Genomic DNA, 72,089 nt, shown 5'->3' with positions numbered 1-72,089 from the left:
CTTGAAATTACTGCGTTATGCTTGCGCAAGTTTTGTCAAAAATGTAGATATTATACTATGTAAATAACATGATATTTTATATTAATTCATAGAATGAACTTTAATTTTTTATATTTTAAGTGCAAATATTAATAAATAAATCTTAATTGATTGATTTTATGTTTGAGTGATATTTATATTAAATCTTAGTAATTATAGAAATTGTCGATATTATAATATGTAAATAAGATAATATTTTATATTAATTCATAGCTCTAAAGAATATTTTAGTTAGGTCAAATTAAGAAATTAAGGTTATCAATATATACAAAGTTAGTTTTATAAAATATTATTTATATTTATTTATTATTAGGTCGAACAAAACAAAAAATAAAGATAAAATATTACAAATTAAAAATGTATACATAATTTTGAAATTTATAAGAAAATAGAATCAAAGAAATTTATAAGAAAATAGAATCAAAGAGTAAAAAAAAAACATTATATTTGTTTAGGTAAATAAAGAGTTTTGAAATGAAAAGACATAAATCATTTACCTATAAAAAAATTAAATATCATAATCATTTTACTTGATTGCAACTTTAATTTTTGATTTAATCTGATTGCAACTTTTGATTTATTATTTTTAATTTTTTGATTTAATGTGATTACAATTTTTAACTTCTTATCCATAATAATCCAAGCATTATGGTCGATTTGAACGTGATTTTAAAGAATGGTTTGTTGAAATAATGAAGCAGCACACCTATTTTCTTGATATGGAAATAATTGGTATATTATTGCAAATTTTAATAAATAAATTTCATTGATTAATTGATTTTATCTTTGAGTGATATTTATATTAAATCTTAGTAGCTTTAAAAATTATAGATATTATAATATATAAATAACATAATATTGTATATTAATTCATATAACTAAAGAATATTTTAGTTAGGTCAAATTAAAAAAATTAAGTTTATATATATATATATATATATATATATATATTTTATAGAGTTAGTTTTATAAAATATTATTGATATTTATTTATTCTAAGGTCGAACAAAAAAATAAATAAATATAGAATATAATAAAATATTACAAATTCAAAACATATACATAATTTTGAAATGTATAAGAAAATAGAATCAAAGAATAAAGAAAAAAACAGTATATTTTTTTAGGTAAATAAAGAGTTTAGAATGAAAAGACATAAATCATTTACTTATAAAAAAGTTAAATATCATAATTATCTTTAGCAATCATTGATCAATTGATTGCAACTTTTAATTTATGATTTAATACATGTGATTGCAACTTTTGATTTCTTATTCTTTTAGTACTTACCATATGTATATTTAAATTATTAGATTTGAGAAAATATTGTACTTTTATATCTTACAAAATTATATTGTTTTTAAAATATTGTATGATTTACCTAAAAATAATATAATTTTGAGTAAATATTGTACTTTTGTATGATTTGGCTAAAATTATCTAACTTTGTAAGATATAAAAGCCTTTTTAACGACCCATACCTTAAAATCAGTACGTTGGGAATAATTTAATTGATATAGAATCAATACATTAAAATCATATCAATTACTTACCAATATCTTAATTGGTATAAAATAAATACGTTACAAATATATTTAGTACTCCAATTATATTGATGTTGTATCACCAAAAATTAAGTGAATCATATTATCATTAAAAATTAATAAATATAATTTATCTCACTTGATTTCCTTCAAAATTATTTAATAGAAACTTTCCAAAATAATGAATTTATCAACATAATTTTGAAACCAAATTTCATATGGTTAGAGGATTTTTAACCTCTCATTTAACAAAAGGATAAATATTATTAGATACATATTTTAATAAAATGTTTTAGGCATATCATTGCTTTTATATATTGTATGGAGTTTTTTGATAAAAAATTCATAGATATTATTATAAAAATAAAGTATATTTTCAAAATATTTAAAATACAACATGTGCCATCGTCATTCTCTGTATAGAAAAACTAACTACTATTTTCTATTTTCACTTTAATAAGATTTCTTACTAGTACTACTTAATTATTTAAAATATAAAATATGAAAGTTATATATATATATATATATATATATATATATATATATATTTTATATATATATATATATATATATATATATATATAATATGAATAAATAGTAATAGAATGAAACATAAGTAATGTATGAATAAGTAGTAATAGAATGAAACATAAGTAATATATGAATAAATAATATCAAAATTGTATGATATTTTTTATTAATCATACAATTTGTTTGTCATTTATAAAATTTAAAATTTAATTGAACAAGTTCACCAATAATCAATATATATATTTATCTATATATAATATAATATAATTGAAATATTACCATTAAAACTTTAATGGGTCAATTCTATCCAAATACAAAATAATATATTACGGATACACACGGGTAATTATATGGTACACACATATGGTACTGATATTAACACATTTAATTAAATGTAATAACGAGAATAAGTTTACAATTGATTTAAATAGTTGGCTTAATTGCAACTTTGGTCCCCCTATTTTGTCTTTTTCTCGATTTTAGTCCCCCATTTTTAAAACCACGATTTTGGTCCCCTTTTTGAGTTAAATGAGAATAAATTTACAATTGATTTAAATAGTTTTATAAATAATTCCAAAACAAAAATATTTATATATAGGAATAATTAACTATTGATTCAAATATTTTATATATGGAATAATATATTTGATTTGTAAATTGAGTTTAATCAATTATATTAAATATTTATTATTAATTGTATTATATAATTTGATAGAATATTTCTTCATTATAATTTGTCAATTTCTGATTTTTGTTATTATAAAAAAATTTAATTATCATCAAATATTTTTAAACAATGTTAAAATTAATTTATTTTTGTTTCAAAAATATCATCAAAATATTGAATATTAATAGAAACATGAAGTTACTGATAAAAAAATTGAATATTAACGGGAACATGTAGTTATTAATCAAAATATTGAATATTAATAGAATTTTTTTTAATATTAATGGGTACATGAAGTTACTAATCAAAATATTGAATATTAAAGATAATATTAAATTACTGATCAAAATATTAAATGTATTGAATATTAACGGAAACATGAAGTTACTGATAAAAAATGGCATGTTAACGAGAGGATAAAGTTACTGATCAAAATATTGAATATTAAAGAGAACACGAAGTTATTGATCAAACTATTGAATATTAACGGGAAAACAAAGTTATTGATCAAACTATATTGAATATTAACGGGAACATGAAGTTATTAATCAAAATATTGAATATTAACGAGAACATGAAGTTAGTAATCAAAATATTGAATATTAACGTGAGTATTAAATTACAGAGCAAAGTATATAATATTAACGGGAACATGGAGTTACTGCTAAAAATATTGAATAATAACGGAAACATGGCGTTATTAATCAAACTATTGAATATTAACAGGAACAAATTTGAAACATTAACAAAAACACGAAGTTAGTGATCAAAATAATGAATATTAATGGGAACTTGAAGTTATTGATCAAAATATTGAATTTTAACGGGAACATGAAGTTACTGAACAAAATATTGAATATCAACGAGAACACGAAGTTACTGATCAAAATATTAAATATTAAGGGGAACATGAAGTTACTGGTCAAAATATTGAATATTAATGAGAAATGAAGTTTATTGATCAAAATATTGAATATTAGTGGGAACACGGAGTTACTGATCAAAATATTGAATATTAACGGGAGCACGGAGTTATTGATTAAAATATTAAATATTAACGGGAGCACAAAGTTAATGATCAAAATTTTGAATATAATCGAAAATATTAAGTTACTATCCAAATTTTAAAAATTAACAGGAACAAATTTTGAATATTAACGGGAACACAAAGTTACTAATCAAAATAATAAATGTTGACGGGAACACGGAGTTATTGACAAAATATAGAATATTAACAGGAACATTAAGTTACTGATAATTTTTTTGAATATTATCGGAAACGAATTTGGAATATTAACGGGAACACGAACTTATTGATCAAAATAATAAATATTAACGAGAACAAGGAGTTACTGATCAAAATAATGAATATTAACAAGAACATGAAGTTACAGATCAAAATTTTGAAAATTAACGGGAAGAAATTTGAAATATTAACGGGAATACGAAGTTACTTATCAAAATAATGAATATTAACGGAAACATGAAGTAACTGGTCAAAGTATTTTTCTATTAATTATGCATTTTGAATGAATCATTATTATAAATGGAGTTTGTAGTGGTTTCTCATTGGCCTACAAGACAGAGTTGATAGTTTGAGATTGGGCTGATAGTTTGTAGTTATAATTGAGCCAAAATAATTAATTTTCTCCTTAGCTAGCAAAAAATAATCGATTCTCCTTAGCTGATAGTTTGAGATTGGGCTAATTGAATTATATAATTTGATTGAATATTTCTTCATTATAATTCGTGAATTTGCGATTTTAAAACTTTTCCTTCATTATAATTTGTTAAATAAAATATTACTATTTTTATAACTTTTTCAATTTTACCCAAAACTTAATCTTTTACTAATATCTTTTATTTTTCTCAATTACAATGCGCAAAAACGACAGGTACCCGTGCGAACGCACGGGTAAGACACTGGTAACCTTAATTAACATATTATCTATTCTCCTCATTTGAAGAGGCCTAAGGTATAAAGAATTTAGGTTGATAAACAACTAGAAATCAACAAATGCTCATAATCCGTCTTCATTTCTTTGTATTTCTTTGATGAATACCGTCGTAACTACTTAGATATCTTTTGGACTTATCCAAATATTTATGTAATCTTTAATACATTATGTCGACTATTTATATGCATATGTTCATTTGTCTATTTAATTTCAAGCTGATATTTTCATCATCAATGGATTTTTCAACTCCACCTATCCAAATTGCTTTATATTTTCTCTACTTCTACATTTATGGCAACTCCAGAAATTCAAAATTCATTCACCAAAAAATTATTTATTTAAATATTTTATATGTAAAAAAATTTATTATTAATTTAAATCTATATTTTTAATTTTCTATTTAAAATAAATATATTATCTGAATAAATACACGTAATAAATCAGAACCCGTACTTTTGTTACTAGTTGCATGTAAAAATTAAAACAAAGATCATGTAATCTTATTTAAATACTTTCTTAATTTTTTATATACTATTGTTTTGTTATTAATATTGCGTGCCTTTAAAAAAAGAGCTTAAAGATTGAGTTTATATAGTAATACTAGTAAGATACCCGTGCTTCCGCACGGGTAAATTTATTTAATATTGTATGAAATTAATTAGATACATATAAATTTTTAATAAATGATTTAATTATAAATGAAAAATATTATATAAATTTAATTATATTAAATAATTATATAAAAAAAGAATATGGAAGATGAAGATAAAAAAATGAAATTTTAACATTTAAAAATAAAAATTAGATACTTTGTTGATAATGACCCGTGAAAAAAAATTTATTTGATTCGATATAAAATATATTTAAATAAAAATGTAAAATAAACAATAATCATATGAATTTAATTGTATTAAATAATCTTTAAAAAAAATCGTGAAATGAAGAAAAGAAAAAAAACTTAAAAATAAAGATATTATCTCTCTAATAAAAACAATGATTGATTAAAATAAAATAAGTATTATGTTGATAGTGACCCGTGATATGACAATATTTTTAAATTTATTAAAATTAAAAAATAAATTATTTTTTAGAGTTGATACATAAATAGAGAAAAAATTTAAAACGAAAGTAAGAAAGTGTGGGAAGAAAATTTGAGAGAAATTTGAAATTTTAATTAAGAAAGAGAAAGTGTGTAATGAATAATGATCGATTAAAATAAATTAAATATTGTATTGATAGTGACCCGTGAGATAAATAAATATTTAATTTTATTAAAGTTAAAAAAAATAGATTATTAATAATTTTTGTGATTAAATGAAAAAAAAATTAAAATGAAAGTAAGAAAGTGTGGGAAAATAAAATGTTAAAGAAATTTGAAAATTTAAGTAAGAGAGAGAAGAAATGTGTTGGGGAGAAAAAGTAGGTTATTGAAAAGTTAAAAAGTTGGACCAATGAGAGGCCGACAATTGGCGCTTAGTTATTGAAAAGTTGAAAAAGTGATATGTGATTTTGTTAGTTACCGAATTACCCTTTTTTGTTTGTAAAGAAATTTTTAACTAAGGACATAATAGTCAGATTGGTCAATCTTTTATTATTTGTTTGTATTATTTGTTTGTATAGTAGATTGCGACTTGACTCGGATATCTCATATATTTATATTGAAAAGACGTGTTAGACAACAAAGCAAAGTTTCTTAAATAATAAAATAATTCTATTTAGAAAGTTGCAATAAAGAATTATAATTAGCAAATTGGCATCTAACAACTTGCTCAGGAAAAGACAACATGGTACAATTCGTAACGGTAAAATTATGAATATCTTCAAAAGGTGAAAATAGTTAATATATTTAATTTATATATAAATTAAACACATGGTCCTTTATATTCTTGTTAGCACATATATTAGAGGGCCAAATCCCATAAATAACTCGTTTTGCATAGAGAATGGTGGCTAGGATTCTCTCCACTTTAAATTAATAGTAGTATTAAATGGATTAATTTTGAATTAGTATCTTAAGGAGCTCAGATATACTAATTATGAATCTCATATTAGCTGAAATGTGTTTATAAGTGTTTTATATGTAAAATTTAAAGTTTATGGACAATGAATGTATTACTAAGGGGAAAAGATTTAACATTTTAGAAGAGAAGACATATACATATAGGATGTTAAGATTTTGGATGAGTAATTGGTGTCTCTCTCACTTGTTTCAATGCATTTTTCATTTAATGTGTTTTTTTTCATGATAACCAACAAGTGGTATTAGAGCCGACAATTCGAGTAAGGAACCGACTCTTTGTATCAAAAGACTTCTTGACAAGGTGGTGATCATGCAGCGTGACTAGTTGAAACTTTCGTGATGTGATAAGGGTGTCAACGACGATACAAGTGTATGTGGATGAAATAGTTTTTGCTTGACGAGAATCATAGTTGATGGACTCACACGTGAGAGAAAGATTATTGAAAAACAAGTGTGGGTTGAAAGTCTCACATTGCTTGAAAAAGTGGAGATTGAATATTTTATAAGTGAGATGACTCATACATCCAATACTTTAAAATTGTGGGTAAATAAGTGATGTCTCTCTCACTTGTTTGGATGAATTTTCATTCAATATGATGACCCATAGTTTTTTTAAATAAAGTAAATAAAATTGATAATATCCCCCTTTTTTTAATTATATATTTTTTAGGTCTAATAGCTTAGTACAAGAGATATAAATAAATAAAATGTTGAAAATTTGAACCAACAATTCTACAATCATTTATCGCTGCACAACTATTAATTTAGTTGATTTAAACCTTTTTTTAATTATCTTTAAATTGTAGTGTAAATATATTTTTATATTAAAATATACAATGTTACTCTCTAATAACTAATACTTAAAAATCTCTTCTAGAATAATGACTAATAATGATCCCTAAAGTTTTGTATACTACAAATGGATCAAAATCATCATATTCTCCTTCTTTTTTTTTTTAATTTGATACATTTTTGGATGTTAAAAAGGTTATATTCTCTATGAGTTTCTATAAGACTCTACGAATTCCTGTAAAGTCCTAGGTCTGGATAAATTTTAATCAATTTTTTACAAAATTTATTAAAATATTGTGTCAAATAATATGTTTAATCTTGTTTCCAAGCTTTTTCGTAATGTGTAAAGGATTTTTAACACCCATTTGTTAAATATGCAGCTAATTACAAACATAAGCAATTGGAGTAAGAGTATGAATAATAGTCATTTTCAGCAGTGGAGAAAAAGTTTCTTCATAGTCCTGCCTCCATCCATACCATATCATGAAGATAATCTCTTAGGAAAAATACATGTTTTTATAATGCTCAACAGACCCATCAGAATTACTTTTGGTTTTGTATACCCAACGAGACATAATAACACATTTCTAAGAGTATGACGTACTAACTCCAAATTATTTGTTTTGTATAAAGAAGAAAATTCTTTTGCCAAAGCTTGGTGCCGGAGTGGATCAAGACTATCATCTTTATAAGAAAAAGGATCAGAAAAACTGTCACTACTTCAAAACGTGCAAACAACAATGTCCAAGTCACCACGGTTCTGTGAAATATGAAGCTGAAAGTGATAGTTTATTAAACAAAGACAGTGGCATTATATAGCCTTACATGAGAAACAAAAAATAACAGTAGCAAGCTAAAAACTTGGAAACAGATTCCACTACAGCTAGAAACTAGGAAATATTCCACTACAGCTAGAAACTAGGAAATAACAGTAAATGACTTATTCAACTAAGACAAATTCAAACTCCAACATACCCTCCCTTAAGCTTAACTCTCCTGAATTAAGCTTACTTCAGACAAGTTAACAATTTCAAGTAATGCTCTCAGCTTCTCGAACTGTTCCAACTTCAACGGCTTCGTAAAGATATCCGCAACTTGGTTTCCTGTTGCACAATACTCCAGCTTAACAGTTTCTCCATTCACCAGCTCTCTGAGATAATGAAACCTTACTTCAATATGCTTACTTTTCCCGTGAAGGACTGGATGTTTAGACAAAGCAATCGTCGAACTGTTGTCACAATGAATGACGGTTGCAGACTCTTCTTCAGCTCCAATCTTCTCTAAGATCCTTCTAATCCACACACATTGACAAGCACAAAAGGCAGCGGCAATATATTCGGCCTCAGTGGTGGAAAGGGCGACAACAGGCTGCTTTTTCGATGCCCAAGAAATCGCACCAGACCCTATCAGGAACACACAGCCTGTTGTGCTTCTCCGATCATCCAAATCGCCGGCGTAGTCGCTATCCGTGAATGCCATAAGTCTCGTACTGCTGCTTTCACTTCTCCTGTAGAAGATTCCGAGTTCGATTGTACCTTTTAAGTATCTTAAGATCCTCTTCGCAGCAAGCCAATGTGACATTCTTGGATTTGCCATGAATCGACTTATGAGACATACTCCATACATTAAATCTGGCCTAGTCACTGTTAGATACATAAGACTCCCAACCACTTGCTTGAACGTAGTTGCATCCACCTTCTCGCCATTCTCATCTTTTGTGAGCTTCGTTCCCGGCACAATTGGATTTTTAACAGCATTGCTTTCTTCCATTCCAAACCTTGCTAAAACTTCACGAGCATACCGTTTTTGACAAATAAAAATCCCATTAACACTCTGCTTCACTTCTACCCCAAGAAAATGTTTCATTTTTCCCAAATCTGACATCTCAAATTCCATCATCATCGACTTCTTAAACTCATCACACATAGCTCTATCATTTCCAGTGAATATTAAGTCATCAACATACAAGCTGACAATAAGAATTTTACCTCCTTTCGTCTTGGTAAATAGGGTATGCTCGCTCGGACACCTCTCAAACTCCTCATCCAAGAAATATCCTTCGATACGGCTGTACCAAGCTCTTGGGGCTTGTTTGAGCCCATACAATGCCTTCCTCAGCTTGTACACTTTCTCCTCTTCTCCTTTCTTTATGAATCCCTCCGGTTGTCGCACATACACATTCTCTTTTAGTTCCCCGTGTAGAAACGCACTTTTGACATCTAATTGGAAGATTTCCCAATTTGATTGTGCTGCAACCGCAAGTATAGTTCGAATCGTATCAAGCGTGGCAACTGGAGCAAAGACTTCGGTATAGTCTATGCCATAACATTGAGCATATCCCTTGGCCACCAACCTCGCCTTGTATTTGTCGACTTTACCATCTTCATTCAGCTTTGTTTTATACACCCATTTCACTCCAATTGGTGTAAAACCTGCAGGTAAGATAGTTAGCTCCCATGTGTTGTTTTTCTCGATCGATTCGATCTCGTTTTTCATTGCTTCTCTCCACACCTTGTATTTCATTGCTTCTTCGAATTTGACTGGATCGTTTTCTGTCATCATCATCAATAACATGACCGATAAGTTTTCTTCCTCATCTTCTCCTTCACCTGTGACATAATCAGCCAAATAACCAGGTGGTCTCCTTACCCGCGGGCCTGCAACCACTTCTCTTTCAATTGATCTTGATGGAGATGACGAAATTGGACTGGGCAGAGGGGAGACTAGGCTTGGCGGTGTCGAATTACCACCAGATGCGGAAGACTGAGACGAACCAGAAGGCGGCAAATTCACAGTTGACCCGGAGGACAAGACATGTCACATTTTCTCTCTTCTGTATTTTGTTCTTCTCCACAGTCGAGTATTTTCTCTTTTGCACCAGTTTGATTCCAATCCCAGCTTTTGTCTTCATCAAACACTACATCTTTGCTTATCACAATTGTTTTCTTAACTGGATCATACAGCCTCCATGCTTTCGATTCTTCACTGACTCCGAGAAAAACACATTTCTTGCTTTTGTCATCTAGTTTTCTCCTCTTTTGATCGGGTATGTGCGCATATGCTATGCACCCAAAGACACGAAAATACTCCACCTTAGGTTTTGAACCGCTCCAAGCTTCTTCAGGTGTCATGTCTTCTACTGCTGCTGTTGGTGATCGATTCTGGATGTGGACACTCCATCTTGTAGCTTCAGACCAAAACTCCTTTGGGACTTGTCTCTCACTCAGCATAGATCGTACTGCATTCATTATCGTTCTATTCTTCCTCTCTGCCACTCCGTTCTGTTGTGGCGTAAATGCAGCCGTCAATTACCGGGTGATACCATGAGTTTTACAAAACTCTCCGAATTCATTAGACGTGAATTCCCCTCCGCGGTCTGTCCTCGGGCAAGTGATGAAGGTTCCAATCTCCTTTTCAACACTTGCTTTGAAAGCCTTGAAGGTGATGAGTGCCTCTGATTTTTCATGGAGAAAATAAACCCAAGCTTTTCTAGTGAAATCATCAATGAAAGTCAAAATGTACCGCTTTCCGCTGTGTGAAATTGGTGTAATCGGACCACATATATCCGAGTGCACCAGCTGCAGCTGTCTCGATGCACGCCAGAGGCTCCTTTTTGACATTGATACTCTATGTTGTTTTCCAGTCAGACACACCACACATATCTCCTTCATGGACTTCAGCATCGGCAGCCCAATAACCATCTTCTTTTGTGCAAGTTGTTTTAGAGCTTCTTGGTTTAAATGCCCAAAACGGCGATGCCACAAATTCGTCTCCTTCTCGATCACCTCTTCTGTCTTCAAGCACATCATGTTTTTCTGCAATTTGGATGTTAGAAGAAAGAACATCCTGTTTCCACTCATGTTAGTCTCCATGATTGCACCTTTCTTGGGATGATATACTTTGCAGGTTCCATCACGAATCAAAATTGCCAAGCCTCTCTCCTGCAATTGTCCAAGGCTTAGTAAATTGTTCTTGAGCTCCGGGACATAATAAACTTCAGGGATGACTTGGGTGGCTCCGTTAACTTGTATTTTCACGCTTCCTTTTCCCATCACCGACATTCTTGTGTCGTTTCCAAGTTTCACAGATCGATTGAAACCTTCTTCCAAATCAAAAAACCAATCTTTGCATCCGGTCATATGATTGCTGCACCCGGAATCAAGGAACCAAACTTCTTCTCTGTTTGCCCGGTGTTTCTCAAGATAAGACATCAAGAGCAACTCTTCTTCTTCTTCTAGTTCAGCATAATTCGCCTGCTTTTCCCATTCGGGACACTCGTTCTGATAGTGCCCTAACTGGTGACATTTGTAGCACTCGATAATGGCACGGTCGATTACGTTTCTTCCTCTTCCTCTACCGCGTCCTCCTCGGAACATTCCGCGACCTCTTCCTCTACTAGGTCTTTCATCTTGAGACACTTTTAGTACCATCTCTTCTTGCACATATCCATTCAATCGTTGCTCATGGACAAGTAGGCTGCCATGTAATTCATCAATACTCATCGTGCTCAGATCATTCGATTCCTCAATCGAACACACCACATAGTTGAATCTCGAGGTTAGCGATCTGAGAATTTTGCTCACGATCGTGCTCTGCTCCATTGATTCACCATTCACCTTCATCTTGTTCACCACTGTCAAGGTTCTTCCTAGGAAAGTGTCGATCCTCTCTCCTTCTTTCATGGCCAGCAATTCGAACTCCCTTCTCAAAGCTTGCAATTGCGCCCTTTTCACCTTTGTAGAGCCCTAATACTTCTTTTTCATGGATTCCCATATCGCCTTAGAGGTAGCTTTGTCAAGAATAGTTTCCAGAATCTCTCTGTCAATGGACTGGAACAAGAAATTCTTGACCTTCAAATCCTTCAACTTCGCCTCTTCTACAGATTTGTTTTGCACCTCACTCGCCCGTGTTGTTTCGATCGACATCGTCGGAATCCCATCTTCCACCAGGCTCCACAATTCTCTGCTTCGCAGAAAATTCTCCATCGTCATGGACCAGAAATCGTAATGACCATCAAATTTTGGGATGGCCGGCTGCACAAATTTTTCTGATCTCTCTGACATCTCTCTTGATCACTTTCTCACACAGGTTCTTGCTCTGATACCAAATGTGAAATATGAAGCTGAAAGTGATAGTTTATTAAACAAAGACAGTGGCATTATATAGCCTTACAGGAGAAACAAAAAATAACAGTAGCAAGCTAAAAACTTGGAAACAGATTCCACTACAGCTAGAAACTAGGAAATATTCCACTACAGCTAGAAACTAGGAAATAACAGTAAATGACTTATTCAACTAAGACAAATTCAAACTCCAACAGGTTCTTCCAAACACGGTGGTGACATCTCAACTCTCAGGTATTAACATTTTTTTATTTTTAAATTAAAATTTGTTAGGATATAATAACGATTGTTATGCTCACCGTGGTGATAAAATCCAACTTTCACGGGTTTGAACCTCAGCGTCCTAAAATTTTTATTCCTTTAACGTTAAGGCGCACATTTTTTTTATTTAGTTTTATAAAAGTAAATAAAAGGGATATCACTACGGTGGTAATGAAAATTGTTATGACAATTTTACCTATATATAAGCGAATAAACTCTCGCTTCTGGACAGTATCGTCGTATCCTTGACAGCAAAAAACCCTAGCACCCATTTTTTCTCTTCTTCTTCGTCATTAGCTTTCCTATTCTACAGAATAACCGTCGATCTTGTTCTTCATACATGAAGGTATTCTTCTTCTTCCTTATACTTTAATTTTCGTGAATGTTGTTGTTATGTTTCACACGATTTTCGTAAGATTTTTCTCTTCTTCAATGTCATTAGCTTTGCTGTTGTTATATGTTGTTGTCGATAAATGTAGATACATATTTGTTGACATGATTTTTTTCAAACTCGTCTTCATCACCTCAACAAAGCGCATGCGTGGATATCGTACATATGGTTTGCTTTGCTATGAAAAAAATACAAGAAGTATGAAGTTAATGTGGAAACTTCATTCACCTTGTATTTCTTTTTCATAGCATCACAAACTAGATGAAATTTATAATTTGTTATAGTTCCACAATCATTTTTAATAAAAGGTGCATTCTTGAAACTATTCAATATATCTTGTGATATTGTATGTTGTTAGTGTTTTGTTTTTAAAATGTATGTTTTTTTTATGTTGTTGCATGTATTTGTTGTGTTGTTGTTGTATGTTGTTGACAAATGTTCTCAAAACAAGAATAAAACATTGCTAAGTCACAAGAAAGAGGCTTCTTGTGACTTACCAATGTTTTATTCTTTAAATTCTTATACAGGTTAACAGTAGATGAAGTATAATTTATTATATGCTACGTAGATTATTTGTTTCATTAAACTTCCAGTGAAAATACATTCATTTAAATTGACATAGAAACTTATAATCTGAGAAATTAAGTTGTATTTGAAAACCAACTTATATAAATCATTGTTCTCCAAATTGCACAATTCTCATCATTTATTTCACGCTCTTTAGCATTTCAAATGTGATTCAATGACCTAATTCCTTCATTACATTGATATCTTCTCTTATAGTTTAATTTGAATAAAATCTAATTTATGTGTTAAAGAGCAGGAAATGAATGATGAGAGACATGAAATTTCAAGAATATAGTTTAATTTTCACATTATATACTTCTTAATCAATTTGAATGGTTGTATTTCTTTAATGAGGTGTATGGAAAAACAAGCAATATCTGTAGTATAAAATAAACTATGGGTATTTATCACAACGATTATCTAATATAACCGCGATGAATTATAATCTATTGTTCCAAAATGTCGCTGCTGAGAATTGAACTTGGGACCATTAGGTCTACCACAACAGTTGGATTAACTAACCGTTGTGATATCATGCACACTTTCTAGAATACAACAACGGTCCCAGGACCGTGATTGTAAGTAACACATTTACGACAGCACTCTACATGACAACGCCTGAACCCGCGTGATTATATGTACTCTCCAACCGTCGTTAAATGAGTTTTTTGTAGTAGTGCGAGAATAGATGTTAGAAAAGAAGCAAAATAAGCAAAGTACGTGGAATAGACAAAATCAAGCAATTGAGTAGACTTACGGTTACAATATGGATAATGAATTAGTGGATGATGCGTACAAGGCATAAGATCCACAATCAGGAAATTTGTTAGGTAACCGTGGGTACAATGACAATGTCAATATCAGGAGTAACATTAATATCAGCCCTGCAATTTTTGAAAACTACAATCACTTAAAACATTATAATTAATGAGTGAGTTTATAATTTTTAACAATATGAGAATCATCGGAAATAGAGTAAAAAGGAACATGTTCAAGAAAAACAACAAGACAAGAAACAATTTTTTTAAGCATGATAACCCTTTTGGCCATTCTTGTAACATAGAAAAAATACATATTGCAGAGGAGAAGAAAAATTACAACGTTCTACTTTTGGACAAAAAAACAAAGCTAGTAGAACTAAAGACTTTCAAAGAATAATAATAAGGTATAGAGTCATACAAATTTTAAATGGAGATAAACCTAATGTGATAGATGATGAGATTTTATTAATAACATGAACAATAGTAATAATTGTTTCACCCTAAAAACTTACTAGGAATCAAAGAAGACAACAAAATAGAATGAGCGCCTCAACAATGTGACAATATTTCTTTCAAAAATTTCACTCTGTTTAGGAGTATTAGTACAAGATAAGTGGTTAACATTATCATCATAATCAAGTAACTAAGAGAATTCATTAGAAGTATATTTACCATCTAAATTACAATTGGAGCACTTAATAGAAATATTATGTTGAGTTTTAATCATAACACGAAACATATGATAATTGTAAAAAAATTCATAGTGATTTTTCATAAGGTAAACCCTACAATAACGAGTATAGTCATTAATATATGAAATGTGATACTAGACCCACCTTTGATAAGAACCGACGATGGACCTGAGACATCAAAATGACCTAAGTCAAAAGGTGCATGTGAAATGGAAATACGTTTTTATTACAAAATGGAAATACTTTTATTAAAAGGTAAAATTGAAATTTTTTAGTAAGCTTACAACCACAATAATTTGAAATGTTGAATTTTAACTTTCCTATAGCTCTAATAGAAGCCAAATAATTTAACATAGAAGCACAAACATGTCCAAGATAAAAATGTCATAAATAAAAGCTTGAAGACGAAGAGTTCAAACAAAAAGAGGATAGTAAAATTAGAATAGGAAGTAAAAGTTGTAATATCTGGGACTCTTAGGTCATCTAAAACATAAATTTCCTCTTATCTATGGTCAGTCTCAATCAACCTCCCGGAGAGAGGATCTTGCACACAACAAGAAGTGGAAAAAACATAAATGAGTAAATAGAATCACACAATTGACTCACAGAATCAAGACTTAAGGTGAGGTTAGAAATATAATAAACATTAGAAAATGATAATTTAGGTGTAGATATAGAACCAATGTCTGTTAATGGCATTGGAGTGTCATCAAGTCATAACTAACAAAGATGGTACATGATTTAAAGACATAAATGATTTATCATTATATGACATATTGTGTGATGCTCCATAGTCAAAAATTCATATGCATAGATATATAATTGACATACTAGAAGTTCAAACATTTAACAAAGGCGTCATACATGGCACACAACTTAATGTCAATAATACTTTGGAGCTTCTCTACAATATAATATATTTGAGAAATAGTCTAACTTGGATATACATGACGAGAACCAATGGTAGTAGGAAAAGAAACAACATTGGATGACAAACATTTAAAATTCTACTTATTCGCTCTAAACAATTTTGAAAACTATGCTTTCCAATGACCTTTCTCATTGCAAAAAATGCATTCATTTCTATAAAGGAAAACCCTCCCCGGAGGGATTTCTTTGTGAACATAAGCAAAACAAATAGATAGGAGAGTGAAGAGCGTTCCTTTATCTCAAATCATTATGGAGTTAGACTTGATTCTAATATCTTTTTGTCAACAATTCACTAATAATTGAATTGAATTAACACTTGGAAAAGGAGTATGATGTACTCCCTCCGTTTTTTTATACGTCGCTTTGGAGAAAAAAATTTGTACCAAAATATAAGTCATTTTACAATACTAAGGAATCATTAATGTCATTTTTCTATTATACCCTTAAGTATTTATTATAATATTTTCTTTCAATTATTTAAATTTATCTTTCTCATGCAATTAGTAAAGGACAATATTATAAAATCCTCATAATTTCTCTTTCTCATACGACAATGACAACTTTTTTGATACATGTGAAAAGTCAAAAAGCGACTTATAAAAAAAGGAGGGAGTAGAAAGCTGCCACAAAGGCCCTCAAAATCATCTCGAAGAGCCATCAAAAAATGAACCAATTAAACACTGTCCTTTTTTATTTGTGTACCTCGCAACTTTTAATTCAACTGATTATGTAAGAGACAATTGATTCCATAAATTAGCCATAGCTGAATAAAATTTGTGAACACCATTAAGGGCCCTAAAATCACTCTCTCTACCTAATACCATTTCTTAAAGTTAGACTGATTATGTAAACGTCATAAGTGGTCCCAAACCTTCTTAATTAGCAGTATCACATTATTCTAGTTGCAGATATATTGACTGAGAAACAAAATTATTGATTTAAGTAAGGATTTTTGAATGGCTATCATCCTATGTTTCTAACTCTATTATAAATTTGGCTTTATCCTTTTTATTTGTGGGCATAATAGAGGTTTAATCAATATAACTCCACATCCTCTTTCATTTCCGAAAAAAGTCCTCATTTTATAACTCAAATAAGATTAATTTTCTCCATTAAATTAAACATTACCATATTGAAAGGAATCATTATCACTAACCTTTTGAGTAAATTGTGAAAATTAATTCCCTATTGTCAAAGCTTCACGCAACTCAAACATACAAATACGAGAGATAAAAACAACAATCAAATCACTTTTTTCTTCTCAATACAGGAACAACACTTTTCACACATTTTCCCAGTAAGTGTTATTAACTTTTGCTAATGAGAATGAAGGAGAAAAATGACGAACTTTACATTCCATCAATATGTATTTCTCCTTATTTTAGCTGCGCAAACATGTCAAAATACAAAATAATCAATCAAAACATAGAGAGAAGAAGAACACATTTAACTTAGAGTTTCAATAGAATGGACAAAATTTAAAGTGTACATATTACAATAAAGTAAAAATAAAAAAGAATAAACTAGTTTTACTGAGATAAAACAAATCATATAATAATATTTTTTTTAATAAGCAATTTGTATCTATAAGCAATTTGTATCTAGCGAGTTTCGAACCTGAGACCTTGAGAGGAGCACACTCTCAGAATCCAAGCGTTTTACCGCTAGACCACACATACGCAAATAAAAGGAATGGAGTGGAATGGGGCAGAACTGGACGAAATGTAATAAATATGTCATTTCATAGTTTGGGTACTTCATGATGGAATATAACAATTTTATCATTATGTCTAAATCGGGGGTATATAAAATGATGGAATGAGACGTAATGCATTCCATACGATACCGCTCAATGCCATCCGTTTTTAATCAATTCAAACGATGAAACATAAACTTATTTCATTTCATTCCGTTGCATTCCATCATATTCTATCAATCCAAACATACACTAAGACACTAGCAATCACTCCTAACTCCTCCGGTATATATCAATTTATATTTTATTATTTAGTTTTGATAATTTATATAGTTTTATTTTGATAATTTAAAATATTAATTTTATAGTTAATACATTGATATTTTGATTTGTACTTTATTCTTTAAAATTTTAGGAGATTATCTTATTTTATTATTTATAATAATGTATGATCATGTTTGTTAAAATTCAGGACAAATTATAGGTTCAACATATTCATTGTTTAACAAAATATTGTTTAACAAAATGAAGTATTTCGATTAAAGAATAATTCACAACATATATGAGAGATGAGGACGAGACAGAGATGTTCGAACTAATGACAAATTTAAGGTTCAATTATTTTTTCTTGGTAAAAATCAGTATGAAAATCAAAATTTGTTAGAGTTGAATTTAGAGACGGTAAAAATATTTGCGTCTCACTTTGTTGTCATGCCTACTTGAGACGCCTACCCCGATGATCAAAGACAATTATGGACTTACGGTAGGGTTAGGAAGAAAAAATGATTTCCTTAAATTGAAACTCTAGTCTTAAAAATAAAGAAAGTTTTAAAATAAATGCTGAATTTAAATCCATGCATAAGAAAACAAAAACAAAAGCAGAGAAGCAGTTGAAGTCGGAAATGTATTTAAGCACCTATGTTATCGATACATGCTCCATCCCCATGCTGTATACTAAATCTATAATATAAGAAAAGTAATGGTTCTGGAAAAGTCAAAAATACCCTTATTTGATTTTTTGACACCACATTAAAATTGTGGTTTTTTGGTCTTTGCACCATAAAGTTCTTATTTTACTATTAAAATAATATAACTCTTATATTTTATCAAATCTCTCTTCATTCTCTATTTTTTTCTCTTTCATCACTTTCTCACTTCTTTCTTCCAAAAAAAATTATTATTCATATACATTTTTTTTATATACGAAAAATGATATTTATAATCGAAATATTTTTTAATAAAAAATAATATACGGGAAAAATTTATTCAAAAAATCTATTGTTGATCTAAATATTTTTATATACGAAAATTTAATATTGATCCAAATATTTTGTAAATGATACCTAAATAAATATAATATTTGTATACAAAAAAAATTTATTATTTACGAAAAATTATATTTATGCTCCAAATATTTTTTATTCAAAAATGATACACAAGAAAAAATCTACTATTGATCTAAATATTTTTATATACGAAATTTACTATTGATCCAAATATTTTTGTAAATGATACCTAAAAAAAATAAAGTTTGTATACGGAAAAAAATCTATTATTTATTTAAATATTTTTATATACGAAAAATGTTATTTATGATTCAAATATTTTTTATTCAAAAATGGAATAGACCAAAAAATCTATTATTGATCTAAATATTTTTATATACAAAAATTTGATATTATTCCAAATATTTTTGTAAATAACACCCAAACAAAACTAATATTTGTATATGAAAAAAAATCTATTTTTTACAAAAAAAATTGTATTTATAATTCAAATATTTTTATTCCAAAATGGTATACGGGAAAATAATTTACTATTGATCTAAATATTTTTATATACGAAATTTACTATCGATCTAAATATTTTTGTAAATATTTGCCTAAACAAAACTGAGGTCTGTATATGGGAAAAATCTATTATTGATCTAAATATTTTTATATACAAGAAATAGTATTTATGATCAAATATTTTTGTAAATATTTTCCTAAACAAAAATGAGGTTTGTATACGGGAAAAAATCTATTATTGATCTAAATATTTTTATATATGAGAAATAGTATTTAATATTGATCCAAATATTTTTGCAAATGATACCTAAATAAAAATAATATTTGTATTAATATTTATGAAAAATATTATTTATGATCCAAATATTTTTTATTCAAAAATGGTATACAAGAAAAAAATCAACTAATGATGTAAATATTTTTATATACGAAATTTATTATGGATCCAAATATTTTTTTAAATGATACCTAAACAAAAATGAAGTCTGTATACGGGAAAAATCTATTATTGACCTAAATATTTTTATATACGAGAAATGGTATTTATGATCAAATATTTTTGATCCAAAAATCGTATACGGGAAAAACTATATTATTTTGATCTAAATATTTTAATATACAAAAATTTAATATTGATCCAAATAATTTTGTAAATGATACCTAAACAAAAATAATATTTGTATACGAAAAAAAATCTATTATTTACAAAAAATAGTATATATGATCCAAATATTTTTTATTCAAAAATGGTATACGGGAAAAAAATTATTATTGAGTAAATATTTTTATATACGAAATTTACTATTGATCTAAATATTTTTGTAAATGTTACCTAAACAAAAATGAAGTGTGTATACGGAAAAAAAAATCTATTATTGATCTAAATATTTTTACATACGATAAATGGTATTTATGGTTAAATATTTTTAATCCAAAAATGGTATACGGGAAAAAATTTATTATTGATCTAAATATTTTAGATACGAAATAATCAATTATTTATCTAATTTTTTTCTTTTTTAACATTTTCATTTAAAATAAATAATGTATCCAAATTCGCGTTACCGAACAATATTGAATATTAACGGAAATCTGAAGTTACTGATTAAAATATTTTTTATTAACAAGAACATGAAGTTACGTATCACAATATTGAATATTAACTAAACATGAAGTTACTTATCATAATATTGAATATTAACGTGAACATGAAGTTACTAATCACAATATTGATTATTAACAGGAACATGAAGTTACTGATTAAAATAATTTTTATTAACGTGGACACGAAGTTACTGATCACAATATTGAATATTACGGGAACATGAAGTTACTGATTAAAATATTTTTTATTAACGGGGACATGAAGTTACTGATCACAATATTGAATATTAACTGAAACCTGAAGTTACTAATTAAAATATTGAATATTAACGGGAACATGAAGTTACTGATCACAGTATTGAATATTAACGGGAACCTAAAGTTACTGATTAAAATACTGAATATTAAGGGAACATGAAAGTTTTTGATCAAAATAGTGAATATTAACGGGAACATGAAGTTATTAATCACAATATTGAATATTAACGAGAACCTGAAGTTACTAATTAAAATATTGAATATTAACGGGAACATGAGGTTATTGATCACAATATTGAATTGAATATTAACGGGAACATGAAGTTACTGGTCACAATATTGAATATTTACGAGAACTTGAACTTACTAACTAAAATATTTAATATTAATATGAACACGAAGTTACTGATCAAAATATTGAATATTAACGGAAACATGAAGTTACCGATCAAAATATTTTGTAATTAATGGGAACGGGTTTACTGAGAAAAATATTAAATATTAACGGGAACATGAAATTACTGATCAAAATATTGATTATTAACGGGAATGTGAAGTTACAAAAGGCTATTTAGACACAATTTAATTTTGGTGATTTCAATTTTGTTTCTGACTTTTTTTAGACAATTTAATATTAATTGTTCTTATATTTTTTCACAAAATGTTAATTACTTTTAATATAATTTTTTTCTATTAAAAATTATATATCTGAAACAAATGCGCGTTCCGTACCAGAACCCGTGCGAACGCACGGGTTTGTTACTAGTTTAAACGTATAAGTCCAAATCTTCCTTTGCTCCAGCTATTTATGTCGTACTGGTAGTTTTTCAATTAAGGCTCTTTTGGGGTTTGGACTTTTTTGAAAAAGTGATAACCAATCAATCACAATAGACATAACACAAAACGAGAAACCCAAGAGAATCTCAGTCCTATTGTTTGTTCTTGAGAGAGATAAACACACACACACGAGTGAGTGGTACGTTTTAGATGCTTTTATATTCAATTCTTATACTTATTTTATTATTTCACCTTGACTTTATTTATATCATTTAACTTGATTTATTTTTATAAACATCAATGCTATAAGCAATAATCAAATTAGCCATTATAAGAATTTCAAACTGAAACTAACGTTGAAGAAGACTATGCAGTAGTAATTGACAAGATACAGAATCTAAATGCTTGGCCTTAAACGGCACGGACCATTATATTTACTATAGTACTCTTTAATGAGTGACTGACAAAATGCATGAAACATCATGACAAATGGAGTATATCTTGTTATGCGTGACTCCCCTTCAAAACTTGCATTCAAAAAGTCTCCTCATCAAAGGTGTTATTATTATTACTACGTTTCATTTATACTTAAGAGTGGTGGTGGTAGCTCAATGGAGGATGCCAACAACAACAACAACAACTCATCTAAGAGGTGATATACATCTAAACATACATGTAAAGAATATTATAATCAAGTTAAATATATACTAAAATAAAGTTTAATTATTTTGGAAAACTTATAGAAATAAGATGAAAATAGCTTATGAGTAATCATATAAATTTGATACTACCTCCTATCCTATTTATAAGGAAAAGTTCATTTTTTAGATAAATACATTGAATAACTAATGTATTTGGACAATATATTGTATAGATACATTAATCATTCAATGTATCTAAAAAGTGAACTATTTCTTATAAATAGGACCAGATGGGGTATTTTTTTAAGTTTTTCAAAATAAATAGTTTCACAATAGTTATGTTATTAGGTAAGTTCATTGGTCTATATTAAAACAGAAATTGAATTAATTATTTAAATAAATTCAAATGAAACAAACTTTTAAGTAGGGGAATACGTCACCAAACTTTCAAAACTGTCAGACTTAGACATAAAAATAAGACTATATGATAAGCTACAAATCAAAGTTAGACTTTGATCTCTTTAACCATATCAGCAGTGGCGGAGCCGGAAATTTTAGAGAGTCTGGACAAAAATCTTATACCTTGTTTTTACTAATTTTACATCATGTTTCTACTAATTTTGTCCTTGATTTTGTCTAAAAAAATTATCCTTGATATTGTCCAAAAATTCCACACCCTGTTTTTACTAGTTTTGCCCTTAATTTTGTCTAAAAATTACTAATTTTGCCCCTGGTGTTGTCTAAAAATCGACTATTAAATAGGGAATATACAACGAAAGGAGAGGTTGAGCCCGGGCGCGTGCCCGGGCTCGCTGGGCTGTAGCTCCGCTCCTGCATATCAGACTTAACAAAGCCAAGGTCGACCAACTTATTCCCACCCCTAATGTGATTGAAGGTGTGATGTTTTATGATTTATAAAATGAAGGTGAAAAAATTACAAGAAAGAGAGGTTAAATTATGTTGACTTTTTCTTCTTTTCTTCTTCTTAAGATCGGTTATCAGATTCTAGTTGAGAACCTGATTCAGAGTCTGATAGATAGCAACAGAAGAATATTGAACGAAAGTAAAGAATAGAGCAAGACAACACACAAGCAATTTATCCTGGTTCCTCTTACATATCAGGAGTAGTCTAGTTCCTTTGCAATTCTAAGAGATTTCCACTATAACCGAATCTGATTACAAGTTGCTCAAACACACAAGCAAGAGACTTCTGATGCTCAAACACACAAGTAAAGGAATTCAATGCTCTAGAATACAAACAAAAGACTTATGATTGCTCTAACACACAAGCAAGAGACTTTTAAAAATGCTCAAACGCACAAGTAAGAAACTTCACAAATGCTCAAGCACTCAAGCAAGAGACTTCACTACTCAAGCACGCGGGAAAGAGACTTCTAACAATATATCTAACAGGTAAATGATAGTGATTGAGTCATAGTTATATTTGATATACAATCAGAGGTGTAAACAGATTACTACATACAAAACTCTAACACTTAAGAACTTCTAATAATGTACAATGGTAAGAAGTTCTAAGTTAGCTTGTACTCTTTGTTTTGACAAAATAACTTCTTTTTTTCTTGTCAAGGCGCAGTGTTGTATTTATCTCCAAATCTTTAGCTCCTTTTATAGAGTTCCATGAAAGAGTCGTTGGAGAGATCTTCAAGCTCAAGAGAGTCGTTGTAGAGAGGCATCAACAGATCCGTTGCAAAGCTTCCTTAAATGGATGATGTCGTTGCAAGCTCATTTGAACATCCTTTGCTACAAAAGGAATTATCATTTGAAAATGTTCGTGCTTCTGCAACTTTCTACTGAGTTATCACGTGACCAGAGCAAGAAAAATTTACCTTATAGTTTAATAGAGACGTGTCATGAGTTCCTCGATTTTTGAGCTTTGTCCGGGTTTAAATTTTGATCCTTTAGAGTTTGAGTCTTGACTTTTGATCCTTCAGACTTTGACTCTTTAAAGGCTAGCTTGTATAAAGTCTGGAGACAACAGATTCTGATCATCTTGATCAGAAGTTGATTCTTCAGAATCTTTCTATTAAAAACTTCGCTTCCAATGTTCAGTGCAATTTCAAAACTGACTTTCAATCAGTATATTGATCTTTGTACCTGCACACTTGAACACACATTAGATTACCTAATTGTTCTTCAAATACTTTGTTATCATCTAAACCCCAGTGATATGGTATAAATCAATTTTATTTCAACATAACACATCTACCTTTAACCTTAATCACATGTATATGATTAATTCATGATTTTTTAGGTGGAATCTATTGAATTTTTATGTTGTCCTCAATGTGATATGCATGTCAATGTTTGACCGCCATCATGTTGCGTTGATGAGATCATTAGATTCACTCATATGGCGTCTCCATATCATACTTCATAGTGATCTACTTTGTAGGAGTGTTAAGCATAGCAATTTCCTCCTTAAGGTATTGGTTTACAATGTTAAATAATGGTTTGAGTTAAGAATGTTAATTATAGTCCATGAAGATAAAATATGCTCTTAGTAATCAATGTCAGATGTGATTTTCATTTATTATCTGGTGAGATTCATTGACTATAGAGATGGATATCACACGCCTCAATCTATCTCACTAGTTGGTTGTAATAAGACTTCAAATTTAAATCTTTTGATATGATGAGCTAATTAAAGGTGAAACTGATTTTACTTTTTTATGACACATTATTCCATATGGAGGCATTCAAGGATCATATGGCAACTCAAATGCCACAATATCTCAATAGTAACCCCAATTTTGTAAAAAAAATATTATTCAACGCCAACACAACTGTAACACCTCATATGTATATGTTTAGAATAATTCATATTGGTGTTATAATATGTTATATGAAAATCATACATAAGTAACATAATTAGAGTAAGTGTTAGTGCAAGGTACAAAAGCCAAATATATTATGGTCAAAATACATCATTGATAGCATTAATACATAATATCCAACAAAATAAAGCTAAAGAGCTCAAGACAAAATGGAAGTCCGCCATTGAAACTTCTCCAAGTCGACTAAGTCATCTTACCCTTACCTTTGTCCTACTTCGAGCTACCTGAAAATAATTAAGAATATTGGGGTGAGATTACTAAATCTCAGCAAATTCTCCTATCTTATGGATTCACTCGTCTCTACAACGTGCATCACCATGTTCGGATCACACCATCAATATGTGGTTTCCTTACTTATCAATTTCAAGAACTCACCAAAAGTACGTAACACAAGATTATGAGTCCATTGACTACCTAATTTCGTAATGTTACAACCATTTTGAAGTCAGTGTTAACAACATATGCATACTCGTACCTACATACTAAGTGAATTATGGAGTAGTATACGCCTTCCTTCCTAGGCCACACAAGCACACCATTAGTGAGTAACCCAAGTGCATAACTCCAAGAGACTACAAAGGTAAACCAATTCTCGATGAGTAAGGTGGGTAATCCAAGTGATTTACAGCTACGTGGCTACACAAGCACACCTGTGGTTAGTAACCCAAGTGTATAACGCCTACATGGCTACAAAAGCACACCAATCAATAACACAGGTGCGTAACCGCAAGTGCACAACATATACATGGCTACACAAGCACATCAATAAACAACTCATGTATGTAACAACAACAAGTGCTTTACACCTGTGTGACTACATAAGCACACATGTGGTGAGTAACCCAAGTGTATAATACCTACATGGCTAGCAAAGCACACCAATCGATAACATATGTGTGTCACAACAAATGTGTATACCTCTCATTTTACCCCCACAAGCACACTTCTCGATAGCTCCAATGTGTAACGACAAGTTATTTACCACCTAGTACCTTAGACCCACTCTGTCATTCAAGCATAACAAACGATACCGCATCTGAACATTCAACCGAACCGAACAAACAATAAGGAAAGAAGTGGAAAGACACTGAAGTATCCACTATGTTATAACGTTTTATGTTACTTTCATAGTGCAAAAGATGACATCTCATTCCGAGTTACAGAACCAAAATTGATTTTAAGAAAAGGAAATATAAATTTTCAACTTTAAAGGCCCGCTTAGCGAGCTCCAGTGAGGTCCAAGCGAGACCTTCTAGAACTGAACTTTTCCCCTAAAAGAGGTCATTCGCTTAGCGAAGGACAATGAGCTTCAAGCGAGGTCTCGTTGGGCAAAGCTACTACTCGCCTAACAAAGTTTCCCAAAAACATGAGTTTTTCTGCATGAAGGCTCGCTTAACGAGCCCTGAGGTCACCTAGCCAGATAACCCAAAAACTACAAAGGGGCGTGTTTGAAGGCTCACTTAGAAATATGAATTCTCGCTGAGCGAGGATGGAAAAAAACAGAAAGGCATTCAGACACGAACCCAACTCCAAACCTTACATGCAATCATTATATTAGAAACAAAAACACATATTTGAAATGAAATTGAAGATATGTAACACAATTAAACACATAAACATGCAATTGACATGGTTGTAGGAAATTTTCACAACACTCGCATAATCATACAAAATCCCTAAATTCTAAAGTCCCAAGTCCTAACTAAGGACTCACCTTGCTTGATGAAGAATTGTTGGTTCGAAAATAAGGTTTGATGAATAAAGGATCAGAGATTTGGATGAGTTCTTGATGCATGCAAGAGATGGGATGAAGGTTGAAGATGGTTTTGCTCCCACTTTCCTTGTTCTCACATATTCCACCCTTTCCTCCTAAATTCCGATTTTTGGAATGAAGAAAAAGAAGTGGAAATGAGGAAATAACTTCAAAATTATAAAGTTCCATGTATAACAGTGAAAATACTAATATGCCATTTATCCACTTAATTGGTCAATTCTTAGAGGACATTCCAATTAGCAGGATTTTTGCACTACTAATCTTCTAATTAATTACACTAATAATTCATTAGAGTGTTAATTAGTCAATAGTTGTACTGAAGCATTACAACAACTATTAGATGAATAATTTTATGTAATTTCAAGACTAAGTAGTTTCTTATTTTCTTTTGTATCATTTCTAATTTACGTATTTTATGAAAATAACGTGTCTTATGGAATTTTCTACTATTATCAAGTGTTATATCATATGGATGAACTTTAATAAACATTATATGATGCGTTTCATTGATTTTGAGTGTTTGAAATGAATGTAATTGTATTGAGTTGTGTCACAATTTTCTTATAACTAAAAAAATTATCAAAAAAATATTTTTTATTTGAAACATAACCCGCAAACCCAATTCATTCCAATCCCACCCTTAAATGAACAAGTCAGTTTGGATTGGTTTTGAATGTAAAATTGCGAGTTAGATGATGAACCCAATCCATTAATGTTTGAACGGATCGGGTAACAGGTTAGGTCAAACCCGATCCAACTCAACGCGTGTACACCCTTATTGACCTCTTGATTTTTTATTAATTTCAAAACAATTTATTTTGTTTAATTTTTAATATTGAAAATAATCACAAACTAAAATTTGTTAAATTGAATTAAAAATATATAATTCAATAATATTCATAATTTTTTTTGTTAAATTTTTACAATACACTTGCTAAAACCTCTTTCAAATTAGTCCCATATCCAACGTATAAAATACTAAAAAAAAAAACTAAATTTAAGTAGATTATAAATTGTGCATTGATTTTCTTTTAAAAAAAATTGTTTTTCCAACACATACTTTATTTTTATTATTTATACTTTGACTTTGTCAATGTAAATATAAACATAAACAGAATGAAATAAAGTGAAAGTGATTAAGTAAAAATTTTGATTTCACAAATGAGCATCATCAGAGTGAAATTCAAAACATAATTTATAGGAAATTAATGAAAATGCAAATGAATAAGCTACCGACTAAGGTAAGTGAGAGAAAAGAAGGACATTTTGGGGAAAAAAGCAAACAGAAGCCAGAAAAGTCATTTTCAAATTCCCATGAAGAGGCAGTACACAACGTTGGGAAATAAATAACAGGCACGCAAAAAAAGCACACACACATAATAATAATAATAACGCTGTTATTGTTAACACACACAACACCTTTCATTTCAAAATCTCTGTTCTTCCTCTTCACGAGGTTACTTCACTTCTATTATACTAGTAGCGCTCTTAACCATTTACTCTCTCATTTCAAACTATATCTCATCTTTATTAGTTATTGTTTGTCTCACTGCATGATAGTAAAATGTATACTTCTTCATCAACAAGAAGACCCAAATGGCACCAACATCCACCTCCTCCTCCAACGCCAAGAATCCTTCACTTCCCTCGCCGTCCTCGCCGGAGACTCCCTTCCTCCTCCTCGGCCAGGAATGACCTCAAAATGAGTAACAGCAACAGCAATAGTAACATGTTGGGGTCTTTGTTTGATAGAGAACAACGTGCACCTCCGGCTGAAGCTCGGGTGAATGTTCCTGTAGTGGTGTTGGAGGAAGAGAGGAGGAGGGAGAGAGTTGTTACTGAGAGTGGTGATGGGTTGGAGGAAGAGAAGTGGAAGTTTCAAGCGGAGATGTTGAGAGCGGAGTGTAATTTGTTGAGGATGGAGAAGGAAATTGCTGTTAAGAAGTTGGAGAGGACTCGTTCCAAAATGGAACGGACTCTAAGATCTGTTGTTCATACCCTTGTTTCTGTTAGTTCACTTTCCTCTTGCACTTAGAAAAAACTATCAGTATTTGTGATTATGTTTTAATTTATTATTTTTTTAAATTATTAGTTCGTGTTTTCGGTGTTCGTGCTCCATATATGTTTAGTAGTTAGTACTGTTTCTAAATTTATATGAATGTTTATAAGACTGGTTTGCATGATTTGGTTTTTTGACTTAGAAAGTGGAATGTAGGGGAGAATAAGGATTTGTGAAGGAAAGAATATTGACATGGTTTTGGATGAAGAGATTCATGAGTTGACGGAGAAACTTCAGAAGCTGCAAAGGAGATCAACGGTTAAGGATTCTGAGAGAAGGAAGAGTAACAAAAATTTTGATAAACAAGTTTCGGTTTTACAGAGACGGCTCGAGAAGATTGGAGGACCGTCGGATGGAATATATTTAAGGGAGTTTGAAGAGATGGAAAATGTTAGTTTGTTAGTTAGAAGAAGTGGGAGATTTGATGATAGTGTTGTTGCCAGTGGAAAATTGAATGTAGGTGAAAAAAGTAACCACCATGTGTTTGCATTATTGCTTAGGTTGTTAATTTATCTCTTGTCTTTTTTGATGTTTGTTTCTTATGGACTTTTTTGAAAAGGTTGAGATTCTAAGAAGAAAAATGGAGGGATTGTCAAAGGGGATATTATTGGAGAGAATGGAGGAAGAGTACAATTCACTGCTGTCCACTGCTAGTAGCTCTCTTGCTAGTTCTGGTTCAACTTTCAAGAGAGTTGAATTTCAACTACCTCATCAGGCATGATCTTGATTTCTTTGCTCTTAGTTCTGCTTTCATGATTTTGGTCGGTACAAGTGTTGCAATTTTGAATGCGGTGTTGCAGTGTGGATAATTGTACCGGTATTAGCATCTCTCAATATCGTTTTGTTGTGGCCGATTTTGCAATATTATAAAATATTTACTGTATAATTACGGAATTGTCAATCTATTTGCTAACCGAGATAACGGAATGATATTAGTTCTTATCAAGTTATGTAATTTGAAATCATGTAGGAAAAATTGTCATGTGAAGGGAACATGTGTTCAGGACATTGTAAGACTATTGTAAGAAAAATAGTGGAGCAAGTTAGAGTTGAGACAGAGCAATGGTCACAAATGCAGGAGATGCTTGGTCAGGTGAGGGAAGAGATGGAAGAACTGCAGGCTTCACGAGATTTCTGGGAAGATCGCGCCCTGCATTCCGATTCTCAAATCCAATCTCTACACAATGCGGTAAGATGATAAAGTTTATTCTCAATTCAAACTTCTTAGTGTTTTCTGTTTACATTAACCTCATGTTTTCTTTCGCACAGGTGCAAGAGTGGAAACAAAGAGCTCTTTCGTCCGAAAGTAAGAAAAATGAGCTTGAGGAGAAACTTTCCACGCTCAGTGGTGATCTCGAGAGGTTTAGGATCGAACAGAATGCAGTTAAGGAGACTAAATGTTCATCGGTTCTCTTGGATACTCAGAACGAGTTTGAGAAGCGAATAGTAGTTTGCAGCACTAAGGAAAATCGAAGTATTGTTACAGAAAACAGAAAACATACCGAGGTTTTGAGGAATGGGGAAAGAAAAACACATGCTGCTAGTGCTAGAAGTGGTTTACTAGCTCCAAAGCGATCTCCGTTTCGCGACATTGGGAACAACTCATCGTTGTTGACGAGGCAGCAGAATGGCAAAGCAGTTTTCCCTTTGCATTGCCATCTTTCTTCAAATGCTGAGAAAACTTATCGCCTGAATGAAAACTGATCAGTCCTAACATAAAATTACATGTTCTAACGTTATCGGGTGAAGAAGGCATACAATGATTTAGGTGTTTCGTGTTTTAAAATCGATGGTTCGGGACCTGTCGTGTAATATGTACTATGCTTAGGATGTGTATGGATAAATAACTCAATTAAGAGATTATTGTTGAGTTCTTATGAATAAGTTTTAATTCCTACAGGTCATCTAGAGCTGCATACCAAAATAGGCTGAAAACAAATTATGAACATATTATCATAAATGATTCTAATAAATGGTTTACAACACTTGCATAGATACTAACTCTTTTAAACTCACCCTTAGTCTACTTTAAAGGTTGTGTTGAGGATGGTACACAAAATTAAAGTGTGCACTGTGGACACAACCTATGTGTATAATTTAGTTTTGGCTACACCATTTATTTATATAGATGGAATGAAAGTATAATTCTCTGACTACTTGATCTGGTTTAAATCTGAGGGTAACAAACTGGCATTTGAAGTTTGAAATCATTCTTTTAGTACAAGTGAAGTGATGATGGTTTTAAAATTCTTTGGTATGAAAGTACATTCATAATAGTGTAGGCACACATCATTATAACCATTTAATTGCGATGAAAGGATGGTCTTATTGCATGGATCAAAACTGTGGAAGTACATTCAGAATTTAGAGTTCACAGTATGGTGCAGATACATTTATGACTTGGTTATTCTGAAACTTGATGAATTTAGTTTTTTCCAAACCACTTTTTTTGTTTGGGATTATTCAAGCATTCTATACATTTTTCTTGCATAATATGAATTTTTAAAATGATCTCTTTTGCTTCGTTTGAATAGTAAAATTCGAATGCCCTCTATAACTTTATCCGAATAATAATATAGCATATCTTTGGCTAGTTTTTAAAAATTGTGACAGTTGAATGTCTAGGAGACTAACCCAATTTTAGTGAATTATGATGGTTGAAAGTTGAAACCGTGACAAATCCAGTTTTTAGGAACGGATATTAAAACCATCACAACTTATATATATATATATATATATATATATATATATATATATATATATATATATATATATATATATATATATATATATATATATATATATATATATATATATATATATATATATATATATATATATATATATATATATATATATATATATATATAATATGGAAACATATCAAGTGAGAGCATTTTATAATGAGAGATGAGAGGAACAAATATCAATCATTGAATTCATAAACAGAGAAAATGTTAAGAATTTAATGTGACTATTAATTTCTCTCTCTCTCTTAAATTGCTAATTTTACCAAACACTTTAATTAGCTTATCAATTATTAGTCGTCAGCCATCAACTATAAGTTATAAGCTATCAGCCATCAGCTATAAGTTATCAACCATCAGGTATATGTTAACTTATCATCCAACTGCTAATTTTACCAAACAGAGTCTTAGAGTGGTTTGATTTGATTTTGTAAAATTATTTTTTAGTTTATAAAATTTAGTTTAATTTTCTAAAATTATTTTTGAAATTTTTTATCTATTTAAGATTTTTTAAAATAAAAAATAGACTAAAATAGATTTTAAATATTTTTGTTTTTAGTTTTTAAAATTGAAAAGAGAAGAAAATAAAGAAAAATAATATTCTTATAAAGGAAGACGCTACCGCCAAAGTATAAATAAATTTACAAAAAGGCAGAAGGAAAGGAGTACCAATTCCAAAATCAAAACTAATAGAAAAATATAAGTAAATACAATTAGCTATAAGCTATACAATCGTAACCACCAAACAAGGGGATCACAAACCAAAAGAAATAAACATATGGAAAAGAGTCGAGATATCTCTAGGCAAAACATGACATCACCTCAACCACCTAAATTTTTTATACCAAACAGAGGATGCAACCTCACAGGTCACAAAGATATAAGAGGACGAATTAATAAGCACCGAACAGAGGGGACAAAGAATAGTTCCAGAGGACAAAGGAACTTCCCACTTAAATAAGTTATCTCGGGTGCAGTTACCGTGCATAGATAAAAATCTATGCACCGTGCATAGATTATTATGAACCCTTGGATCATTATATCAAATTCTAAACATCAATTGTTATTACTCAATACTCAATACTCACCACTCAAAACTCAATACTCACCACTCAATACTCAATACTCAATACTCAATACTGAATTAAAAACATGATCCAACGGCTTAGATTGACTTATGCATGGTGCATAAGGAAAATCCTTATGCATATTAGCCAATGCCAGTTATCTCTAGTCGTGATACGATCCTAAAGAAGCTTTAAAGAGAAAACTATAACTTTAGAAGGGGCCCGACTATTTAAATACACGAAAGGACTAACTCTACGATAGATACCTGACGACCTGGAGGGAACTCTCTGGCCAAAATACAGGAGTAGACCGAAGACATATAATAAGAGCCATCTCTCGCCTCACGCTACCTCCACATATCACTTTCAAAATAAGGGTTAAAGTCTCTAATCATAGACTGCATATCTCTAAAAAGATCCATCTCGTAGTCAAAGAGAAAATGTCTCATCCATTTAAGGTCTCATATCCTCACCCCCTTCCCTTTTACCAACCTCTCCTATAGGATTTGAAGCATGGTCAGAAATTAAAAAAAAGTCCAAGGAATCTAAGATGATAGGGAGTATTTGTTAGACGAAGGAAACTTATCTAGACAGGGTGAATACTCCCCCAATTAAAAATACTTGGTGAACAATCAATTTTAAAAGATTGTTTGTTATGGACAGCGGAAAACGCCCGAATCAACTCTTCTAATCTGAACAATTATCAAATAACTCAAATATGCATAAAAGCCAATAAGAATTGAAATGATAATTAAAACACAAAACAAACGATATATTTCTGCACACAACATGTTTGAATATGATTACACTAGTAATACGTTTCCAATGAAATATAGAGTAACAAAAACTAAGGCAAATTTTCAAACACTTGAGGTGCAATCAATGTTGATGAGAATTTTTCTTATGGTTTTGTTGAATTGAAATTCAATTACAATCTTATGAGTTATAATCTATTTCAGCAAAACAGTTTTTAAATGATAGCAAGGTTATCTAATCGTATCAATTGCATAATCAACAATGTTAACAATTTGAAATTGAAAGTAAATGATATATATATATATATATATATATATATATATATATATATATATATAGAGAGAGAGAGAGAGAGAGAGATAGAGAGAGATGATACAAGGATTTGTTTAGGCAGTTCACCAATTGTCCTCACTATGGATACATCTGCCCACAATTCCAAAGGAATTGAGATAATCAATCTTACTTTGCAAAAATCTTTTACAAGAGAAATGTAGCAATCTAACCTACAAACCTTATGTTTTTTGTTGATTCTAACTCTTTCTCTTCCCTCGATCTCAAGCTCAATCAAGTCACCTAACAATACCAATTTGATCCTCTGTTTATCACTACTCCTTTGACCGAACCACTGTTCTTCAAAGCTTTCACTCGACTGAATTCAAATTTCGAATTGTTGTCACCCAATAATACCATTTGATCCTTCGACTACCGTTACTCCTTCGACAGAACCACCTTCTTCGAAGCTTTCACTCGACTGAGTCCATTTGTGAATTATCATCAAATACTCATCAAATATAACATATCTACTGATAACCATCTTCCTCTTAACTAGATCCCATAACTTGTACCCCTTCACACCTTTATTGTAGCCAATAAAGATGTACTTTTTGACTTGGTTTCAAGTTTAGACTGACCCTCACTGAAAAAATGCACATATACTGGACATCAAAAAATTCTCAAATTGCTCATATCAATGGTGTTACCTATCCTCACCTCCTATGCAATTTTCCATCCAATGAAGCTCGTGGTGATCTATTGACTAGATAGCATGCCATATTGAGTGTTGCTGCCCATAAATCTTTTGAAAGACCATCATTCAACCGAAGGCACCTTGCCTTCTCCGTCAGAGTCATGTTCATCCTTTCTACAACATCATTATATTGTGGTGTTTTCCGCATAGAAAAATGCCTCAGGATTTCATTCTCCTCATATAAATGCATGAACTTGTCAATGTATTCAGTTCCATTATTAGATCGCAAATACTTTATTTTTCTCCCTGTTTGATTCCCACCCTTTGTTTTCCACAGTTTAAATATTCCAAAGACCTCAGATTTATATTTCATAAAATAAACTCATATTGTGAGATATTGGATGGAACTCTAGTATGGTCGAAGGGTAGCTTCTGGCCCGAAAGGGATTAAGCATGGGGTCGAAGGTTGTTTGCATGCTGGTGTCGTTATAATGTGTGTTGTAGTCAAAGTTGTTCTAACATGCATTACTCAATATTTCTAGGTTTGTTAGCATGTCGAATTGGGCCTGTTTGTTATGCCCAATTGTTTAAATTAACTTGTTCCATAAGTTAGCTTGTGTAATGGGTATGTGTGTAAAACTCATTAGTTTAGTGTGTTAGTTTTATAATAAATAACATACTAGTCTGTCATCATTGGACACTACAAATCCTAATTAGGGTGAGACAAGTTATTTGTTATTATGTAACACTTGTAATTTTGTTTCAAAGAGAAAGTAAAGAATAACAGTTTATAATTAATTTCATTGTGGTTTTCTTGCTTCCCTCTTTCATACCTTTGTGGGTTTTTGGCCAAGAAAAGAAACCTATTATACTTTATTCTTGGCATTGATTTCACAAAACAGACCTTACGAGAAAAATCATTAGTGATTGTTACAAAGTACCTGGAACCTCCAACTGATGACTCTTTTGTAGGCCCCCAGGCATCAAAATGGACATAGTCTAAGATTTCCTTGGTCTTGTGTTGCCCGATCTTAAAACGTACTCTACACTATTTTCCAATAACACAATACTTTCACAATCCAATTGTGCAACTGAAAACACCCTTTATCAAATTCCTCTTATATTTTGCTTTGTATTTGACCTTAATGAATCTCTATCCTGAATGGTTTCACTTCTTCATTTATATATTTTATTGTGTTTTTCAAAAAAATAAATTAATAATGAAATTTATCCCGTGTAATTGCAGTAGAGTTGATATTGTTAATGTTATTTGAAAAATTGCATTAGTTGTCCTATTGAATTTTTTTTGTCAAGACCCAATTGAACTTCTAGCCACAACAAAAATGGGCCCAAAACCGATTATATAATCTGATTATAGAATTTGTAATTGTAATTGCAAAGCAAAGTGAGGGTGCAAAAAAGCAAATTTGAACTGACATGGTTTCTACAGTACCAAGCTTTATCTTACATCAATAAACAACTCATCCTCATTGTACTCAAAAGAAAAAGCTCATCCTTTTACTTATAGTTTCTAAATCCAAAACGAAACTATGACTCTAATATTTTTTCACACTGAAATATCGTAAAACTATAACTTAGCAAACCTTTTCTCTTTTAAACTTTCCACTCTCTCTTCAAGGCTCACTTCTAGAGGAATAAATTCAACTCCTAATTTCTTTGCCTTTTCTTTAGAAACTTGAAATATTTGTCTCAAAGGCTCATTATCTCTTTCTGAAATAAGGAAAACACAACAATCAAAAGTGAATAACCATTGTTTTCAAAATTGCATCTTAACATGTATAATAGTAGTGTAGGTGTGAAATTCGTGGTAAATCCATTATAATTTTTTTTTTTTTTGTGAAATTGGAATTCAGTGCAATTTTGAACACGTTAGTGTTAGTTTAATTCAGATTCAGCATTGTAATTATCATTTGCATTTAAATTTGTATTTAGCCTTAATTTGAAGTGCATTTGAATTTGAGTTGTATTAAATAAACTTAAACACATTCAGTTTATTCAATTTGTTACTGTAGTATGTGTAACCATTTTCATCTTCATTTTCTTCATTTTGTATGTAGGTTTAACTCCAACAGTTCGCTCGATATAAAATTAGTATTATCTGTTAAAATAGAATGAGTTTACTTGTTCTTGTAAATAAACGTTTTTTGTTCTTCTTCTTTCTTTTTCTTTAACTTGCATGTTTTGAAAAGGAGATAGATAGAGAAAGAGAAACAAAATAACATATCATACTTTCAATTTCAATCTTTAATTTCTTCCCATCTTGGAGACTATTCTACATATTGGCATTTGGTTTTATATAAGAGAAACATTTATCCAGTATAAATTTCTCAAAGAGAAGGTGGACCCTTAAAATGATAAATGATCAAAAGAGAATAATTTTACTAGTTTATAGTAGAGTTATTAATCTCATATAGCAGATTAGGGCGGCCGACTCCAAAATAGCGAATAACAACATATTTTTTTGTTGACTTTTTAAAATTACTATTTTTTAGATGAAATATATGAATAACTTATAAAAATAACACAATTCCATAATTTTTTTTATAAAAATCAAATTAATAAAATATAATGATTTAAAAACCTAATTATTTATTCTGTTATATGTTATTTTTATTTTTATTATTAATGTTATAATTTTTATTAAATATTTTACTGTTGTATGTAACACTTTTTTTAATAGTAGTACCAATTGGTGTAATGTTGATAAATATAAAATTTACAGCCTAGCTATTGTAATGTTGATAAGTACAAAATTGAACCAATTAATTACTATTCAATTTTCTTACAACTTTTAGCTGGATGTGTATATAGAGTAAATTAATTATTTTGACTTCATTATAGGAAATTATTATTTTTCGAAGAACATCTAAAATTTCATTATAGGAAATTATTTCAGGAAAACCAGACATATTTTTCCGAAGTTCATCAATGCAACCATTGTCAATTCTTTTGCCAACAAACTTCACATCATCATAGTGATTTTCTAAAATTCACTTACATAGGTATTTAAACAAGTCATTATGACATGTATAAACATAAGCATGAGCATTAGCACAAGTACAAGCATAAGTATAAGCATTAACATGCTACATACCCTAAAGATACAAAATGCATAAGCATATTAGGTAAATGCTTAGAAAATTTCTTTGGCCTCCTCCCTATGGGGTCACCCCGAACGAAAATACCCCTGCTTCGGAAATGAATTTCCGAAGCGCTTTTTTTTTTGAAAAAATTGACTTATTTCGGAAGTTCATTTCCGAAGCAGGGGTTTCGGAAGTTCACTTCCGAAATACTGCAATTTCTGCAGATTTATCAAAACACTCCCCCTCCCCCAATCATTTACCCTAAATCAAAACAAAAAGTGGCAAAGGCGAAAATTTGTGCAAACAGAATTCCAAAGCTGCATCAAGGCTGCAATCACACTGCTAAACAACATTCAAAAGCCCTCAATCCCAACACTTTGTAAGTTTTGAAATTTTTAGATCTATTATTCAAATGCATGTTATTTAGGGTTTTAATTGCATAAATGATATATGGTTAGGTTGTTAGTAGTATTTAGGTTGTTTAGAAGCATTTTGATTTGGTTTGAAGTTTGGTTTAGGGGTCTGCCATGGAAGTTGCAGAAAACTCCATCGCAGGGGTGTTTCGGAAGTTCATTTCCGAAAACACCTCCCTCCCAGTTTTCGGAAATGAACTTCCGAATTGTATCAGAAGTTCAATTTTTTTTGTTTTTTATTTTGTCTCGCATATTAACCGATTTCAACTGTTTACAGGAACATGTCAGACAACCAACAAGCACGCAGGACTGCGTCTTCTAAAGAGGGCGCTAAGGGAAGAAAGGGTTCTTCAAAGAAGGAGGTGAAAGAGGTGAAGGAGGTGAAGGAGGTGAAGGAGAAGAAGAAGCTTTTGACTGGTTCTGCTTCTCGTCCCCTGGGAGTCCATGGCTCGGACGCGCAGGCTCAGCCTTCAGGCGTGATCAACGCTGATGGTTCTGATACTGAGTGGGATGAAGATTGGTATAATTATCTTCATTCGGAGGAGTTCGCTCGTCGAGAAGAATAACATGTTTTTATTTTGTTTGATGTGTATTTTGTAACGCTCGTCGGGCAGAATAACATGTTTTTGTTTTGTTTGACGTGTTTTGTTTTGTTTTGTTCGGATTTCGGATTGTATCGCACAATGTTTTTGTATTGGATTTATCATGTTAATAAAAATACGTACTACTGTAAGTAACAAATGACGGAGGAGGTGTAACCGGAGCCGGAACATATGACGGAGGAGGTGGATGTTCGGAGGAAGAAGAACCGGAGGTACGTCCACCGCGAGACAAAGGAGTCAATCATTGTAAGCTATAGTTTATCATTATCATCTGGGGACGTCATTTCTAAAAAATCAAGATTAAAAACAATAAGATTTTTTTCCCAATTTTTTGTAATGACGTCCCCTGATGATAATGATAAATTATAGCTTACATTGATTGGCTCCTTTGTCTCGCTGTGGACGTACCTCCGGTTCTTCTTCCTCCGGACATCCACCTCCTCCGTCATATGTTCCGGCCCCGGTTACACCTCCTCCGTCATTTGTTACTCACAGTAGTACACCTTTTGAAATTTGGAAGCCTTTTTTCTCCCCACCACTCTCTCATCCCCCCTACCCGTGTTCAACAATATGTAACTTTAGTTTTATGTAATATTGTCCTTGTAAACTTCACCCGATTAAATAAAGCGAATTGTTGTTGTTTTTCATTTTATTCTGTCCAGACATATTTTCGGAGGTTCATTTCCGAATTCTCCAAGGGGGGTGCGTTCGGAGATGAACTTCCGAAACACCACATTTTCTGAAAATGTAATTTTATTTCGGAGATGCATCTCCGAAACCAATATTTTATATTAAAAAAAACACGTTTTCGGAAGTTCATTTCCGAAAACACTTATTTTAAGAAAAAAAGTACAGTTTCAGAAATGAACTTTCGAAACAAGGGGTATTGTGGTAAATTCACCAGGGGTTGACAAGAAGGTTAGGAGGTGGGTGAAGAAAAATTCAAATGTTTAACTATTGAAAAATCAAAACAGAAGCTCCGCAAACCTTCTAGGCATATCATCCATCCTAAAGATTATCACAAAGTGATATGAAGAGTGAACTAAAAATATATTCCATGCACAAAATCAGAAATGAGAGAATAAAAGAGTTATAAAAAAAATCTACTTTTCTACTTTAAAATGAGGCCAATATTTAATTAGACACAGACACGTAGTGTTGAGTGAAGGAAAACATCCTACTGCCTATTTCTCAAAAGAAAAACCCAACTCTAGATTGCAAAAACAATCTACCTATGTCAAATAACTTTTTTCTATTCCTTATATAAAAAATTGCTATTGGTTGGTCACCACTTCCACAAATTCATAGACTTTTATCACAAATGCAAATAAATTACAACTGTGCATCATATGTGCCATCATTTTGTTTGGCATTAATATACTGCATAACTTATAAGCTAAAAAAAATTTGTTTATAAGCCATGTATTTCTAGATTGATTTTGGAGCTAATTGATAACTGGGAACACTACAAGAAAAATACTCCCTAGCCATGTGAAGTTGTGACGTGATTATCACGTGGGTGAAAAAAGTCAGTTGCGACGTGATTATCACGTGGGTAAAAAAAGTCAGTTGCGACGTGATAATCACATCACTAATTTTTTAATATTAAAATAATATACATAACATAAATACTGTGGGTGTCAGAATTTTATTTTTATTTAAAAAATTACAGCGTGGGAATCACGTCGCAACCATAAAATTAAAATAAAAAATTAAAAAGACAATGGCGTTCACATGGGGGGAGATTGAAAATTTTCAAAATTTTAGTTGTGACGTGGGATTCACGTCGCAAAAATTTAATGGTCTGACTTGAGTAGGTGAGAGAAACAGCTTTTGGAGGTGAGAGAATATTAATTATGATTGTTGGGATGGTTGCGACGTGAATATCACATGGCAAGGTCACTGATTGGCTTATATCCACATCACGCTTCACTTTCCCCATAAGCCATTCATTCCCATTTTCCCCCTCTTCTCTTTTTCTCTTCCAATCTCATACCCACCATATCTATACATTCAAATCTAAATTTTTTCCCACAAATTTCTTTCAATCTTGTATCAAAGGTAAATTACACCAATTAATTTTTATTATTTCGTTTTTATAATTGTAACAATTAATATTTTTGTTTGTTAATTTAGTTTTTTTAAAGGTTTTTGTAGAGAAGAAGATTGAAGAAAAAGAAGGTTGAAGAAGAAGAAGGATGAAGGAGATTGAAGAAGAGGTATTTTTGTAATTTTTTAAAATAAATTTAATAGAATAAATGAAATTTTTGTTTAAATATTATATTTTGTTTTGTTATAGATTAATTTAAAACGAAATTATATATATTTTTTATTTTATATATATATATATATATATATATATTTTTTTTTTGAATAAAAAATTGTAATAATTCAAAAATCAGGAAAATACATGGCGATCGCTAGGATCCAGCCCACAAAAACAAGAGAAACAAACCTAACTCAAGGCATTAAAAGGTTAGCTATATGTGGTCTAAGCTTAGGACTAGTCCACCCTCTATAAACTATACCATTAATAATTTTCCCCGCTACATTACTATTATTTACACTATACCCAAAACATCTCTCATTACGGTACTGCCATATCTCGTACACAGTTTCCGCTAATGCCAAACACATCAAATCAGCTCTCCAACCTTTCCCCCGATAGTGCAGCAAGAACCAATGCAATTCTTCTGTCCAACTGCCAGGCTCATGGGACATTTGCAGCCAATGTAAGACTCTTTGCCATATCTGTTTCAAAGTAATACAAGTAAAGAATAGGTGATCAGCAGACTCATCATTATCACAGAAGACACACATAGTCGTTTGCACCATACCCCAGCGATCCAGCCTCATGCGTGCAAAGCGTGAACACCGCTCTTAGCCTCACTTTGTTATGGAACACCAGATTATACCACTCCACATTAGGACAATCCATCTGCATCAAATTATAAAGTTTTCTACCAGATTATACCACTCCACATTAGGACAATCCATCTGCATCAAATTATAAAGTTTTCTACCAGATTATACCACTCCACATTAGGACAATCCATCTGCATCAAATTATAAAGTTTTCTACCATTACACTTCTGCATTTGCATCATACTCAACCATTCACTAGGCCATAGTTGCACTAGACTTATTATATATTTTGTTATAAACTAAACTTTTAATTTATATTTTGTAAAAAAGATGAAAAATAAAATAGAATATGGTAAAGAAAATAAATGGTATAAAAATATTATATAAGATAAAAATATTTAATAAAATTGTATATATTATTTTATAAATAGAATATATATTTTGTACAAACAAAATATATTATAAAAACTAGAATTTGATTTTGATACACTTTTTACTTACTAAGTAAGAATAGAATTTAGAAATTGATACTCTTTTTAAATGAATTTATTTTGAAAAATATGGTCTTCTTATTATTTACTAAGTAAGAAAAGAATTTGATACTCTTTGTAGAAATATAGAACTTAATTTTCTTAGGATATCTTTGTTGGAACACTAGTACAGTGACTTTTCCCCACCACATAAAAAAAAATCTTCAATATGAGTGATAATTTGATATATTGTCAAACGTGACAAAAACTGCATTAACTCTTGAACCACAAAAAATAGTATATATGTCATCTGCATTTACTCCTGATAATTTTAAAATTAAATTTATTTATTTATAAAAAATTAAGTTTGTATCAAGCATGACATTATGAATAATTAGTATTTGATCATGACATTAAATAATATAAAAAAAAATTTACCAATAAAAACACATTTATATTTTATTTACTGGGGTTCGATTTAAATGATTTCACTTGAATGTGCATATATTACAAAAAAAATCAAAGCTTTATAATAATTCTTCCGGTGCATACATAACTTTTTAGAGAGTAATTACAATAAAAAAATAAAAAAAAATAGAATAAAATGAGAAATAAATTTTCTTAAGTTAATTGGAGGTCTGAAATTGAATTAAACTTAATAATGCAATTGTGGAAAATTTCTTCACAAAATGTTTTACGTTAATTTCTACAATTGTTTATATAAGATATCTGATTTATATTAATAATTTGTATTTGATAATATAACTTTTTTAAAAATAAAAAATTATTTAAATTTAATTTGCAAGAACTAACTTTGTTGAAATAGTTAAATTATTGGTATATTTTTAGTAAATTTAATTTATTAATTTTATTATATTTTATTTTATTAATTTATATATTTTTAGTATATTTAGTTTATAATTTTAAGTTATTAATTTAATTTATATATTTTAATGTATTTATTTTACTAATTTAATTTATATATTTAGTATATTAAAATTATTAATTTAATTTATATATAATTTATTAATTGGGTTTCAAAAATTATTTAAAAAAAGAAGAATTAGTGACGTGATTTACATGTCACTAATTAGTGACATGGGAATCACGTCGCAACTCATTTCAAAACTACAATTATTAGTGACATGAAAATCGCGTGACAAATAAAGCTGCTTTTTTGAACACCACCTGCTGCGTCTGCTTTGACTTAAATGTTGGGAATCTCTATGCAAAGATTTGCGACGTGATTTTCATGTCACTAATTAGTGACGTGAAAATCACATCACAACTTAGTTGCAACTTGCTCTCAAAGCGGCATAATTATTCACGTCGCAAAAATCAATTTGTGAAGTGATTTTGCTTGTTGTGGCGTGAAATTTACGTCACTAATGAGCGCTTTTTTTGTAGTGGAATTATAAGATGTTTTAACACTGTCAACCTCATTATGAAGCAATAGATGGTAATTTTTTGGGAACTCATGAACATAATTCTTTGATGCTTCTTGAATATATAAATCACTAAAGAATGTTCCGTAAACACGATAACAACAACTCAAACTTCCAACTAAGAGATTTCAAGAAAGAAAAACAAAAAAATATGGTTCAGATATTTCACCGAACACTTTGTGTGCATAGCACGAAACGATAAATTCAACAACAATTCTTCACTGATTCATAAACCACAACATGCAACAACAATGAATAACATCGCAACAACGATTCCGCATTGAAATTCGAGCTTAAAAGTGAAAGAAAAAGAGAATTCACGATGATTCGTCATCTTTACACGATCACTATTCTTGAGTGAGAGAGAGACGATTGACTCTGATATTTCGATTTTTTAAGTGAGAGAGACCAATACGGTGGGATTTTGAAGTTCAGGCGAGATAAGGAAGAGCTTGAGCCGCGACCCTAGGTCATCGAGCGCTAGTGTCGCCCTTAGCGCTAGGGGTCGCACCATCCGGGAATCACGGGATAGCGATAAAAGTGCCAATAATTGATTAATAACTCTAGTTTATAGTAATATCATAAAAATACATAGATAAAATTAAATGTACACAATACCATAGATTAAGATATCGTTAAAACATGAATGAAGCAAAATAGTTTTTATCGGGGGAGATAAGAACAAAATCACACATCGAAATATAGACTAGTCTCCACCATGGTATAATGTGGAAGACTTGGGTCACATGAGTATTTTTTTCTCAAGGTTTTAGATTGTTGATAAATATAAATAGTTTTTGTGTTGGATCAAATTCATATAAAATTTTATTCAGACTCTAAAAGCATGTTTTGCAAGTGAAAATTTGTTTTAAATAGTTATTTTTAAAATATTATTTTAGATATATTATCTTTTTATTGAAACTTTTTTTAAATATTAAAATTTCAAAAATTCATTTAATTTTGAAGTTGTTTTAAATAGTTTTTCATAAAAATTATTTTAAAATACAACTTTTTAAAAAATTGTGATTTCGATTATGTTTTGATCTTCAATAATATAAATTAATTTAAAAGAATGTAAAAATCATTCTTTCAATTTTGAAAAAATAAATTTTAAAAAATTTATAACATTTTAAAAAACATTTTTATAAAAACCATTTTTAAAATATAAAGATAAAATCTATTTTTTAAAAGGTAAAACAGATGGATCCAACATCCACCTAGTTAAAATGACTTATTTAAAAGTTAAAGTAGAACAACTTAAATTGACACTATATTTAAAGGTGTGCAAAATAACCTACATAACAGAGTTTTAAATTTTAAATTGTTGTTAAATAGTATCTCTTGATAAAAAATTTATAGTTAAATTAAAACTAAATAAGATCTTAGTTGTTTTAACATATCCTTTGTTCTACATTTAAAATAAATTTTTAGTAGAGTAATAAAATAAAATGTCACACAACGAAAATTTTTAGGTAGAAATAAGAGAGAGAAAAAAAAGAGATTGAAGCATGATAAAAATTAAAAACATAAAAGACAATCCACATTCGGTTTACTTACTAAACTCACCAACCAACAAATAGTTTCTTACTAAATAAATATTTTCATCTTATCTCTCTGCCATTGCATGTTCTGCACTTAAGACACATTGGTATTCAGTACACTATTCACAATGATAAGATATAAGTTTGTTTATTAAATTAAATTTTCATATATGAAAATCTTAGATAACCCCATACTGTAGGATAGTCAAGAGAGAAACCCAAGACATTTAAAATGGGCCATCAAACATGTGCTCCACTGATGAATCACAATTAAAAATCATTGTATTTTATAACGATTATATTAAAATAGTAACCAAATTGATTTGATCGACCTTCATGGAAAACGAGGATGATATAATATTGCTAAAATAATAATCAAAGTCTAGTAAAATTGGTTGTTGAGCAGTATATGAGTGCTGTTAGTATTGCCTTTCCTCGAAAAGAAAACCCTTGTGTCTCGAGTAGTCTTGAGAGGACAATAATTTTAGGGGTGATCAAAACCAAATTAACTCAATAGAAAATCGCAAATTAAACTAAATCAAATCGAAACTGCAAAAAATCGCATTTGGTTCAGATTAGTTTGGGTCATCTTTTAACAAAATCGCACGGTTTGGTTCGGTTTGCGATTTATATTTTGTAAACCGAATCAAACCGCATTATATTACAATCTAAATTTTACTTAACTCACATCCAACCTAAACTTAAACCTATTATACCTTAACCTTATGATTACCAACAATTTTCTCATCCTTACACATATGATTTCAGTCCCGATCTTCTCAAATCTCTAATAGCATTATCGCACCTTCTTTGCCACATACATCTTCCTTCTTCTTCTATAATCTATACTCTCTTATATTCTTTCTTTTTCACTTTCTCATTTTTATGTAAATGTTCCGTACTTCAGTTTCGTTTTTATCGCACATCTTCTTCTCTAATCTCTCAACACTTTCTTTTCTTTTTCACCTTCACTGATCTCTTGTCTTTTATATTCTTTTGTTTCATTATAATAATTTTTATATTGTTTTATGCTACTATTTTATGTTTAATATTCCACTTTTGTCTAATTTAACTTTTACCTATTAAATGGAAAATTGTTGTCAAAATATGACGAGTTTTGTTGTTATTTGATAGTGTATGAATGTCTAAATACAAAATTATGTTGTCATCTATATGTGTATGTACGACTCAATAAAATATTTGTAAAAAATTGAACCAACCGAACCGAACCAAACCGCATTAGTTTGGTTTGGTTCGGATATTTTTTAAAAGTCAACCGAACCAAACCAAACCGCACGATTTTTTCTCTTGCGGTTCGAATGATTTTTTTCGTCAAAACCGCCCAAACCGCACCGCGAACACCCTTAAATAATTCAATAGGATCCCAAAGTTTATTTGAAAACCTATCATTTTATATAAGTGAACAAGACGTTAGATATTACCTCAAAATTTTATGACATTAAATCGGACTTTCGTATCACGTTAAATCATGAGGAGGTTTGAGAATCATAACATTGAGCTTAAGAGCAACTATACAAGTGAGAGAGACACTACATATTAAAGTGTTCAACATTTACTTTTTCATCTATGTATGTCTCACTATTTACTCTCCCTCTAGTGTGAGTTTATCTACAATGCTCCTCCTCAAGCAAAGTTTTTTCATTCACATACACTTGTATCTCCTTTGTCACTTTTCTCAACGGGACATACCTCCTACCCACCATCATGTAGGGATGACTTTTGATACAAGTGAGTCGGTCCTTCACTCGAACCGACGACTTATGATAGCACTGTAGGGTCATCAATTTTTAAAGTTCGCCATGATAGAACATTTTTTGTTGGAGCTTTTTTTATAAGCAACAAACCTTGTTAAAGACACACCACATACTCAACCAAGACCTTAAGATGATAGGTGTGTGGGTTCTCTTAAGTGCCCAATCTCCTTTTTTTTCTACATTTCCAAACTTACACTTGTTTTTCTCAACAATTTTGTACAAATTGAAAAATTTTGAGATGATTTTTTTTTGAGTTGGGTGAATTACCATCGTAGTATTTATGTCTCCCTAGATTAGTTCAAGTATGAGGTGAAAGTCTTGGATTTGTGCATGAGTATCATGTCGTTGTCCACACGTGTTTGTGATATATGTTTTAACATGTGTGCATGTTGATTATTTTGGGGTCTTGCTATTAGGCATGCATTACTACAAAATGTGCATACAACAATGCCAAAGTTACCACGGCTCTTCCCATAACCATGGTGAAATTTCTAAACTCATGCGCTAACATTTTTTTTTAATTTTAATTAAAAATTGTAAGGTTATAATTACGGTTACTTCCATAATCGTGGTGATACAATCAAGCTTTCTTGGGTTCGAACCTCAACTCCATCAAATAGTTTATTCCTTTTACGTTAATGCACGCCTTTTCATTTTTATTTATATTTCAATAAAAATAAGAGGGTTATCTCCACGGTTCTTTTGTAAAACCGTTGTTACACATTGTCGCTTCTTTATATATATATATATATATATATATATATATATATATATATATATATATATATATATAAACACTAATTATCCAGATAAAAGAAAGAACCCTAACACCAACGTCGTAGTCATCGTCAAGAAGAAGACAACAACATATACACAGTGTTCTACTTTAAGGTACGTCAAATATTTTTGACATTGTTGTTGTTCAATGTCGTATTTGAAGACAAACTCATCTAAAGGTGTTTATATGTCTTCTTCCGCTGTAAAATCTCGTTCTAGAAATTTTTGTGGTTGTGATGGTCCTATGGTTTCGTAGCAATGCAAGAGGGGACAAAATAAAGAAAGGCTATTTTGGAGATGTCTATTTTGAAAGAGTGATGAAACATGTAATTTGTTCATATGGGATGACGATATAGTAGAAAAATGGGGAAATAAAGATGAGAGCATTATGAAGTCAGAGTTGGAAACTTTGGGCTATTTGAAGGTTATGTATGAAAATTCAAAAAAGAAGAACAATAATTTGAAGAACAAACTAAAATTAGAGAGATTTTCTAGAAATTTGAAGATGTTATGTTTTGTTATCTCCTTTATGTTTAATATTTACTTTGTTATGAAATGTAATAGTTGAAGATGCTATGTTCAGGGTTTAGGGTTTGAATTGCATTGTTGATGTTGAAACTGCAGATGCAGTGAACATGAGAGGAATGTGACTAACAGACGGTTTCTTACGAGTAAGTTAATTGCAAATTGTTGAATTTTCAATTACAATTATAGTTCAAGCTGTTTGTTAGTATATTAGTTTACTGTTTAAACTAATAGTTTAAGTTGTTAGTTTAAGTTGATAGCTTAAGAGAGTGATAAAGCCCTAAAGTTAAGAAGAAAGATTAAAATTGTCATTACATAAACTTTCATTACAAAAGACCTTAATGATTAAATCTAAATCCTATGACTGTGAGGAAGTTTGACCAATTATAGTCTTCCTCATCCTCATCACCAGAGTCGAAGAAAATCATCTGCTTTCTCAACCTTCTTCTTCTTCTTCTTCTTCTCCTCCTCCTCCTCCTCCTCACGCTGAGAGCTCTCATGTGTCTCATGTACCAGATTCTTTCTTCATCCATATTATGAGGATGGTTTTGTAGGAAAACACCCTCTACAACAACAACATCTTCATTCTCAGCATTGTTGGTAGCTTGAGAAGGAGAACTCATTTTGATTCATTTGGATGAAGTTGTTTTTGTGTTTTGGTTATTCCTCTTTAATATCATTCTTTCAGATTCTTCATCTTCTTCTCTTGGAAGTTTAAAACCCAGAAGATGCATGCATGTCAAGCTAATTTTCTCATTATTGGTTATTTAATTATATACACTTTTTTCTCTTGGAAGTTGGAAAGATCATTCGCTTACCTCCAGTTGGTCAATTTTATTCTTCCATTCTTAGATATTCATTCTACGTATATTTTAATGTACTTAATGGAATTGTGTACTTAATACAACTAATTTTGATATCAATTTTAAAATGGTGTATTGATGATTTTGGTATGATACAATTGACAGTTATTCATAAACAATATCACAACGGTTATTAGGCTTAATCGTTGTTATATGGCGTGCGTTTTCTAGTTTACTACAACGGTCACAGGACCGTGATTGAAAGTAATGCATAAACAACAACACGCTACATAACAACGCATGGACCTACGTGATTATATACCTATTACAATTGTTGTTAAATGTCTTTTTCGTAATAGTGATATGGTTTGTTTTCTCAATTAAGAACTTTCTTGATATATGATCCATAATATAGTTGGTATGGACTACTTAGACTCATACCATTTCACAAAATCCCTAGACCCTTAGAAAATGATTTTAAACATTATTGAAGTTTGCAAGAATTTAAAGTTTTTTTAATAATTTTTTTGAGTCAGGGTGTACTAGCGATTAGGTACGTGTGGTCTGATAACGATTTCAACAAGTATATTAGATTGCTAAAAGTAATTAAATGGTAAGAGCATCGATTATCAAACTCGATGAATGTGAATATTATTGAATTGTAGTTTTTACTAAGTTGAACACAAAAATTTGGTTGGGTTAAGGGGCGGAGCCAAGGCCCAGCTAGCCCGGACAGGCGTTCGGGCTCAACCCCTATTTTCTTTGTGCTTCTCCAATTTAATAGTGGATTTTTAGACAAAATCAAGAGCAAGAATTATGGGCAAAATTAGTAAAAATAAAATGTGAAAATTAAAATAAATGAATAATCAATAGTGTAAAATAATCCATACTGTAAAAATTAGAAAATACAAAGTAATTTAGGAAGTCTTAATCCATTCAATTGTATTAGATATATAATTGATATTTGAAAAATTGATAAACAAGAAATCAACTCAGATTGAATGACATTCATATAGACTTTGGCTTGGTTTGATCCAGTACCAAACCTTATTTTACATTGAGAAATAACTTCCTTATGCAGCAGAGTTTCAGCGTACCAAAAGTGATTATGATTATCAATATTTATTTATAAAAAATTAGAAGTCAGCAAACTTCTTCTCTCTTAAACTTTCTACAATCTCTCTGAGGCTGACTTCTAGGGAAATAAACTCAACTCCCAATTTCTTTGCCTTCTCTTTAGAAACTTGAAATGTCTGCCTCAAAGGCTTATCATCTGCACACCTGATAACACAGTTTATGTACAAAATTAATAAAATGTGTTAAAAAAGTTAGAAGTAAAAACATTTTCTTATAAATATATCATAGTATTAAATTGAATAAAAAAATTACTTGTTCGGAATTTGCAATGTTGGATACATATCACGTAAAATCTTAGTAAGTTCAGAGAAATGTATCACTCTTTCAGACAAACAATATCTTCCACTAGCCGAAGGATCCTCGTATGCCAGAACATGCGCGTTTGCTACATCCTTCACATTGATCCATGCAAAAGCAGCATTCATAAATGTTTCTGAACCTGTTCATATATCAAGCAGTTGACTAAAGAATTTTTACATTCAAATTTATTATTTAATTCATCAGAAAATAAAATTTACCATTTATTAAGTCAAGAATTAAAGTGGAACTTTCGTTAAGCTCCGGTTGCAAGAGAGGCCCGATCGTCATAGCTGGATTCATAACAATGCAGTCAATATTGTTTTCTGTTAGAAATTTGTTAGCAGCTTCCTCTGCCAAAGTCTTTGCAAATTGATACCACATCTGAAACACAATAAATCAACACTCACATTATTGTTATCATATTTTTCTAGTGAACGGAAAATGAGCACATCACATATATAGTACTACCTTTTTCCCCGATAAGAAATCTGGATTTGAAAACCAAGTTTCATCAACTACAACTTCCGGGGTTCGAGGCTTTCCGTTATATAAAACAGTGGCAATAGAAGAAGTGAAAACAACCCGTTTCACAGATGGTGATTTCGCACATGACTTCAAAACATTCATAGTTCCCTTCACTGTTGGATCAATTATTTCTGTCTGAAATAAGGAAAACAAACACTGTAAAGTGAATAAATAGGAAACTGCTCTTACTATAATACAATGAAGGTGACCTCACCTGAGGGTCTTTGACAACAAACTGAACCGGCGAAGCAGTGTGAAAGACACCGTGACAACCTTGAATAGCAGAATCAAAGGAACCTTCTTCTAATAGATCTGCCTTAAAGAGTTGCAATCTTTCTTTTGCACCATCAAGTTTAACCAAGTGTTCAACCTTTTTTGGATTACCTACATACATACATGAAGAGAAAAAGAGTCACTAAACCAAATGAACAATTTCTTAAAACAAGAACTGATAAATACTGATGAATATTACTGACTTGGATCACGAACGGTGGCTCTAACAGTATAACCACGTTGGAGAAGAAACTTTACAATCCATGAAGCAATGTAACCTGAAGCACCAGTGACACACACCACCATTTTTTCTGAGCTATCATTCATCCTTCCACTCTTGCTTATCAGTAGGCAATAATAGATGTTTTATTACTATACAGTATTGTCAAATTGCTACCAGACATAGTAGTAGGTTTATTTATAAGCTCACCAACCAATAATTTTTGTCTTATTAAACAAATAGTATTCTACTATCCTTATGCTGTTGCATGATCTGCATGTAAGACTCTGGCACAATGATAAGATATAAATTTTGTACTAAGAGCTGTTTAATTGTAACAAATATTTTATAAGTTTCTACTTAGTTAGGGATTAATAGTGTCAAATTTTGGGCCGCTTGCAAGCCTCAAAGACCAATCTATTTTTGAGTACATTCAAGATAGAAACCTAGGGGGTGTTGATAGTACTGTTCGTGAGGAAAACTGAACCGAACTGAATCATGATAAAAATTCATTCAAACTGAACCGAATCCGTTTCAATTTATTAAAAACCGAATTGAACTAAAATTATTGGTTTGGTATACCGTTTCGAAATTCCGAACCATACCGAATCGTTAGAAGGCAATTTTTTCTAAACCGAACCGTTTATCAAAGAATCGAAACCTTAAGTTATTTTTATTATTATTTTTTTAAAAAAATTTAAACTTGTTTTAATCATTTTTCATTTTCAGTTTTGGTTCAATTCGGGTTCAGTTTCAGTTCGGTTCGGTTTCAGTTACAGTTCGATTCTAGAACTGTTTGTGCATAATGATTTGATTCACTAACCATATATAACGATTCGGTTATTTTAACTTCAGTTCGGTTCGATTTGACAGTTCAGTTTAGTTCTTGAAGATTTTGAACAGCCCTTCCCAACACGTTTAAAGTGGGTCATCAATCATGTGCTTACCTGAAGAATCACAATTAATATAGTAAACAATTTGATTTGATCCTCCTTCCTCGATATAAGAAGGATATTGCTAAGATATATATAATAAAGTTAGTGTAGTTGTTGTTAAAGTCTAGTCCAACTAATAAATATTGTTATTATTTAAATTGAATATTTTGTTTTCAATTCGAGCCCTTATATTAATGAATTTGTTTAGTGGTTATTGTTATTTCATCTAATAACAACAAAATATAGTTTAACTGGTCGTTGCACAGTACTATATGACTGTTGTTTTTATCAACTTCAGTACTCCCTCATTTACCATTAAGAGTCATACCCCATTATCTTGTATATCTTTCCTCCAAGTTGTGTTGGATTATCAGGCTGCACGCCAACAATCATATTGAGTGCCATTATATACAATATTTATTACACACCTATTAATTTGAAAAACTGCTAAAACTAATATCATGTGTTCCAATTTTGCACCACTTTTTTCTTTGATAGCAAATATTTACCATCATCATATGTGAGCTGCAACTTATCTTATCAGAACCATAGTCTAATGTAGCACTAACAATTTGATTTATAGGACTATGGTTCTGTTAAGGCCATATTTTAAATGATGTCTGATGTAGCACTATATATGGCCTTGACATCGATAATAATCTGGAAAAATAGGACTAAAATGTTATAAATATTTGAGTTTAAAGATAGTGCACTGTCAGTGTAAATCAGTTTTACACATACAACCAATCAAAATGCTTTAATTTGCCATGTAATTACAGTTTTTTAAAATTGAAAATGGGCTTTATTCTGATGGATGTCTCTCATTGGTTGACAGTGTAAAAATACTTTACACTGTCAATGTATTTCTTTTTTTCTCTAAATATTTACAATATCTTTTAAAATATTATAAATATTTTATAATATCTTTTTATATTAATTTATATGACCTCCAAATTAATATAAAATATTATAACATTAATGAATGAATCAATGAACCGAACAGATTGAACCCAGTAAATTGTTCGAATTAGATTACTTTTCGACTTTTTAAGTTTTTGGCAATCTCGGAACATGTTTTCTTTCTCTTCATCAACGAAGGTTTTAAGGCACATTACAACAATCTCCACTTTGACTTTAAACTGTGTTGATACCAATTTAACCGTACAACATTGCTACTCTCTACCAGGTTGAAACTCTAATCAATAACCTTTATCAAATTCAAACAACCCTTGAATCTTGATCTCGCCACTTGCATCTACTTGTTTCTAATTACCATTTTCTGCCCAAGTAATTTAACAAGTCCTCGAGTATGATTTTTCAACCACCCTTGACTGCACCTATTTTCAAATGTCTCCCTGAAAATTTTTCTTTTTGTATTTTCATAAGTATTGTTTATGTTATGACACTGTTCATTAATATATTATTTTACTTTTAAAAAATATTGTTCACCGTATAAATACGATAAAGAGTACAGTAAGTATTGGTGTCAAAATAGAATCTCTAGATAGCATTGCTGTATGAATAAAGATAGGAACAAAGAAACCTTGTCTCGATTTTCTGAGTACACCTCGCTGAATACGTCCAAGAGATAATATTTCGCAAGAATGTGTTAATACCGAATTCAAAAAAGTCGCGGTGAAATTCCTTCACATCATGAAGGAGTCAACACGGGCTATTTAATTTGATAGCCACTCAATGTTTCATTTCTTTTGATTTTCCTCATTGTAAAAGTACTAGCAAGGATAGCCACAAGATAGCATATCAAAAACAGATTAATTATTATATATGATTATATAGCACTAGTGATTGTAATTGAAAATCAAAGTGAGGTTTAAAAAGCATATTTGAACTGACTTGGTTTGATCCATTACTAAACCTTATTTAACATTAAGAAATAACTCATCCTTATGTAGCAGAGTTCTTGAATACAAAACGTGATTATGATTATCAATATTTATTTCGAAATGAAATATCATTAATTAGAAGTCAGCAAACTTTCTCTCTTTTAAGCTTTCTACTATCTCTCTGAGGCTGACTTCTAGGGGAATAAATTCAACTCCCAATTTCTTTGCCTTTTCTTTGGAAACTTGAAATGTTTGCATCAAAGGCTTATCATCTGCACACCTGATAACATAATTTATTTATAAGAAACATTTTTCTTATAAATATATCATAGTATTTGATTGAATAACAAAACTTACTTGTTCGGAATTTGCAATGTTGGATACATATCACGTAAAATCTTAGTAAGTTCAGAGAAATGTATCACTCTTTCAACCAAACAATATCTTCCACTAGCCGAAGAATCCTCATATGCTTGAATATGCGCATTTGCAACATCCTTCACATTGATCCATCCAAAAGCGACATTCAAAAATGTTTCTGAACCTGCATAGCGCAGCCGCAGTTGAATCAACGAGTTTAAAGTGAAGTCAATTATCTTCGAATGTTTGGGTGCATTTTGCTACAATATAAAATTTGTAACACAAACGCAGATGCATTTTGTAAAAAACATCACCGGAAAATAAAAAATTACCATTTATTAAGTTAAGAATTAAAGCGGAACTATCGTTAAGTTCTGGTTGCAAGAGAGGCCCTATCACCACAGCTGGATTCATAACAACATAGTCAATATTGTTTTCTGTTAGAAATTTGTTTGCAGCTTCTTCTGCTGAAGTCTTTGCAAATTGATACCACATCTGAAATACAGTTATTATAACAAACAAGTACAATTACATCAATATTAATTATTGCGTAGTAATTATCTAGTAAATGGAAAAGAGACACATGATATAGTTCTACCTTATTTTCCAATAAGAACTGTGGATCTGAAAACCATGTCTCATCAACTACAATTTCTGGTTTTCTAGGCTTTCCGGTGTATAAAGCCGCGGCAATAGAAGAAGTTAAAACAACTCGTTTAACTGATCCCGATTTCGCGCATGAATTTAAAACATTAAGAGTTCCCTTCACAGCAGGATCTATCAATTGTGTCTGAAAAAATGAAATCACAAAAATTAAGAGTTGGTATCACACATACAACTCGGATAATGGAGATGATCTTACCTGAGGGTCATCAACAACGAAATGAACCGGTGAAGCAGTATGAAAGACACCATGACAGCCGTGAATAACAGAATCAAATGAACCTTCTTCTAATAGATCCGCCTTAAAGAGTTGCAACCTTTCCTTTGCACCATCAAGTTTAACCAAGTGATCAACCTTATTTGGATTACTTATATTACGAACAGTGGCTCTAACAGTGTAACCACGTTGGAGAAGAAACTTAACAATCCATGAAGCAATATAACCAGAAGCACCAGTCACACACACAACCTTTCCTTCTTCACCACTACTACTCATTCTTCCTCTCAATATCTTTCTGATCAGTAGAAAATAAATAGATGTTTTATTATTCTAAATAGCGGAGTTTTTATTAGTTAAATTGGACTCCATATTTTTTAAATTAATGCACAACGCATACCAAGGTAGTAGGTTTACTTAGGAACCTCACCAACCCACAAATTGATCCTTATTAAACATACTTTCCTCCCATCCCTCGGTTGTTGCATTTTATCTTGTTATTTTAATTTAAAATAATTTGCGTGATTTCAATTGTCAATACTCAAGCCAGAAACCGATCACGTTTAAAGTTGACTTGTCTCTTGATAAAACTTATCCTAAAATTTGTCATAAGTTGTAGTGGAGTTTTATAAGAAAATAAAAAATAGCACCAAATTCATATTGAGGTCTATAGATTGCAGTTTTATGACAACATTAGAAATATCCAAATTTTGTAATAAAAATATTGGTTGTTTCAGTCTTTCGCTTCATGTGGTTGGGGTTGTTATGGGTTCAAATTGTCCCTGCCTTCATAAAATTACCCTTGTCATCCATTAAACACATGTCTGCCCTGTTATAGTTTTGATTTTTGAAAATTGCGGCCTCTACATTGCATTTCATCTTTCTGTGCTCTGGTGTTGTGCGGTATTAATAGTAATCTCGCACTAATTGAAATGATGTTGATGGACTCAACTCTAAATCTTTCCACAATTTCTCGATCCTTATCAATAAAAACATATTGTTATTGAGAAATGCAACTTGGTAACAAGACTTTCATTCTATTTGCCAAAACATTCGAAATAATTTTTTAAAGTATAGTACATTGTGAAATCGGACGACAATCTCTCCTCGAGACGAGATTTCTTTATGGGGAATATGAATTATATTTATCTTGCCTAGACATGACAACGAAACCCGTACTTGTGGATATCCTCCGAACCTGATGTAATATTTTTTAAATGAGGGTTATAAATAACTAGGAGTTAGTTAATAGGTTAGCTTGTGACTCAAGTAAGTTACTTGAATCACAAGCAACTATAAAACCAACAATTCCTATGCTTTTCATGTAATACAATATTCATAAGTTTGTGTGAAGTTTAATTAAAAAACAATTTTGAGCAAACATTCTATTTTCTTGTTCTCTCCCATTAATTGGCATCTAGAAACAGGTTTTGACATCAAAGTGAGTTTGTGTTGATACATAAGGTAAATATAAGTAAAGTGTGAGGAAAACAGTGGGAAGAATAGAGTAAAGAAAAATTGCAGAGGTTTCTTGAGACAAAAGAAAGATAAATGCAAATGGGGGTTTCTCAACTAATATCCTAACTTTTGATGGAAGCAATTGGGAAAGGTTGAGTAATGAAAAGGATGAATCCTCTAAAGGAGGAGGATATGTCAAGAATCAAATGAAGAATAAGGACTTTGAAAAAAGTAAGATACAATAATATAATTGTGAGAAGAATGGTCACTTTGCAAATGAATGTTGGTATAAGAAACAAGGAAGAAAGAAAATTCATAAAGGAGATGAAGAGGCCAACATAGCACACGATGATTGTGAATCAAATGCAGTGCTACTAATGACCATCACTTGTGAAGGAAATCCATTATCTGAACAACAGTATCTAGACTTGAAATGCTCCAATCACATGATAGGACATTAAGAATGACTGATCAACTTAGATTCAAGTAAGAATAGAACTTTCAATTGCATCATTCAACCAAGAAATGAAGTATGACTATCAAGCATTACTGAGCCATAATGGATAAGTTATGGATATATGAACTTTAAAAGCTTAAGTAAATTAAGCTCTAAGAACTTGGTTCGTGGTTTTCCTATACTGAGCACAAGGAGTATGGCATGTGAAATCTTATTAAGAAGTAATAAAATCATATCATCTTTTGCTTTTGAACTGCCTAAGAGATCAAGAGAGATGCTCTTGAAGTGGTGCATTTTGATATTTGCGGTCTTTTTGAGGTAACATTCTTTGGAGGTAATAGATACTTCATCACCTTTGTGGATGGATATACAAGGATGTTGTCACCTTATACCATCAGTCTCAAAAGTGAAGCTTTTAAAGTCTTCAAGAAGTTCAAAATAGTACTTGAGAAGGAAAGTAGCAAAAAAATTAAGGTTTTAAGGATAAATGGAGGCGGAGAATATACATAAAAATAGTTTGAAGCATACTTTAGTAGTGAAGGTATAAAACATTAAGTAACCTTATCCTATACATCACAACACAATGTCTAGAAGAAAGAAGAAATAGGATAATTCTTGACATAGAAAAGAGTATGCTTAAACACAAGAAATTGCCTCATTAGTTTTTTAGCGAAGCAATTAATACCATCACTTATATCCTCGATAGGTGTCCTACTAAGAATCTAAAAATGAAGGTACTAGAAGAATCAAGGTGTGAAGAAAGCCATCTGCGAAACAATTTGTTTCTAAAAATGAAGTTGAGTTTACATGTGTGAGATGGGTGTATAAGACTAAGCTTAATCCATAAGGCTTAGTTTCAAAACACAAAGCAAGATTGGAGGCTAAAGGGTTCTTGCAGAAATATGGCATCGACTATAATAAGGTCTTAGCTCCTGTGGAAAGGCTTTAAATTGTAAGGTTGATGGTAACAATAGCTAGTAGTAGAGATTGGTCCCTACACCACTTAGATGTAAACTATGTATTTTTAAATGACTCTCTAGAAGAAATAGTATATGTAACTCATCCCCACAGGTTTTGTAATAAAAAGAAAGGAAAATGGTATACAAGTTACACAAGGCCTTATATGGTTTGAAGAAAGGTCAAAGAGATTGGAATAAAAGAATTGTACAATTTCTTGCTAAATTGGGATTCAAGAAATGTATTGTGGAGTATGGTGTATATGCGCAGGAATAAAAGGAAGAATTCATCATGATGATTTACTTGTGTGTAAATTATTGGCTTATTATAGGCAACCATATTCATGTGCTTTAAATAAGCTAAAGGCTTAAACAAAGGAAGAATTTGAGATGACTTACCTAGGCAGACTATTATACTTTCTTGGCATGGAATTTATGAAGAGCAAATAGGGAATGATCATGCATCAACAAAACTATGTTAAAAAATTGCTTTTAAGATTTGAGGTGATTGATTGTAAATCAGACACAAATCCTTTTGAGACAAACACTAAGCTGGATGAGTGTGCAAGTGAAGAAGAGGTAGATGCCACATTGTACAAAAAAATTGTTTGTTCACTATGATACTTATGGAATAATAGGCCAAGTATATGCTATGTAGTAAGTACAATGACCAGATTTATGAGGATGGCAAAGAAGATTCACCTAGCTACAAAGAGAATTCAAGATATATAATAGGAATCTTGAAGCTAGGTTTAAAATTTGCAATTTTTATGAATGAAATAAGGACATGTTGATTGGTTATAATGATACTAATTGGTGTGGAGACAAAACTGATAGAAGAAATACATCTGGTTATGTATTCTTGTACAATGAGGCAGCCATCTCTTGGTTTACAAAGAAGCAGTCAGTCACCGCATTGTCCTCTTGTGAAGCTTAGTATATAGCAAGTTCATTTTCCTTATAACAATTAATTTGGCTTGACTCGTTGTTGAAGGAAGTAAGGTGTGAAGTTCAAAAGCCTATGAAGATGATTGACAACAAATCCATATTAAGCTTTGCCAAGAATCCAGTTTCACATGGAAGAAGCAAGCGTATTGAGACAAGATTTCACTTCATTAGATAAAAAGTGATTAAAGGCATGATATAGGTCATACATTTCCCTACAAAGGAGCAATTGACTCATGGATTTACAAAAGTATTTAAAATTGAAAGTTTTGAATACTTAAGGAGACAATTAGGACTTGTAAGCATTTAGAATTATGGGGGGATGATGTAATAATTCCAACTGAAAGTTATAACTAACTAGACGTTGGTTACATAGTTAGTTAACTTGGTTAGCTCATTACACAAGTAAGTTACTTGAATCACACACAACTATGAAATCAATCATCCTTACGCCTTTGATGTAAGTTTGTATGAAGCTTAAGTGAAACTTTTTTTTAAAAAAACTCTCTCTTTTCTTGTTTTCTCATTTCCTAATTTTGTGTTACTTGCTTTGCAAGTAATAACTTTATTGTGCCATTAGAACCCACTCTGAATTTGATGGGGAAAATTTGTTTTGACTAAGTTCAAAATATGCCTATGAAAGGATAATCCAGACATTAGTGCAAATTGTTCAAAGTATATTGGAGTACTTTTTTAATTATTGTTTCCATAGGGATTGATGAGATACTACCGCCGTTCTACAGTTTATAGTGTCGTGAGCTAGAGTTACTTTGGGTTTTGTTTTGTCAAAGTTCATTCACAAGTTTTAGTAGCAAGGATTAAAATTAAGAAAGTTTTAAGGTTTTAAAGAAGTATCAAGACTTGATTTCATCAACCTAAATTTTATGTCTTCCTATAATCATGCATATGAACTCGTTATGAATCAATAATATCATGTATCATTCATCTATACCGTTTGTTTCCGCAACGTTATAACAAGTTTTACCGTATTGTTCAACCAACAATTTCACAACCGATTGAACAACACAAACAACATTTATAAAGCGATACAAAGTGAATATCAACCACTAATTCCATGTCTAGACTTAATGTTTGATAGATGATAAAGTTAGGTCAAGATATAAATATTGTATTTCACAAACATTTAAACCATAGAAATCCAAGAATAAGCAAAATATATCATCTATATTGATTCATAACTTGTTCATACACAATATTCAATAGACAAACATACAAAATGAAAGGAAGATTACATCTTGTCTTGATACCAAAATGCTTTAGCTATCCATTGACATGGTAGCTTGCACAAGAAGGAAGAGATGAAGATGATCAAGCATCAATAATGATTTCTCGACGATTGATGCTCAGGATCTTCGATTCTATAATGCTACAATGGTATATTGCTTTGGTTCTCTCTCAAAAGTGTGTAACCCTGAAAATATCTGATATGGTCTTTATATAGAGCAGCAAATTACCGCAGAGCGCGCGTCGCGCCCTCTAGCACGCTACGCGCGCCTTCATTAAATAATCAAACCGCCCTAAGTCGCGCAACGCGCCCTCTTTTCCGCGCGACGCGCGCAACATTCTGCCAAGAAGCCAAGAAAAATGTCCTATGCCGCGCTACAGCACGCGACGCGCCCTTAAAGCTTTCAAAAACTCTAATTTTTCCACATGAAATCCATCTATTCAATCAAGCTCCAAGTCCTTAAAAAGGAAAAACCTCAAATAAAATTACCTAAAAAGAAGATTAGAAAGAAATATAAACATAATTACTAAACTTAACATATATTATCACAAAGTAAGAGAAATAATACGAAAATGCTATAAAACGAATCGAAAGGTACCAAAAACTATAGTACATATTAACACAACTTGGTACCTAACACAAATCCCAAACCTATTGCCAAGTCGGCCCCGTTAATAATTCAGAATATTTAATTTTGATAATTTAGAATATTAATTGCTTCGTTGATGCATTAATATTTAGTTTATACTATTATTTGAAATATATGAAATATATATTTGAAAATTTTTAAATTTATTTTAAATTATGTACTGATCAAAAAGTACAGGTATGTGTGTTCCACCTCAAGGACAATGAGACTTAGAGACCTTAGTAGATCTATAACAGTTTATGGTATTAGGGCTTGCCCACGATGGCAAGAAGCCCAGTGAGGTAGTGTTTTGAGGTGATTTAAGAGACTTGCTCACATGAGGTGAGAGGCTATAATGATGACCAGTGATGCTTGGTAGCAGCCATATGATTAACGGAACTCGTGTATTAAGGTTATATTAAGCTTTGTGTTATTTGGGGTGTACAAAATATGTATCACTAAGGGTCTATATCTTCTCCATGAGAGGAGATGTATTTATAATGGTCTTCTCTCAACGAGAATAACCATGCTTACTAGGCGAATCCCTTAGCTAGGAGCGAGTCCCTCAGCTAAAGGTATTTATAAAGGGTGAATCCCTTAGCTAAATGTATCTATAAAGGTTTAGTCCCTCGGTATGGGTGGAAATAGGTTGGGCCAAGCTAGACTTTGCCAAGCCTAAGCCTGGCCTGTCAAAATAACTAAAGCCTAAGCCTGACCTGTAGCCTATCGTAGGATTATTTTTTAGGCCTGAGCCTGGCCTTTTCGAAGGCCTGGTTAGCCTGTTAGCCTACATAAAAGCCTATTTGTTTTAGACATATGTAAATAAGCAATTAAAATAATGATTAAATAGACTAACTTATTTTAACTTACCTATTAGCATAAGTTCTAGGAGACTATTGTTTAAGAAAATTAATGAAAACAATGTTCATCTGGTATTTTCATCTTATTTTCACAAGTTCTTCAAGATAACCAAGTTTTATTTATGTATTTTAATTCAAAGTACAAAATATAACATAATGATCATAAAAAGTATTCATATTTATTTAAAAAGGTCGGCCTGATAGGCTTAAAACGCTTTTTTTAGGGCCTGAGGCCTAGCCTTTTTAACTAAATAGGATTATAAAGAAGCCTAGGCCTTTTCTATTTAAAAATAATATATGGCCTGACCTTAGCCTATATAGGCTAGCCTGTAGGCCCCTGTTATCGGCTTGGCCTATTTCCACCCCTATCCCTCGGTTGAATTCATTTATAGAAAAGGTTATCGCGGCGCAAAAAATATCTGAGCGTAACGAACACTCGAAATATAATAGAGTCGCCACCAAAACTTATTGATTCCAAAAGGAAAGAGAAAATATCAATAAAACCCTTGAATAACAAAAAAGTTTATCTCATCCAAATTCGTGTTCGGGAGTCGGTTATGCAAGGGAAAGATATTAACACCCCTCACACCTATTGTATTTAACGCGAGTCATTTAGTTAGTTTTTCGAAAAAGTGTTAGCGTAGGTTATTTATTTTCCCCTGATTATTAAGATATGTGTTGAAAAAGAAATAAAGGACTAAAAATATATTTTTTATTTGGGTTCTTGACGAGACGTTAAATCACGCTCCTACGTATCCCCATGTGCGATGGGGAACTCAAAACCACGTAGTTGTTAGTAGAAAAGAATTGTTTGTTGGTTGGTTTTAAAGAGTGATGCTTAGGTCGCATTCGAGTAGTTAAACATTTCTTGTTGCTCGTGCATGAGAGACGGAAGCGTTTATTTGTTTTGCGTCAAAATGGACAAATCGTCACTTGTTTATGAAAAAGTTTGTAGTCGCGCTAGGGCGGAAAATAGTTTTGATTGGTTAAAGTTGTTTCTGTGTGGAAGACGAATGCTCGGTGGGAACAAGGTGTGTTTGTTTATTCGGGGATTAAAAGGATGTGCATCCAATTGTCCTTTTTCTCCCAAGTTGGATTTATAAAAAAAATTCTTAGCGGAATACAAGTAACTGGTCGGAACAAAGTATAGACTGTTGATAAGTGCCAAAATGTTGTTATTTTGAGTATATAATTGTGGCACTTATTGATTCGATTTATTCTGTTTTTGTAATAAAATCCCCACTTTTGTGTATATATTCACATTATTTAGTTTTCATATACTTTTATACCATTTGATAGTTTTTCCTTTGTTTTTATAGGTATTCATGCTTATTGGAGCCTCGAGGAATAAAGTGTCGAAGGCACGGCTCCGATTGCGCAATTTTGGAACTGAATAAGGGAGTTTTGTAGCAGAAGGTCCGCTCAGCGGAGTTCAAGCGGAGCTTGGCAGAGAATTGAAGCATTTTTGGGTCCGCTGAGCGGAGGTAGCCCGCTCAGCGGAGCTACGTATACTGTTGTAGATATTTTGGGGAATAAGTGAAGGCCGCTGAGCGGAGGGGGTCCGCTGAGCGGACCTGTGCAGATTTGTGTTTATATTCTCTTCATTTGTACATTTCTAGGTTATGGTTTTGGGAAAGTTTTAGTCCCAACTCCATCATTTTCATTCTTAGATCAAGATTAGCTTAGAAAACAACACCGGGTCATGCACTTGGAAGATCGGAGGTGGATTTCTCATCAACCGGAGCTGACAACCCGCGAGATGTTTGGTTTATCTCTTCTATTCTTTGTGTATTTCTTTGTGTTGGGTTTGTTTGTATATTTACTTGAATCTTATGTATATTTACCGATTATAATGTTATATTTAACTTGCTTTATAAATCTGTGTTGATATTGTTCTGGATTTTTGCTCTGTGCTGGGGATTTAGGGTGCTTTAGAGATAAACTTCTTGAATCCTTATCTAGGATGATTATCTGTTAGTTTCTGAACTCTAGAGATAGATTTAGAGCTAGCATTCACTGTGGGTATCTGTACTTAATGCTTTCGTGTTTGAGCGGCGCGCGAGAGATCGCCGACGCGAGAACACGGATGTTCTCGTGACTTCGCGTTAGAGATAACCTTAGTTGTGAGATGATCTCGTTTGTGCTCCAGAGATGGACGCTTATGTGAGAGATACGTGATGACATAGATGAGTATCGTAGGTTGAGTATAACGGGTTGGTAAGTGTATGTTTGTGAAGAGTGAATATACTTACATTCCTGATAAGTTATTTCTCTTCTAAGAATGTGTTTATTCTTTTCCTGTCTATATCTTTGTTTTCTTTTTGCTCATTCAAACCCAAGCTCGAAACCGTAGAAACTGTTGAATGGCATCTCTCCATCTCTGAGGACGATAATTCCCGGATCAATATTTCCAAATCTTTCTTTTGTTGCTTGCCCTATACTGCATTCAACAAAATGGCGCCGTTGCCGGGGATGGTTTTGATTGCATCGCAATAGTTTATGTGGTTTTGAGCTTTGTATATAACGTATATATTGTATATGTTTACTTGTATATTTCCACTTGTACATGTTTACTTGTTTATGTTCACCAATTTAGCTTACTTGTTTATAATTACATATAATTATACTTTTGTATATAACATATATATATAGTTTCACTTGTATATGTTTACTTGTTTACATTCACCAATTTTCTCTTTTTGTATGATAATAGTTGTTTGTGTTCCATACTTGTGCATATGTGTTTATTTGTGTATATAGTTGTATACTTTCATTTTCATGTTCGTATAATTGTTGTATATATTTGTACTCGTAACGTTTGTTGAGTGGTTGGTTAGGACACTTTCTTTAGGCTTGTGCGGTGAGACATCACCATGGCATGACGAGAGGAAGCTACTTTCCAAACACCAAAACAATAAAGGCGTCGAGCTAACGACGTAAAACAAGCGCTTGTTGGGAGGCACCCCAACGGTTGTAAATATTGTTTATATTTCTATTTATGAGGTATTTAGGTGAAGTAGTGAGTGATTAGAAAAGCTGGTGCAGTTCTGATTTTTCTGGTTTTTCTGTCATCCACTGAGCGGAGCAGAGCTCGCTGAGCGAGCATAGCAGAATTTTGTTTTTCTGCTCTACACCAGCAGGTTCTAATTCCACTTGGTTCCATCCTTTTTCCCAGTTTCACCAAGGCTAATTAGTAGTATATATTAGTTTTGTTTTGCTAATTCTTTTGTTGGTTGTTTGTACTCAAATTTTGTTCGATAATTCAAAGATTTTTTAGGTGATTTTCCGAAGATTGAGTGTTTCAACTTGCGGATGTATGGTAGGATATTGTTTTTGAAATTGTATCATTCAAGGTACTCATTTATCGCTTTCTATAGCATAACATGTTTAGGAAACTTTTCATTTGTACAATTACCATACAATTCATTCTTTTGCATTACTTGCTTGTTGATTGAATCACTTTAGTTCCCAAACCATAAATGTGAGGAAGCTTTCCATTGTTTACATATGCTGGATGCCATAATCTTTGTTTTAACTAGATTTTATTATGCTTAATCTTTTGTTTATGTTGATTTTATGAAAGCATGAAAAGGATCAAGGCATTTTGTTTCATTTTGAGCACAACCACCATAACCAAATAGTCAATTCACCTTGTGAGTGTGTGATCATTTGTTAACCCTTTTGAGCCTTTTTGTCAATGTCCATGTTGTTTTTGCTAAATGCTTATCTTTGAGTGTTTAGTTCTCATTTTTGCATGGATGATTGATTCTTTGTTTTCTTGAACCCTCAACCATGATTTTTGTTATGAATTTTTACCTTGCCTTAGAAAGTAGGGAGTATTCACATGATGATGTGGTTGAATTCAAGTTGGGGAGAGAAATGGTTGTGTACTTATTTGGTTGTTGCTATGAGGTTGAAAAGAAAAAAAAAAGAAAAAAATGTGAAAAGAAAAAGAAATAAAAAAAGAGAGAAAAAGTTTTGAAAAAAGAAAAAGAAAAGAGAAGTGAATAATTGTGCTAATAAGTATTGTGATTGGTTTGAGAAACTTGTGATTATGGAAGAAGTTTAATCGAAGTTTTGTTGTTTGAATCTTTGGTGGATTGATCACTCCCTTAGGTTTAGGCAAGTTTTTGTTTCGATTAGCCTTAGGATATATCCCTTGTTTGTTAACCAAGCCACATTACAACCTTGAAAAGCCCTTGTGATTCTTGCTTTTATATCTTCGATGTGATTTTTGGATGAATGCATAATTTAATCTTTTGTTTGCAAGATTGTTGGATGAGTGTTAAAAGTCCTTCACCTTTGTGTGTTCTTCATCCATTGATGAATTTTTGCTAGGTGTGATTCATGATGTGAGCATGTATTGTGTTAGAATGTTTTGTATGCTTTTTGTGCTTAGGATTAGTTTCATTTACATGTTGTCGTTGTAGGATAGTGGTAAGTATTTACTTTGTTTATACATTTTTGTATTGAACCATACATTTGTTTTTGGTTTTCAAAACTTGTTGATTCACAATTCTTTGGTTTATTACTTTTTATTCTTTGATTTATTTGACATTGTTTGAGGACAAACAAAGTTTTAAGTTGGGGAGAGTTTGATAAGTGCCAAAATGTTGTTATTTTGAGTATATAATTGTGGCACTTATTGATTCGATTTATTCCGTTTTTGTAATAAAATCCCCACTTTTGTGTATATATTCACATTATTTAGTTTTCATATACTTTTATACCATTTGATAGTTTTTCCTTTGTTTTTATAGGTATTCATGCTTATTGGAGCCTCGAGGAATAAAGTGTCGAAGGCACGGCTCCGATTGCGCAATTTTGGAACTGAATAAGGGAGTTTTGTAGCAGAAGGTCCGCTCAGCGGAGTTCAAGCGGAGCTTGGCAGAGAATTGAAGCATTTTTGGGTCCGCTGAGCGGAGGTAGCCCGCTCAGCGGAGCTACGTATACTGTTGTAGATATTTTGGGGAATGAGTGAAGGCCGCTGAGCGGAGGGGGTCCGCTGAGCGGACCTGTGCAGATTTGTGTTTATATTCTCTTCATTTGTACATTTCTAGGTTATGGTTTTGGGAAAGTTTTACTCCCAACTCCATCATTTTCATTCTTAGATCAAGATTAGCTTAGAAAACAACACCGGGTCATGCACTTGGAAGATCGGAGGTGGATTTCTCATCAACCGGAGCTGACAACCCGCGAGATGTTTGGTTTATCTCTTCTATTCTTTGTGTATTTCTTTGTGTTGGGTTTGTTTGTATATTTACTTGAATCTTATGTATATTTACCGATTATAATGTTATATTTAACTTGCTTTATAAATCTGTGTTGATATTGTTCTGGATTTTTGCTCTGTGCTGGGGATTTAGGGTGCTTTAGAGATAAACTTCTTGAATCCTTATCTAGGATGATTATCTGTTAGTTTCTGAACTCTAGAGATAGATTTAGAGCTAGCATTCACTGTGGGTATCTGTACTTAATGCTTTCGTGTTTGAGCGGCGCGCGAGAGATCGCCGACGCGAGAACACGGATGTTCTCGTGACTTCGCGTTAGAGATAACCTTAGTTGTGAGATGATCTCGTTTGTGCTCCAGAGATGGACGCTTATGTGAGAGATACGTGATGACATAGATGAGTATCGTAGGTTGAGTATAACGGGTTGGTAAGTGTATGTTTGTGAAGAGTGAATATACTTACATTCCTGATAATTTATTTCTCTTCTAAGAATGTGTTTATTCTTTTCCTGTCTATATCTTTGTTTTCTTTTTGCTCATTCAAACCCAAGCTCGAAACCGTAGAAACTGTTGAATGACATCTCTCCATCTCTGAGGACGATAATTCCCGGATCAATATTTCCAAATCTTTCTTTTGTTGCTTGCCCTATACTGCATTCAACAACTGTGCGTTCGTTTACTTAGTGTTTCAAAAGGATGTGCATCCAATTGTCTTTTTGATTTCAGGTTTATTTAAGTATTTTAAGCGAAAGACAAATAATCGTTTTGAATAAAGAGTGTTGTCTTAAGTGCACTTAAGCCAGCGCTTTTAAGAAAAAGTGCTGCCTTAAGTGCACTTAAGCCAACATTTTTAACAGAAAACACTATCGAAAGTGCACTTAAGTCAACACTCTTAAGATAAAGCGCTGCCTAAAGTGCACTTAAGCCAACACTTTTACATTAAAAAAGCGTTGTATATACCTATAACAACGCTAGAATAGACAACGCTTAAAAGCGCTGCCTAAGGTTAAAAAAAGTGTTGCCTAAGGTCCTATTTGGCATAATAAATAGACTAGTATAATAGATAGACTAGTATTGAACATCTCATTTGTGGCGGATGGTGGCGAATCGGTGTAGTAGTTTCTTTTCCAATTCTTAGTAACTGTTAATAAAAGCACATGTAAACCTATATACCATCTGAGAGAGGCTTCTTAGAAAGTTCCAGATAGAACTTGCCTTTCAAAGAGTCAGGAGCTTCTATGATGATCATATGTGTATTGATGGAGGCAACATGCTCGTAGGGGTCCTATGCCCATCAAAATTGGCCAAGGAGAGAGGTTTAAAATCTTTTGGGACATGCACCCCCATATCTCGTCTGAGGTTAAGGGTGCAAAAATTTCATTTCATCTGCGGTGTTTTGAATCTTGTTGGCACTGTCAGATGATGTCGACGTCGTCTTCCAACTTCAAATTATGACGGTATAATCCATCCATGGCGGCACGCATCTTTGTCAGGGCGTTGACATCACCGCTACTGCTGGTCCCTTCTAGCGTAAAAGATGAAGCTTTCTTATCAACCATAGATGAAGGTGGCTAAATGTAGGAGTGAATGGTAACAGCGGGAATGCTGATGGTGGTGAAAGAAGGTGTGATCCAGGTTAATTTTATTGGATTAGACCCATAAAATGCCACCACCAAGCAACGATCTTTGAGTTTAACACAACTTCACCAATATCCTCTATTTCCCCTCTAAACAAAATATTATTTCACCGAGTCCAAATACTCCAACAAGTTGCAAACGAAATGACCAGGACCTTATCAATTGGCGTTTTCTCCCTTAATACTCTACAAAACCATTTTGCATGAGAAATAGAATCTAAAGGAAAATGAGACTCCAAATTACAACTTTCAGCTGTAGCAGAGCTGTGAACTTACATTTCCAATGGATTTACAAAACCCAACGGATAAAAAACACCCTATTATATATTTCATTGAGAGAAACGTACTAATAAACTTTTATATGTTTGATATAGTATCAAGCCTTATCTTACATTAAGAAATAATTCATCCTTATGATGAGTTTCTGAATACAATCCCTATTAAGATTATCAATATTTTTCTCTCAATGAAATATCATAATTAGAAGTTAATAAACTCTTTCTCTTTTAAACTTTCTACTATCTCTCTGAGGCTCACTTCCAGGGGAATAAATTCAACTCCCAACTTTTTTGCCTTTTCTTTAGAAACTTGAAATGTTTGCATCAAAGGCTTATCATCTGCACACCTAATAGTACAGTTTATCAACAAAATGAAAATAAATGGTTAGAAAAGTTAGAAGAAAGGATGTTTTCTTAATAAACATGTCATAGTATTTAATTGAATAATAAAACTTACTTGTTTGGAATTTGCAGTGTTGGGTACATATGATGCAAAATCTTAGTAAGTTCCGAGAAATGTATCACTCTTTCAACCAAACAATATCTTCCGCTAGCCGAAGAATCCTCATATGCCAGAATATGTGCATTTGCAACATCTTTCACATTGATCCATCCAAAAGCAGCATTCATAAATGTTTCTTCTGAACCTGCACAGCGCAATTGAATCAACGAGTTTAAACCGAATTCAATTAATTATCTTTGGTTTTTTTTACTCTAAAAGCAGATTTGAAAGGAAAAAAATACGGCCCAGCAAATAAAAGTTATTACTACCACTTATTAAGTCAAAAATGAAAGCAGAACTTTGGTTAAGCTCTGGTTGCAAGAGAGGACCAATCGTCACACCTGGATTCATAACAACATGGTCAATACTGTTTTCAGTTAGAAATTTTGTTGCAGCTTCCTCTGCTGAAGTCTTTGCATATGAATACCACTTCTGAAATAAACTCAAAAAAATTCAAATTCACATTCACATTCACATTAGCATTATTCTAATAACTACATCAAGTATATATAGTAATAGTACCTTTTCTTCCAATAAGAGATCTGCATTTGAAAACCATGTCTCATCAACTACAACTTCTGGTGTTAGAGGTCTTCCGTTATACGCAACAGAAGCAAAAGAAGAAGTTAAAACAACTCGTTTAACAGATGGTGATTTCGCGCATGAATTCAAAACATCAAGAGTTCCCTTCACCGCAGGATCAACTAAATCTGTCTGAAACAAGAAAAACACGAACATTCAAAAGTGAGTAAAAAAAGTTAATGTATAATGCATAATGAAGACTACTTTACCTGAGGGTCGTCGCCTTCGACAACCAAATGAACCGGGGAAGCAGTATGAAAGACACCATGACAGCCGTGAATAACAGAATCAAATGAACCTTCTTCTATTAAATCTGCCTCGAAGAGTTGCAACCTTTCCTTTGCACCATCAAGTTTAAGCAAGTGATCAACCTTATTTGGATTACCTATATTACGAACAGTGGCTCTAACAGCGTAACCACGTTGGAGAAGAAACTTAACAATCCATGAAGCAATATAACCAGAAGCACCTGTTACACACACCACTTTTCCATCACCCATATTCATGTTCTAAATTTCTGTCTCTCTTAACAATTGATAGATAGAAAAGACCACATACTTAAAGGAAAAAGTATTGCAGGAATAATGATTCACAAAATTCATCGTTTTCTAGAGATTGAATATATATTCCAAAACAAGAGAAGGCGGTTATAGAATGAGAAGTGACATATATAACTCAAAGCTTGTTTGATTTAGTTTTGACATACTAGTTTATTAATGGCAGAAGCATAATAATATAGAACTCTACTATATTTTCTTATAACACGAGAATTTAACCAACATAAACTTACAACAATTTTTGTTATTTCTAAATCATTGTTGGTTAATGCCTTGTATTGCTGTATCCCTTAAAAGTTTTCGGTTTTGTATTCGGGCGGAGTATTCTTTATACTCTTTTTATAATTTCATTGTCTATTAAAAAAAATATGTCTGTTAAAACTATCATCAAACATCTACCATTGCAAATAATGCTGTTGTAAAATTAAAATAAAACTTCAGGAGAAAAATAACTCTCGTAGTTGTAAATTTAGTCTCGTTTAAATAAGTTAGAGATATTTTAAATTAAAGGATTAAATATGTTTTAAAATTGAGAATAAAAGATAGGGAGCATTTTATAATGAGAGATGAGAGAATAAATATCAACCATTGGATTCATCAAAAGAGAGAATATTATAGCCATAATTAATGTATTAACATTCTCTCTTTTGATGAATCCAATAGTTTATATTATTCCTCTCATCTCTCGTTATAAAATACTCTCACTTGATATACTCCTTTTATATATATATATATATATATATATATATATATATATATATATATATATATATATATATATATATATATATATATATATATATATATATATATATATATATATATATATATATATATATATATATATATATATATATATATATAATTTGAGTTTTTTGACTTTGGTGTTGTCTACTGATGTTAATTGGTGTTATTATTTATTGTCTGCAAATGTGATTTTGGTGTTGTCAACTGAAGCTACAACTCATCTTTTTGTGGATTGCATGTTGGTATTTTAAATGTGGGAAAGAATTTATAAATGGTAAGATATTTTTGTATGTTTTCATTGGTTTGGTTGTTGTAGTAGTCCACCGGGTGTAAACTTTCTTATAATTTGGTACACTTCTGTGTATCTTAGATTAGTACTTTTGTAAATCAATTGTTCATTTTGAAGAATATATGTGCATCCTAACTATTTGGTGCATGAAATTAC

At 31.5% G+C, this 72,089-nt stretch overlaps 4 protein-coding genes across 5 annotated transcripts; 1 reads left to right on the top strand and 3 right to left on the bottom strand.

Moving 5' to 3' along the window:
• The first annotated feature begins 28,569 nt into the window (after positions 1-28,569).
• Positions 28,570-31,063, top strand: LOC131623909 (uncharacterized). Its single transcript, XM_058894904.1, has 5 exons — positions 28,570-29,179; positions 29,387-29,686; positions 29,790-29,894; positions 30,201-30,419; positions 30,500-31,063. Exons 1-5 carry the CDS (start codon positions 28,736-28,738, stop codon positions 30,932-30,934), a joined length of 1,503 nt encoding a protein of 500 aa, XP_058750887.1. The 5' UTR covers positions 28,570-28,735; the 3' UTR covers positions 30,935-31,063.
• A 19,000-nt stretch (positions 31,064-50,063) lies between these two features.
• Positions 50,064-51,723, bottom strand: LOC131623882 (cinnamoyl-CoA reductase CAD2-like). Its single transcript, XM_058894880.1, has 6 exons — positions 51,526-51,723; positions 51,264-51,433; positions 50,993-51,184; positions 50,743-50,905; positions 50,477-50,663; positions 50,064-50,368 (listed from the first exon to the last, which is right to left on the bottom strand). Exons 1-6 carry the CDS (start codon positions 51,647-51,649, stop codon positions 50,224-50,226), a joined length of 981 nt encoding a protein of 326 aa, XP_058750863.1. The 5' UTR covers positions 51,650-51,723; the 3' UTR covers positions 50,064-50,223.
• A 2,513-nt stretch (positions 51,724-54,236) lies between these two features.
• Positions 54,237-56,131, bottom strand: LOC131623881 (cinnamoyl-CoA reductase CAD2-like). The gene is made up of 5 exons (XM_058894879.1): positions 55,544-56,131; positions 55,280-55,471; positions 55,014-55,176; positions 54,679-54,865; positions 54,237-54,601 (listed from the first exon to the last, which is right to left on the bottom strand). The coding sequence occupies exons 1-5, from the start codon at positions 55,838-55,840 to the stop codon at positions 54,457-54,459; spliced, it is 984 nt and encodes a 327-aa protein (XP_058750862.1). The 5' UTR covers positions 55,841-56,131; the 3' UTR covers positions 54,237-54,456.
• Positions 56,132-69,196: 13,065 nt separating this feature from the next.
• Positions 69,197-71,093, bottom strand: LOC131623880 (cinnamoyl-CoA reductase CAD2-like). 2 transcript variants are annotated; one of them, XM_058894877.1, is made up of 5 exons: positions 70,550-71,093; positions 70,281-70,472; positions 70,028-70,190; positions 69,714-69,903; positions 69,197-69,603 (listed from the first exon to the last, which is right to left on the bottom strand). In XM_058894877.1, the coding sequence occupies exons 1-5, from the start codon at positions 70,844-70,846 to the stop codon at positions 69,459-69,461; spliced, it is 987 nt and encodes a 328-aa protein (XP_058750860.1). In that variant the 5' UTR covers positions 70,847-71,093; the 3' UTR covers positions 69,197-69,458. The 2 variants fall into 2 exon arrangements, with proteins under 2 accessions (XP_058750860.1, XP_058750861.1); XM_058894878.1 differs by having other exon boundaries at positions 70,100-70,190; positions 70,550-71,091.
• Between the last annotated feature and the right edge of the window lie 996 nt (positions 71,094-72,089).

This window comes from Vicia villosa, unplaced genomic scaffold (assembly GCF_029867415.1).
Source record: "Vicia villosa cultivar HV-30 ecotype Madison, WI unplaced genomic scaffold, Vvil1.0 ctg.000089F_1_1, whole genome shotgun sequence".
Lineage (NCBI taxonomy): Eukaryota > Viridiplantae > Streptophyta > Magnoliopsida > Fabales > Fabaceae > Vicia > Vicia villosa.
Note: the sequence above shows the minus strand (reverse complement) of the source record. Positions and strands in the feature narration are given on the sequence as shown.

Bases quoted from the DNA above. Each gene is read 5' to 3' on its own strand.
- LOC131623909 (XM_058894904.1), top strand. From the start codon at position 28,736: ATGTATACTTCTTCATCAACAAGAAGACCCAAATGGCACCAACATCCA. The intron at 29,687-29,789 runs GTAGGTGAAAAA...TTTTTTGAAAAG, and splicing joins TTGCCAGTGGAAAATTGAAT to GTTGAGATTCTAAGAAGAAA. The intron at 29,895-30,200 runs GCTAGTTCTGGT...GAAATCATGTAG, and splicing joins CCACTGCTAGTAGCTCTCTT to GAAAAATTGTCATGTGAAGG.
- LOC131623882 (XM_058894880.1), bottom strand. From the start codon at position 51,649: ATGAATGATAGCTCAGAAAAAATGGTGGTGTGTGTCACTGGTGCTTCA. The intron at 51,434-51,525 runs GTCAGTAATATT...GTATGTATGTAG, and splicing joins AGCCACCGTTCGTGATCCAA to GTAATCCAAAAAAGGTTGAA. The intron at 50,369-50,476 runs GTAATTTTTTTA...CTGTGTTATCAG, and splicing joins ACATTGCAAATTCCGAACAA to GTGTGCAGATGATAAGCCTT.
- LOC131623881 (XM_058894879.1), bottom strand. From the start codon at position 55,840: ATGAGTAGTAGTGGTGAAGAAGGAAAGGTTGTGTGTGTGACTGGTGCT. The intron at 55,472-55,543 runs GTAAGATCATCT...TCATTTTTTCAG, and splicing joins TCGTTGTTGATGACCCTCAG to ACACAATTGATAGATCCTGC. The intron at 54,866-55,013 runs GTAATTTTTTAT...TGCGCTATGCAG, and splicing joins AATTCTTAACTTAATAAATG to GTTCAGAAACATTTTTGAAT.
- LOC131623880 (XM_058894877.1), bottom strand. From the start codon at position 70,846: ATGAATATGGGTGATGGAAAAGTGGTGTGTGTAACAGGTGCTTCTGGT. The intron at 70,191-70,280 runs GTACTATTACTA...AGTTTATTTCAG, and splicing joins ATCTCTTATTGGAAGAAAAG to AAGTGGTATTCATATGCAAA. The intron at 69,604-69,713 runs GTAAGTTTTATT...CTGTACTATTAG, and splicing joins ACACTGCAAATTCCAAACAA to GTGTGCAGATGATAAGCCTT.